Here is a 72089-nt window from a genome sequence, read left to right as displayed (position 1 = left end):
GCTGACCAAACATTATTGTCAAACACTTAGAGAACTCTGTGATTGATGGAACTTATAGGAGAGTTCTTTGCAATTATGTTATGCCAATCGATGACTGATTTTACTGATAATCTGAACAATCTACATGATATACATTGAAAATAAATAAGATAATTGAATGATAATGAAATCAGTTCACAAACAGAAACAAATGATGAAACTTCTGAACAGAAACAAACCTATAAAGAAACAACAGCAATATGCAGAACTCCAATGCAGAAGAATAAAGTGAAGAATGAAATGAAGACATTTTACCCCTAAACTGTGAAGAGAATAGAAACAAAGATTACTTAATATTTTTATTTAAAGTTTGGTTTTTACGAAACACACCTTTGGATGAAAATGAGGCTGATCAAAGCTCAAAGGGTTTCTTTTCTCCTTTTAATGTTTAAGCACTGCTGGAGTGCAGGGTATATTCTGGTGAGGCGGTTCTGAGAAAGTTCTTTGAAACTCATTATTCAGTTTGAAAACATAACAGAAACAGGTCCTAGAGATCTACGAGAACTGCATTGGGAAGAAATGGGGAAATGAGAGATTGATTCACTTCTTTCTTACTGTCGCTGATAATACGGAGGACATAATTGAGAAAAAGCAATCACTGGTGTTAGTGAGGCTCATCGATGAATCTCAGAACCGGCGAGAGGAATGTGGGACTTCTGTTTTCTGAAGTTGATGCAAGAAGTTTGGCTGTGAAATTTCACACTACAGTAACTGAGAAGTGGGGAAGGAACAAGGAATTCTGGTGTGATCTGGCTTAGATTATGTCTAGTGGATTTTCTTTCAAAGTGGAAATCATGGTAACTAGAACTTTTGAGAAATAACCCCAACATATCTACACACCTTGCTCTTCCTCTGCCTTAAATATGTAGGTGTCAAAATTAGTTGTCTTAGTGGGAGGATAATCTATTTTTTGGGGAGCAATTAAAGATGTTAGTTCTTTTTTTTGTTAATCACAAGTTCTTTAGAGCTCAGTAATATAATGTCTGTCCTCTTTCAGAACAACGAAGAAAAGGCAAATGAATGGAAGGAAATCAGCTATTCACAATGTACAGGCATACATGATGCTTTTGAAATGTTTTTGTTAGCAATTGTTTTGTGTTTAGATGACATAAAGGATGAAACAAATGTTAGATGGAATACCTTTATAGCTGGTTGAGCTTTTGTTCTCTGTAGTGCATTAACATTTTGATTTAATTATTATCATTGTTGTTCATAAGTGTCCTATTTTCAGAAAGAGCATTTGGAAAAAATCTCCAGGGCCACACCTCCAATGTCTTCTTTGCAATAGGCAGCTTGACTGCAGCATTGCATTACAGGAAGAGATTGAAGAGATTTATGGTTATTATAAATCTTGATTTGAGGAAGCCACAGGGTTGGCAACCATACTTGATGCTGGAATGAAACATGCTGGGAAATTCCTCAAGCCTCAGCAAGATAATCTAGAATCTCAATTAACCACTGGGAATTCCTATAAAGAAACAGTGCTCCAACAATGAGGCGCATTATCCAGGACCTTAAAGACATTTTCTTAGAACAGTGCCTCACAGTTCTTAAGTGTTCTTAAACAGTCAAAAGCAGTCTGCTGGTGGCCTCCATCATAGAACAGCTTACATTGAACACCATGCCAATGTGTGTGTACTGAACTAACTTATTCAATCCTGATACATTCTCTGCCAACCTTCATTGTTGGAGGCTAAGGCCAAAACACAGAAGGAAAGACAGAGCTTCCACCCACCATGTATAAATCTCCCTATTTATCTCACTTCAAGTTTTTTTTTCTTATTGTATACCTGTTACCGAAGGTCCTGTGTATTCTTCCTTTTGATGAAGTTTGAGAATGTAAGAGGTTGAGATGCAGTTTGAGAATTGAATGAAACTGTAACTAAGAAATACTTCATAACAGATGAGAAGTCAAGTAACTTTACACTGCTTAACATAAATGTTGATATAAAATAGTATCTTAATTTAATAGTAGACACATATATAAAAAACTATACATAAAGCCAGAGTGTCCTACAAGTACCTAAAAACCATTGAAAATGCCTAATAGTTTTTCTTTTTGTATTTCATATTTAGAAGAAAAGCTGTGAGTTGTATGTAGGCCACTTAATCACTGAATATTTACCCATGAACCTTTCACTGAATCTATTAAACACTGAAAATCTGCTGTTGAGTTGCCACTATCTGAACTTTCTTTCTTTGAAGACTTTTCTTTCAGAATATAGCATTAAAAGAACATTCCAGCCAGGCATGGTGGCTCATGCCTGTAATCCTGGCACTTTGGGAGGCTGAGGCGGGCGGATCATGAGGTTGAGATTGAGACCATCCTGGCCAACATGGTGAAACCCTGTCTCTACTAAAAATACAAAAATTAGCTGGGTGTGGTGGTGCATGCCTGTAATCCCAGGTACTCAGGAGGCTGAGGCAGGAGAAATCGCTTGAACCCAGGAGGTGGAGGTTGCAGTAAGCTGAGATTGTGCCACTGCACTCCAGCCTGGTGATGGAGCAAGACTCTGTCAAAANAAAAAAAAAAAAAAGAAAAAAAAAAAAAGCATTCCATTTCTGTTGTTGGCAAGCTAGGGATATTTTAGTAAAGTCGTTTTGAGTATAATGTCACAAATCTAATTATCAGGTATTATTATGTTACCAGTCAAAAAGCAAATGTTGGACAGTTGTGAGGAGAAGGAATGTATTTTATATATTACAATAAAGCACAGGGTTGACCATTGACTAATGGGTGTTTTAGTGTATTGTTAAAATTCTGTAATGGGTAGTTAAGGAAATTACCAACCAGCAGCAGAAACTATGAACTCACCAAACCGAGATTTCAATGTAGATTTCATCTTTTTTATGTGGCTGTAAAGACAGAATTTGAGTTTGAACAGAAAGTAATCCAAAGGTGTTTCACATCTGGTTGTTTGCATTCATTTGCTAAGTTTACATCTTAACATGTTCAGAGGAAGACATACAAGCGACCCAGAAACATACTGAAAAAGTACAACATCACTAATCATCAGAGAATTGCAAATTAAAACCACAGTGAGATATCATCTTACACCAGCCAGAATGGCCATGATTAAAAAGCCAAAAATCCAACAAGTGTTGATGAGGACACAGCAGAAAGGGAATGCTTAAATATTGTTGGTGGGAATGTAAATTAGGACAACGTTTATGGAAAACAATATGGATATTTCTTAAAGAACTACCATTTGATCCAGCAATCCTACTACTGGGTATCTACTCAAAGGAAAATAAATCATTATACTAAAAAGACAACTGCACTCATATGTTTATCACAGTACTATTCACAATAGTAAAGTTATGTAATCAACCTAAGTATGTATCAATGGATGATTTGATAAAGAAAATATGCCAGATATATACATATATCTTTTCTATGATGGAGAAGTTATAGATATATATATATGATTGAGAAGTTATATATGTAACTTAAAAGAATTTATATATATATATATATATATATATATATATTCTTTCCTATGGTTGAGAAGTTACATATATATTATTAAGTTATGTATATGTAACTTCTCAACCATAGAAAAGAACAAAATTATGTCTTTTGCTCAAGAAGAATAGAACTAGAGGCCACTGTCCTAAGTGAAATAACTCAGAAATAGAAAGTCAAATACTGCATGTTCTCATTTACAAGAGGGAACTAAACAGTGGGTACACATAAACATACAGAGTGGAATAATAGACACTAGAGACTCCAAAGGTGGGAGGGTGGGAGGAGGATAGGGTTGAAATATTACCTATTGGGTACAATTTCACTATTTGGATGACAGGTACACTAAAAGGCCAGACTTCCCCACTATGTGATACACTTATGTAACAAAACTGCATTTGTATCTTCTAAATCTAAATAAATACATACATAAAACCCTATAATGTTCTAAGTAAACTAAGATGGAAACTTCCTTGACCTGATAAAGGATATTTATGAAATTCTTACAGCTAACATAATTCTCAATGGTGAAAGACGAACTGTATTCCCTTCAAGATTGGACTCAGGGCAAAGACATACCTTCTTAATGTTGTAATAGAAGTTTATGAAATAGGGAAAGAAAATGTAATAAAGAATATAACGTTTGTTGATGTAGAAAATTCTAAGAAGCTTATAAGCAACCCCTAGAACTAATAAGCAAATTCAACAATATTACGGGATACACAGTCAATACTCCACAGTCAATTGTCCTTGTACTAGCAGCAAACAATTTTTTTTTAATTCCCTTACAATAGCAATTAAAAATATGCAAAATACAAATAAATCAAATAAAACCATACAAAATTTCTACACTAAAAATTACAAAACATTGTTGAGATAAATTAAGGAAAACCCAAATAAATGAAAATATATACCATGTTCATGAATTAGAAAACCCAAACAAACATGAAAAGAAGAAGAAAGTTGGAAGATTTACCCTGTCTGAATTCAAAATGTGCTAAAGTTAATCAAGATAGCATATGGTATTGGCATAAGATCTAACAAATATCAATGGAACAGAATAGAGAGCCTGGAAACAGACTCACATTTACACAGTCAATTAATTTTCAACAGACGCACAAAAGTAATTATACTGGGGCCAAAGGAAAATTATTCCAATAAAAGGTGCTGGAACAATTGGATATTTAAATGGAAAAGTTTACACAAAAGGAATCTGAATGTTCAGCAGTGCTTTTGTCTGGTACGGTAATCTGATATGTTATCCTTTCCTATTTACATATTGGTATTGTAGTATCAGCTAATTAAAGCACTATTTCCACTAATATAGTGATGTTTCTACTACAGGGGTATTTTCTTTTTATTAAAATAATCTTTTTAAAGTATAAAAGCAACAGATTTTCACTAATGACAGCTCCAAAAATAACATATAAAGTAAAAAATAAATAAAATACTCATCATCACCAAAATATTGTAGTCTTCTCAAAATATTTTCTTTTGCCTATAGTATATTACTTTGGTGGTCTTCCTAATATTCTAAATATGATGTCATAAAATTTGTATAATCTCACACAAGACCATAGGAGACAGAGAAATAAACATTTGGATAATGCATTTTTCAACTTAATATTAACTTGCATGTAATTTTTTTCAATACTCTTAAGATTCAATTACTTTTGTATTCATGTACTATGATAATATTAGCTTTCATTTAATAATTTCTGCATTTGCATTTACTGAAGACATAAATTCTAATTTTAAGTTATATCTGAATTGTACTTCCAATAGACATCTATTTCTGAAGTATCTGCCAAACTTTTAATGGCTGTTCTTTTATGGAAATAACTCTATTCCAATCCCCTATCCAAAATGTAACTTTAATGTTGAACAAGCATGACTCAAGGAATTAATTATAAAACAAATTTGTTTTTGTCATCTACTGCCCTGTTGTTTATTTTGTATGCTCATTTCTTCCCTTGCACCTGATGAAATTTAGAGCAAGTCACAAAACTGAACATTTCAACATTATGATTAAAACCCTGTTACAAAAAAAAACCACAGAAGCAGTCTCTGGGCAACCAAAGTTATAGCAGATAACCAGTTCCATGGCCACAGTTAATTGTTCAAGTTTTGGCAATTTGATTTAACTGGGGCAATTAGGCTCTCACCCAGGAATTTCTAAATTAAGTTCAAGAGTAAAGTTTATCTCTTTATGCATCCTGCAGCCATAGCCCACTTTGTAGACTGAAGACCAGAGAAAGGAAGACTTTAGAAAGAAGATAGGAGAAGTTGCAAAAAAAGAGAAGTAAAGATGTACAAAAGGTACTTCCTGGATTCTGTCAGCTGTCAGTTGCTGGTTTCACTTCCTTCCAGAACTCCAGTTTAATTCCTGCTTTTTAATTCTGTGAAGACCCTCAATCACTATAATGATTAATAACACCCAACTCCAGGCCAGGTGCAGTGGCTCACACCTGTAATCCTGGCATTTTGGGAGGCCTAGGTGGATGGATCACGAGGTCAGGAGTTTGAGACCAACCTGGCCAATATGGTGAAACCCCATCTCTACTAGAAATACAAAAAATAGCTGGGCGTGGTGGTGGGCACCTGTAGTCCCAGCTGCTCAGTCCCAGTTTCATTTGTCTGAGGCAGGAGAATCACTTGAACTCGGGAGGTGGAGGTTGCAGTGAGCCAAGATTAAAAAAAAAACACACACAAAAAAACCCCAACTCCCAACCCTTTTTTTGGTCAAGTTGAGTTTCTATTAAAGAGGCTCAAATAATACAAACATTAATGTGGCTTGTGGGAGGTTTTCTTCCATAAACAACCAACCAGCCCTAATCATGGTCCATATATTTTTGGCTTCACCCATGGTGACAGCCCCTCTTTTATCTATTTCCTGAGGGTCCATTTTATTTTATTTATTTTTAATAATCTCACTTTTATTTTAGATTCAGGGGGAATAAATGCAGCTTGTTACATGGGTATATTGCATGATACTGAGGTTTGGGGTATGGATCATTCCATCACCAAAGTTCAGTGTTAAACTTTTATGTGTATTTTCCTGACTAGAGAGAATAGATTGTCAGAAAATGATTATAATTTAACATTCAGTGACTTCTTCAGATTCATTTTTTTAAAAATTCTAATCCCTTCATATTATTCATGGAAAAGTAATCAAGTTTTGTTTACCTTACTATTATTAATAATATAGACAGTTTTAACATGGTGGGAATTAAGCATTTGAGTATTTTTTGTCTTTTGAAAGTCAGTGAGTTCTATTTTCAGAAATTTGGCATGGGTTCAGCATAAATTTATGTGGCATATATTTAGTGATTAAGACAAAAAGAATAATATTTAGTAACATTGTTAAATAAAAATTTTCCAGTACTACCAATATAATTTATATTATTTATTATAGCTTTACATTGCTAAATAAAAATTTTCCAGTACTACCAATATAATTTATACTATTTATTATAGCTTTAAGGATCTTTTTTTTTTTTTTTTTTTTTAAAAAACTGAAGATAGCAGAGAATTAACACAACTCTAAAATATCCTGAAAACTAATTTTTGCTTATACAATTGAGAAAATTATCTTCACATTTCACATTGCAGACTCTGTCTACCTTCGGTGAAATAATTTTGGCTTAGAAAACTAGTGTCTATAACACATTACGTTTCAGAAACAGTTTTTCTGCACTTCTGTAAGAAACTCCACTCAACCTATTGTGACATTTTATTAAGTAAATCAAGCAAAATTTTTTTAATAAGTATTCGACATTGTGTTAGGTGGTATAGGTATTAGAGAAAAAAAAGAGGAGTTGTGGCCTTTGCTTTCATTTGTCTGATAAAGTAGTTGGGAAGAGACATAAAACAACAACTAATAAAACAGGACAGCTCAGAGTAATGTGTATGCTGATTTTTAGAAATTCTGAGATGAGAGAGAGAAAGATGGAGCAAATATAACCATCGAAGCTTAGAACAGAGGACACAGAGAGAGCGGGTCCATCCTGCATTTCTGACCGCTTTTCTGTTATTTTCTCCTTGAGGCTCCACTGAAATGAATGAAACCTGAAATGGTCAGAGAGAACTGCCTAGCGGAAGTGAGATTTGATCTAGGGCCTGATGGAAGAGGTAAGATTGGAGATAATAAAGGGTTGAGTAAATAACATAAGTCTAGGCATAGAAATGAGAATATGTTCAGTTTTGCAGAGACGTAATGCCTAGCTAGAGCACAAGTGCATGCTGAAGCCATGGGAAATTATACTGGGTGAACATAGTGGATAACGAGATGTCAGAAGAGTGTAAACATGAAGCAGCAGATCATAGGGAATGGCTGAGCACAGGAATAACAGAATAAAAATTGGGTTTGGAGAGATGAGTTGGTCAAGGTTATGCAAGACACACTGGAAGGGTAGAGACCCAGTTAACTAGTGGATTGCTGTAGCATTCCTCCCATGAGGCAACAAGGACTTGGGCCATGAATGTGTGTCAGTGCACATGGTGAGAAAGGATGAAAGCTTTTCAAGGAAGAAAAATACCTGGCTTGAGCATGCTGGGTTAGAGATGATGGTAGGACTTCTTGTCTAACAGGAGTTTGAAGGTATAAGGCTGGAACTTAGGGGAGAGGGCAGCAGGGAGAAACAGACTGACATAGAGGGGCAGTCAGTGGCATAAATGTTACAACCGAAGCTGAGAATGGAGGAGATTTCAGAAAAAAAGAGTGTGAAGGGAAGGACAGAGAAATGTGAGTTGGGAAGCGCCCACATTTAGGACATAGGATGAGTAAGATGAGCAAGTGCAAGAGGGAACACCCAGTCTGGAATGTGAGACTCAGAGTCTGGCCAGAGAAGCCAGGGAGCAGAGTGGCTAAGGCAGGGGATGTCACCACTAGGGCAGGAAGAAATTGGATGATCCGAAGGTGAGGTCCTTTGGGAGAAGAGTTTCAGTGGCGATCTGGAGCTGGAAATGGGATCACATGGATGGAGGAGGAAAGGAGCAGCAAGGTGATGGGCTGGTGGTCATGTCAAACAGCGAAGCAGTTATGACAACAGGCTTATGGCCGTAGTACCTGAATCCTGGTTCCATTCAAACTGTCCAACTTTAACCAATAAAAGTTTATCTAAGTCCCAATGTACTGGGTTGAATACGGTCCCCAAATTCATGTCCTTCCCAGAGCTGAATGTGACCTTATTTCACAGTAGGGTCATTACAGACATAGCTAGTTTACAATGAGGTTATAATGGAGAAGGGTGGTCCCATAATCCGATATGACTGGTGTCCTTATAAGAAGAGGAGAAAGACAGAGAGGGGAATGTACAGGGAAGACACCCAACGTGATGACAGAGGTAGATAGTGAGGTCATGCAGTTGCAAGCCAAGGAACTCCAAAGACTGCTGGCAACACCACAACAGTCTCCCCTTGAGCTTCAGAGGGTGCCTGTCGACACCTTCATTTTGGACTTCTCTCCTCCAGGACTATGAGAAAATAAATATCTGTTAGTGTAAGCCATCTGTTTATAGTATTTTATTCTGGCAGCAATAGGAAACTAAGATGCTCATTCTTAAAGTGAGAAGAATAACACTTTCCTCATAGGGAGGATGAGGAATATAACATGAAAAATGCTTAGTGCCGTGTCTGCCCCATAGAAAGAACTCAGTTAAAGCCAGGTGCAGTGGCTCACAATTGTAATCCCAGCCACTAGGAAGGCCAAGGCAGGAGGACTGCTTAAGGTCAGGAGATTGAGACCAGCCTGGGCAAAAGAGTGTGACCCCATCACTAGGGAAAAAAAAAAAAAAACTCAGTTAAAGGTTGACAATATACTGTGTCATTCTTTGAAGAATTTTGATTGCAGAAGAAAGGCAAAAGTGATCTTAGATGAGCCAGGTAAATAATAAAGTAAGTGTTGTTTTTGGTTTTCTCTTTTAGTAGGAATTATTTGTGCATATTTAAACAAAGAAAATAAATAAGATCTCCAAGAAGAGGAAAATAGCTAAAGAATTTGGAGATGATACGATATCTTCATCAAAGACCAAATCTGGTGCAAATGAAGATTTCAAGAGATGTGACTGTAAAGTAAAATATTTTTAGCTATTTAGTATTTTACTTTATAGACACATTTATATCATTTATAATTCCCAGTTGATATTACCCTTCAGAGACGACATTCTGAAATGTATGACTCTTGTTCTAATGATGTTACCATTCACTCAAATACTTTCGAATTTTCTTCAAAACCAGGTTATAAATTACTCAAAAGTTTTACCTCTTAAGACACACCTCAGTTTTGACAAAATAAATATTTCCCAGGCTAATCACTTAACTGACATGACACCAAACAACTTCTGACTATATCCAAATACCACATCTATCCTCACATTAGCACCATTGAGGGTTTTTTTTTTTTAAATGGGCCAAATATTTATCAAAGCTATTTTAAAATACCTAAATATGAAAAACAAAATTCTGATTTTAAATGGAAAATAAACCTTGTTGGCTTAAATTCTGAATGACTTCAAACTAGGCAAGCTTTTCAATATGTTTTCCGAAGTTATGTATTATACATAAAGATTTTCGCAGTCACTAACACCCCTAACAGGCTACTGTGACTGGAGCAATAATAAAACTTTCAAGGAGTGTATTTCTATTTCAAGGGGTGTATGTCTACTCAGCAATTTCAAAGTAAGTGATCAATTTAAACCCATGGATTTATTTTCTTCCTTTTCATATCTTAGGCTTCAGTATATATGAAAAGGGAATGGCCTTGCTTTTCAAAGGTTTACAAAAAATAGAAAGGAATAAACAATAATTTGAAAATGCTTAATAATCTATTCATACCATGTTCAAACTTTCAGAAGGGAAGGAAGATGGGCAAAGGCCAAAAGGGCCTTTATGTCCTCTCTTTAAGTAACTTTTCCAGAGGTTACAGAGAAAGTTACAAGGTCATTAACAAAGTCACAATGAGATCTTTCATTAATTTTTTAAACTTGGTAAGAATCTGATATAAGATCTGTCCTCTTAATAATGAGATCCTTTAAAATGGGCCCCTCCTTACACATGAACCAGGAATTTGTCAAGGTATAACTTCACCTTGGAGTCAATGAAATTCTTTATTCATCCTTCTACTGTGCTTCATGCATTGTATTTTGCAGTAAAATAATAAGCCACACTTTGGAAGTTGAAAATCCAGGATGAATATAAGGAAGTTTAAATTAAAGGGCAAGCTCCCTTGGCAGCCAGACTCAGAAGCAAGCCACACTCCTTGGTTGCAGGGAGGAAGTCACATTTTGCTGTGCGACTTGTTGGCTTACATGCAACCCTTGGCCTAATTTTAAAAGATGACAACTATGCAACCATTGCCTAACTCAGTGTCTTGCTCAATAGATGTCTGTTAATTTGATTTTTAAAACTGTCTTAAATTCTTTTGGTTATCTGGAAAGATGAAGAAACTAAGATAGTTCAGTCTGCTCTAGCTGATACTAGCATTTTTCAAACTGGAAATTAGGTCACATGGCCGTGGCTATGAGGAAGGCCATTCATCTTATTCTATTTTTATAAGTCCCTAAGCATTTGCACAATAGGTATATCAGTGACTGGTTTTATATATATATATATTATGAGTACACACATATATGTTATATATATTATGTAATATATGTAATATATTTGCTGAGTAAACACACTATATATGCTATATATGCATGTATTATAATACAAATTATAATACATACATATTACATATAATACATAGTCACGCCTTGCATAACAACATTTTGGTCAACAATGGACTGTATATACAGCAGTGGTCCCATAAGATTATGATGGAGCTGAAAAATTCCTATCGCTTAATGACATTGTAGACATCCTAATGTCATAGAAAAATGCATTACTTATGTGTTTACAGCCATGCTGATGTAAACAAACCTCCGTCATATCAAAGTAGAACACATACAATATATAACACATAATTGTATATGACAAATGATAATAAAGAACTATAGGCCCAGTGTGGTGCCTCATGCCTGTAATCCCAGCACTTTGTGAGGCTGAGGCAGGTAGATCACCTGAGGTCAGGAGTTCGAAACCAGCTTGGTCAACATGGTGAAATCCTGTCTCTACAAAATACAAAAAATTAGCCAAGTGTGGTGGCAGGTGCCTGTAATCCTAGCTACTTGGGAGGCTGAGGCAGGAGAATTGCTTGAACCCGGGAGGTGGAGGTTGCTGTGAGCCAAGATTATACCATTGCACTCCAGCCTGGGCCACAGAGTGAGACTCTGTCTCAAAAAAAAAAAAAAAAAAAAAAGTTAACATAAAACAGCCTCAGCTAAGTCTTTCGGGAGGGATTCCAGAAGAAGGCATTGTTACCATAGACATGACAGCTCCATGTGTGTTACTGCCCCTGAAGCCCATCCATGGGACAAGATGTGGATGTAGAAGACAGTGATATTGATGAACGTGACCCTGTTTAGGCCTAGGCTAATGCATACGTTTGTGTTTTAGTTTTTAACAAAAAAAACAAAAGGTAAAAAAAAAATGAAAAGTTGTGCAGACAGAAAAATCTTACAGAATAAAAATATGAAGAATGAAAACATTTTTGTACAGCTGTAAAATATGTTTGTGTTTTAAATAAAGTATTATTACAAAGAGCCAAAATGTTTTTAAAGTTTAAAAGTTTACATAGTAAAATTGTTACTGTAAGCTAAGATTAATTTATCATTAAATATAGAAAAAATTTAAAAATAAACTGAACGTAACCTAAGTGCGCAGTGTTTATGGAGTTTATAGTAGTGTACAGTAAAGTCCTGGGCCTTCACGTTCACTCACCACTGACTTACTGACTCAGCTACAGCAACTTCCAATCCCACAAGCTCCATTCATGGTAAGTGCCCTATAGAGTTGTACCAAGTTTCATCTTTTATGTCATATCTTGACTGTTCCTTTTTTAATTTAGATGTCTTCAGATGCACAAATACTTCCCATTATGTTACAATTGCCTGTGGTATTCAGTATAGTAACCTGCTGCACAGGTTTGTAGCCTAGAAGCAATAGGCTATACCATCTACCCTATGTGTAAGTAAGCTATACTACCAGATTTGTGTAAGTACACTCCATTATGTTCACACAATGACAAACTTGACTAATGATGCATTTCTCAGAAAGCATCCTCATTGTTAAGCTATGAGTAACTATATACATTATACAAATAAAACATAATACATATGTATTATGTATATTATATATAATATAATCGTAATGTGATACGGATTATAGAATGCAAATATAATATATTTACTAGTATTATAAAACACATATATATGAACATATAATATGTGTTCCAGTAACAGGTTACCTATTTCTTTATTGTTTCTAATGTAGGTTTTATTCTCCCTTAAATAGATGCTAAGGTCTTTGAGGGTAGAAAAAAAGTCTTCTATTTTTTAACACATGTAATTAGCATAATGAGAGAAAGGTAATAAAATTATAAATTTGTGTTCAACCTCATACTTTTACAATATGCCAGATATTAGTTTCCCAATTAACCAGATATTTACAATATGAGATTGAAAAAGTTATCTAAGAAGGCATCAAAAATGACCATTAGATGTTCATCACAGAAATAGAAAAAAAATCCTAAAATTTATATGGAACCACAGAAAACCCTGAATAGACAAAGCTCTCCTAAGCAAAAAGAACACAACTGGAGAAATCATGTTACCTGATTTCAAATTATATTAATACTATAAAGCTATAGTAACCCAAACAACCTGGTTCTGGCATAAAAACTGACACACAGACCAATGGAACAGAACCCAGAACCCAGAAATTAATCCACACATTTAGAGTGAACTCATTTTTGACAAAGGTGCCAAAAACACACATTGGGGGAAAGAAAGTCTTTTCAATAAATGGTGCTAGGAAAACTGGATATCCATTTGCAGAAGAATGAAACTAGACCCTTATTTCTCGCCATATAAAAAATCAAATCAAATAGATTAAAGACTTAAATCTAAGACCTCAAACTAGGAAACTACTAAAAGAAAACATCAGGGAAATGTTCTAAGACATTGATCTGGGCAAGGATTTCTTGAGCGATATCTCAAAAACACTGACAACCAAAGCAAAAATGGACAACTGGGATCCCACCAAGCTAAAAGACTTCTGCACAGCAAAGGAAACAATCAGCAAAGTGAAGTGACCACTCACAAAGTGGGAGAAATATGTGCAAACTACTAATCTGGCAAGGAATTAATAAACACAATTTATACACAGCTCAAACAACTCAATAAGAAAAAAGTCTAATAATCTGATTTCAAAATGGGCAAAAGATCTGAACAGACAAAATGCCCAACATCACTAATCATCAGTTACATGCAAACCAAAACTACAATGAGATATCATCTCACACCAGTTAAAATGGCTTTAACCCAAAAGACAGGCAATAATGAATACTGGTAGAGGATGTGGAGAAAGTTGCATAACACATATAATCAGTATAATGAAAGAAAAGTGATAAAAATTATAAATTTGTGTTCAATCTCCCACTGTTGGTGGGAAAGTAAATTAGTGCAGCCACTGTGGAGAACAGCATTAAGTTTCCTCAAAAAACTAAAAATAAAATTACCGTATGATCTAGCAATCCCACTGCTTGGTATATTTCCAAAGGAAAGAAAATCAGTACATTGACAAGATATCTGCACTCCCGTGTTTGTTGCAGCACTATTCACAATGGCCAAGATACAGAATCAACTTAAGGGTCCATCAGTGGATGAATGGATAAAGAAAATGTCATGCATATACACAATGCAATATTATGCAGCCATAAAAAAGAATGAAATCTTGTCACTTGTAACAGCTAGGATGGAATTGGAGGACATTATGTGAAGTGAAATAAACCAGGCACAGAAGACGAGTGTCACATGTTCTCATATGTGGGAGCTAAAAATTAAATAATTAAATATATGGAGATTAAGATTAGAATGATGGTTACTAGATGTTGGGAAGGGTAGCGGGGAGAAGGGGATAAAAATGAATGGTTAATGGGTACAAAAATTACGGTTTGATCAAATGAGCAAGAGCTGGTATTCTGTAGCACAGTAGGGTGACCACAGTTAACAAAAATATATTGTATATTTTAAAATAACTGAAAGAGTGGTATTGGAATGTTCCTAACACAAAGAAATAATGAATGCTTGAGACAAAGGAGATCCCAATAACTCTGATTTGGTCGTTATAAATAGTATGCCTGTATCAAAACTCACAGGTACACCATAAATACAATTATTACATAGCCATAATAATTAAAAAGTTTAAAATTAATTTTAAAATAATTGTAATATGTACCCATAATAATTAAATCACTAAAAATTAATTTTTAAAAAGAAAGAAAAAAAGACCATTGGGAAAATTTACATTCAGTTTCCATTTTTTTAATGCAACTAATATTTCCAGTTGAATTCAATTTATGATGGATTGGGTTGGGTACCCAATTGGACAGAACTTTAAAAGTGATGGGATAACATTTATTCTGTATGATATATAAAAACTTAGAAAGTCAGAATAAGTGAAGAAAGGTGGTCTGGATGAATTCTCTAGGGAAAAGTCTTTGCCAGCTGCAAGATATTTGCTTGGTGGCAGGATTTTGTGAGTAGACAAGATACACTCAACTTGTTTGTGTCTGATAGAAACTCTGGGTCATCTAGCTTTGATTAGTAAGCTGAATTCACCAATTGACTTCTAGAAAATAGAATCACTGGAAACCTCAAAAGCAGAAGAATACTTTTTTTTTTTTTTTTTGAGACAGAGTCTCCCCTGTTGCCCAGGCTGGAGTGCAGTGGTGCCATCTTAGCTCACTGCAACCTCCACCTATGGGATTCAAGCAATTCTCCTGCCTCAGCCTCCCAACTAGCTGGGACTACAGGTGTGCAGCACCACGCCCAGCTAATTGTATTTTAGTAGAGACGGGGTTTCACCATGTTAGCCAGGATGGCCTCTATCTCCTGACCTCATGACCCGCCCACCTCTGCCTCCCAAATTGCTGGGATTACAGGTGTGAGCCACTGCCCCTGGCCAAAAGAATGCATTTTTAACAGTGCAGTATAGGAATACTAATTAGGGAATAATAGGATGCTAAACTACTGAAGAAAAAGTCCCAAAACAACAATAGCTTGCTACCCTAAAATAATCAAAATGTTCAGGACCTAGTTTAAGGAGAATGTGTTCAAGTGCCACGTGGAGGTGGCCCATCTGGGAAGTACAAATTCCAAAGAATGGAAATCAGTGTTCCAAAGTGTAGAAGTTATGCAAGTTTTAATGCATAGTTACAATGATCTGATTAGCTGAGGTGGTCTTTTTCCCTTGGGAAAGGTACATTTGACATTCCACATGGAAGATATAATTGTTATGGGGTCTTGGGCACCATCTGGTCTGTGTTAGATACAGGACCATAAAGGAGGCATCTGATCTATAACAAAGATCAGTGATTGGAAGGGAAGATCTGGGCTATGGTATCTCTTAGTCATTTACAGAACAAGATCAATGAGGAAGAGAGTTCAGCTATAGTCCAAGAAACAGAATTGCAAACATGTGACATGACTCAGTCTCCAGGGCTTACCTTCTCTGTTGGCATAATAAATTTAGAGGGTTTGAAATGTTATTTTCTTTTATAAGCTCTATACCATGGAAATTCAAAGGGAATTCCAGATCAGCTGGGGGGCTCTGTGTCTGTTCTATGCACTCTTTCAAGAACACAGGCTGATACTGGCTTTGACATCTTTGATATGTGACTTTCAAAAATACTAGAGTGTTACCATCCCAATGAGTCAGAAAAGTAATAAGAGTATGGAGCAACAATTATAAGAGGTTTTGATATGCCAAGCATGGAAGTGGCCCACATAATATTTAGACACATTCCAAGGCCATGCTTCACTGCAAGGGTGGCTGGGAAATGTATCAGGTTGCATGCCCAGGAAGAAGAGATTTTAGTGAACAGTGAATATCTCTGCTTTAAAAGTCATTCAACAAGCAGATCTAAAGTTCCTGTAAGTTTTGAGCCTCATAAGTCTTATTAAAGCAAGGGGCAGGCCGGGTGCGGTAGCTCACACCTGTAATCCCAGCACTTTGGAGGCTGAGGCAGGCGGATCACGAGGTCAGGAGATCGAGGCCATCCCGGCCAACATGGTGAAACCCCATCTCCACTACAAAGACAAAAAAATTAGCTGGGCATGGTGGTGCACACCTGTAGTCCCAGCTACTTGGGAGGATGAAGCAGGAAAATTGCTTGAACTCAGCAGGCGGAAATTGCAGTGAGTGGAGATCGAGCCACTGAACTACAGGCTGGGTGGCAGTGTGAGACTCCGTCTCAAAAAAAAAAGTCGGGTGGGAGGCAAACTGAAGAAGTAACGGTTAAATTTTGGGAATTTGGATTCAGACAGTGTTGGGCTAGGTGACCTTAAAAGGTTACTGGCTACTCAAAGCCACAATTTCCTTATTTGAAAAGTGAAGCTAATAACAGCACAACCTTAAAAGGGTGTTGTGAGGGTTAACGGTTTATAGACTGGTATATGAAAGATAGAAAGCATTAAATAAATGATAGTTTTGAAGCTGTTCCTGACAACTCTACTTCTCATTTCAAAGCTTCTTTCAATAATAGGGGGGTGGTGCCTTCTGTTGAACATACTGTATATAACCCAGGTATCTTTAAATCTCCTGAATTTCTCAGAAGGTTAATTTTGTGTGTTAAATAGAATTATTGGCCAGGCATGGTGGCTCCTGCTTGTAATCCCAGCACTTTGGGAGGCCAAGGCAGGAGGATCACCTGAGGCCAAAAGTTCGAGACCAACATGACCAACATGGAGAAACCCTGTCTCTACTAAAAAATACAAAATTAGCCGGGCATTTTGGTGGGTGCCTGTAATCCCAACGACTCAGGAGACTGAGGCAGGAGAATTGCTTGAATCCGGGAGGTGGAGGCTGAGGTGAGCCAAGATTGCATCATTGTACTGCAGCCTGAGCAACAAGAGTGAAACTCCATCTCAGAAAAAAAAAAAAGAACTATGATTAATTTTATGTGTCAACGTGACTGGGCCATGGAATGCTCAGTTATTTGGTCAAACATTATTTGGGGTGTTTCTGGGAGGGTGTTTTTAGGTGAGAGTAATATTTACATTGGTGGACAAAATAAAGCAGACTGCCCTCCCTAATGTGGGTGGGCCTCATCCAATCAGCTAAAGACCTAAATAGAATAAAAAAGCTCCCCCAAGTAAGGGGAGAATTCTTCTTGTCTAACTGCCTTTGAACTGAAACACTGGCTCTCCTGGTTCTCAGGCCTGCAGTCTCAGACTGGAACTACACCATTGACTCTTTTGGGTTGCCAGCTTGCCAGCTCACCCTGCAGATCCTAGGACTTGTCAGCCTCCATAATCATGTGAGCCAATTGCTCATAATAAATGTCCTATACATATGCAACCAATTGGTTCTGTTTCTCTGGGGGAACCCTAACTGATACTGTTTCCCTAACTAAAACGCTGCATACAGCTGGGAGCCCTGAAGCCCATTTTCTTACCAATATTTTGTGAATGGTCTAGGTTTCAGAGTAGAATAGGGCTATTTTTAATGGGCATTTGTCATTAAACTTGCATTTCTCCTGTATTCTCAATTTTATCACTTACTTTCTCTTGATACTACACTGTTTCCACCTTACATTAAATTCTTTCTTCATGGCCAAATATCCCTTTCCACACTTTTACTAAAGGAAACAGTGTTATGGCACAGGGAGGGCAGGTAACTCCCAGGCAGCATGGATTGAAGTGGCTGAGGGCCAGAACTGGGGGGAGACCTTTCACTGATCACATGTCATATCATGAGAGTTTTGAGTCATGTGACTTCATCACACTTAAAACAGTAGTGGGAAAGAGGTAGATTCTTGCTCATCAAGAGAATCCTTCATAAGTTCTTTTTGCTTGTTCTTTAAAATAAGTAATTATTTAGAAGATTGCCATTCCTGGCATGTGTATACATATGTAACAAACCTGCACATTCTGCACATGTACTCCAGAACTTAAAGTACAATAATAAATAAAAAATAATATTAATAAATTGCCATTCCCATACACTTCTAAAAAAAACTAAAAACTAATAATATTTAAATGTTACAGTAATAAAAACTAGTATTCATTGAATATTTACTGCTCCAGACTCCACTCGAAGCACTTAAATACTAAATACTTTGATCCTCAAAATAGCTCAAGGAAATATTATAATTAAATACATACTATCTATAATTAATAACATATACATAGAATATTAGTGTTCACATTTTACAGAGGAGAAAACAGAAAGTTACTAATATGGTAGAGCTTATTCATGTATACCAACACTATTACCTAAAAGCAGAAAGTACACATTTTGTGTGTAAAAAGGAACTAAGAAGATTTAAAAAACTTGATGGACCACCAATTGCTATGTAAACAAAAATGCTAAATAGCAAAAGTTGTTAAAGAGCTGCCTTACCCAAAGTATTGAAAACATTTTCACAGTTGAATTTGACCAAATATTTAAGAAAAATATAAATCCAAATAAGGAAAGCGTCCTAATTATTTTTTATGAAGCCAAACACAAGATAATTGGGAGAAAACTAAATTAAATAGAGAAAACTCCAGATCATTCTCACTTATAATACTGATGACAAAATTCCAACAAACAATGAAGATACAGAATTAAGTAGCATATAAAAAAGAATAACAGATCATGATCAAATGGCATTAATTACAGAAATTCAAAGAAAGTGTGTTAGGAAATATATTAATATAATTCACTGTGTTCAAAGAAAAAAGTACCACAGTCATATCCGTAGATGTAAAAAACGACCTATTCAATAATCTGTCAAAATCATAATTCTTAAGAGAACAAGAGTAGATTGTCTTTTCAATTTCTCCTAAATTTATTTATAAATTTAACATGATTACAATTAACGTATAACCAGTCCAGCCTGGGTAACATAATGTGACCCCATCTCTACAAAAAAAAAAAAAGCTGGCTCACACCTGTAGTCATAGCTACTTGGAGGCTGAGACAGGAGTCTGACGTACAGTGAGCCATGATCATGCCACTGCACTCCAGCCTGAGTGACAGAGAGAGACTCTGTCTCAAATAATAAAATAAAATAAAACCAGTAATATTTTTAGAATTAGAAAGCTAATTTTAAAGTTCATCTGGAAAAATACACATTTGAGATTAACCAAAAACATGAGAAAGTGAGTACAAAAGCAAATAAAAATAGTGTGGTGACATCACATAAACAGACAGATAGATGTAACAAAAAGTCCAGAAATACGCCTAAGTATATATGGGAATTTTGTTCGCGCTACATTGGATATTTTAGGTCAGTGGAAAAATGATCAATTATTCAATAAATGTTTTGAGATGATTAGATGACCATCTAGAAAAAAATCAAGATCTCTATCAAACTCCATTAAAAAAATTCCAGGTGGACTAAAGGTGCAAACAAGAAAAAACCTACAATATTTCTAGAAAAAAAATATAGGATACTTTAAAAAAAAATCAAATCTGAGAGAAGGGAAGACATCTTTAAAGCATAATGGAAGACTCAGATACTGTAACAGAATAGATTGGCAATGTAAATATCAGAAATTTCTGCATGACAAGAAAACTTCCGTTGAAGTTAAAAGGCAACTGACAAACTAGAAAAGAAATACATAATATGTATCACAATGGTTAATCTGTTAAATATATAAAAGCTCCTACACATAACATTTTTTGTAATATAAATTATCCAAAAGAAAAATGAGCAAATGGTATAAAAAAATCCCTAGAAAAGCTCACCCAAATGTTCTGTTCCTACACACAATAAAAAATACCTCACTTAAAATCAGTGAAATACCATTTTCACCATTTTGTTCTTGGCATACAATGTTTTCTTATGTTTAGCTTAATAATTAAATAATTTTTAAGAATTTATTGTGAGTTACATGTTGTAACTTCAGGTGGTGTTTAATCAACCCATTATTTTATGTTTTTTTATGTGTGGTTTTCTATCTGTAATATGACCAGGCTGGATGCAGGGTACTTCTTAGACAAGGTTTTTGCGGGGGAAACTGTATCTTACATGTTAACAATGCAGGATCATGTGTATGCACGTCCGTGTGTGTGTGTGTGTGTGTGTGTGTGTATGTGTGTGACTTTAGCAGAATCTTTTTCTTCTTACTCTCACATTTAGACTTTAGGTGGGGTTGGAGCCCCCGCATAGAGTCCGTACTGGGGCACCGCCTAGTGGAGCTGTGAGAAGAGTGCCACTGTCCTCCAGAGTCTACCAGGATGGTAGATCCACCGAGAGCATGCACCATGCACCTGGAAAAGCTGCAGACGCTCAACGCCAGCCTATGCAAGCAGCCAAGAGGGTGGGGGGGGGCGCTATACCCTGCAAAGGCAACAGGAGCAGAGCTGCCCAAGACTATGGGAACCCACTCTTGCATCAGTGTAACTTGGATGTGAGACATGGAATCAAAGAAGATCATTTGGGAACTTTGAGATTTGACTGCCCCGCTAGATTTTGGACTTGCATGGGGCCTGTGGCTCCTTTGCTTTGGCTAATGTCTCCCATTTGGAATGGCTGTATTTATCCAATGCCTGTACCCTCATTGCATCTAGGAAGTAACTAACTTGCTTTTGATTTTACAGGCTCATAGGCAGAAGGGATTTGCTATGTTTCAGATGAGACTTTGGACTGTGGACTTTTGAGATAATGCTGAAAAATGAGTTAAGATGTTGGGGGACTGTTGGGAAGGCATGATTATTTTTGAAATGTGAGGACATGAGATTTGGCAGGGGCCGGGGAGGAATAATATAGTTTGGCTCTGCATGGTTTTATCAGGGGTTTCTTCTTTTGCATCTTACCCATTCTCTCTTTGCCTGCTACCATCCGTGTAAAGCCGGACTTGTTCCTCCTCTCCTTAAGCCATGATTGTGAGGCTTCACCAGCCACATGGAACTGTTAGGTCCAATTAAACCTCTTTCCTTATAAATTGCCCAGCTCGGGTATGTCTTTATCTGCAGTGTGAAAATGGACTAATACAGTAAATTGGTACCAGTAAAGTGGGGCACTGCTGAAAAGATACCTGAAAATGTTTTTCTCAAAGGATCAATATCATTTTATATTTTAATTGATTTTAAAAGCTTTCCTCTAGGTTGTTTCTGGACAGTTTTTAAAATGATTAAGGCTAATGGGTGCTCCCTCACTTATGTGTGGAAAATAATTTTGGTTTATGAATTACATTTGTGAATTGTTTCACACTGAAGGGCACAGAATTGAAAAGAAACTTTTGGATTCACTTGGGGTGTTCCCTGATTTCCAACAGGAATGTGACTAAACCATTCCTGAATTGGTGTATTATTTTAATATCAAAAGTCTGTAAAAAGAAATTTCAAAACTTTCATTTGTATTAATTCAGTTCTGGGTTTCATAACTCTGGCTGTTGGGAAAATGTCCAATTCCCTTAAAGATATAGGCTTCCAACACAGCCAGTACCCTTACCTTTATCAAGGCAAACCTAAGTTAAATAGCCTAGAGAGTAGGGATCTCATGTTCAAATCTTACAGATAACACTTTTCACAGAACATTACAGACAGTAGATGCCAAATAAATGTAGACACCAATTAAACTGAAGAGCAGGGGAAATGTTGCTGGGTAGCAAAGAGCATCACTGGCTTGAGGCTTCATTTCTGTGTGTCTCTCATTTCCTGACATGAACACTTGGATTCTGTTAAAAACATTTATTCAGAACAAGAACAATGCTGACTTTTCTATGAAGATCATTCAGTGATTCATTCAACAAATATTTATGGTGCATGTGCCAGGCACTGTCCCAGGTTCTGAATATTTTCACTGCATGTTACTATGTTTTAAATAATAGTGTGCAATCCTAAGAAGGTAAACTAACTAAAGGTTTCTAATGTGAGAGTTTAGTGAGCTCCTGCTTACAGGGTTTACTGTGAACTCTTCACTGAATGTGGTCACATTCCCTAACATCACGAATTATGTAACGCCAAGTCTCTTAAGAATATCATTAGGTAACCTGCACTTCCCCATCCAGAATCTCCAAGTTAGGGAGTTAACAGTGGGTTAAGAAAGATAATGTGGTTGCTAGAAAGAATAATAGACCAGGAATTCAGAAACTGAGCTCTGAAGTGCTGTCATCTCTGTCCAAAGTCACTTAATTCACAGAATTCGTTTCCCTATCTGTAAAATAAATAAATTAGAAAAATTTAAAGCCTCTTTTATGTTTGATATTCTGTAATCTTAAATTAATAGATCTAATTAAATCTAAATTCTAGGAGGAAGATAAACTTTGCATTATGAGCTTTGGCTCAATTCTTATTAATGGTGCAAAAATTTCTTTTTCTTGTGTTGTGACATCAAAAGAAAAATACAAATAAACGAAGAAATAAATGTGTATATGTAAATATTATTTTAAAGTGGAAATAAATGTATATATGTAAATATTATTTTAAAGTGCTGTATATGTAAATATCATTTTAAGGCCAAGAGCACCATTTCACAGGTAATTCAACCCTTCAGTGCTTTGCCAAATATACTTTATGATCTAGCTACAGCAGGTATTTCTTCACTTCTCTTTGTAAATTTTTCTTTATCCAGATAGCAGAGGGGTTGGAAAAGGTGGGGGGAGGGGCTGGCGAGTGCATATTTATGTTATTGCTAAAACTTAAATTTTTATTTTGTAAAGTAAAAAGGTTTCAAATTTCGAGGAGTTTAACTTGTAGTTGGATTTTAGATGCTCCTCTGTCTAGTGCTGGACATGAAGAGAAACAGCAAAGCATTGGGAGAGAGATCCAGTTTAAGTCCGATAGAAAAAAATAACAGACAAAATTCAGATAAAAGAATACTATCATACAAAAAAAGGTGGGGCTAGAGCTGTCAATGGCCTTGAAGATTAGGACACCTGCCGAGCCTAAAGCAAACAAGTGATGGCAGAACCTGGAACCCTGGGAGGCCCAAGTTCTTGCAGCGGGAAGAGGCACTGGCAGAATGATAACGCGGGTGTATTTGTGTTTTAGGTGTTTTTATATGCATTCTGCAAGTAAGTCACCTAACTAGGTCATTTGATTCACTCTCAGAAAAAAAAAAAAACCGCAAATACATATATCTAAATGTTGAGATATTTACACCTTTAAAAAAAGTTATATGTAAACATCTTTACCAAAAGCATTATATTTTAAGGCAAAAATCTGAACTGTCACAGCATCCACCTCACCGAGTTCAGCAGCCCTTCTGTGGGTCAGGGCTGCTCCTCCAGCGCCGGCTCCCGCGCCGCCCACACCGCCCGCACCGCGCGCACCCAGCAGCGCCGGGGCGAGGGCTCCCAGTCTTCGGGTCTCCCAGGGCGCGCGCCTAGGGTCCGGGGGTGGGGGGCGTGGAGGCGGTTCCCTTGGAGTACCCAATCAGCATCAAGGCCCGGCGGTGGCGCCAGTGACGTAGGCCTCGCTTCCCTCCGCCCCACTGCGGGCCGACGCTCGGCGCCGTCAGCCACGCGCGCTGGAGCGCGAGGGGAGAGTGAGAGGAGGGCTTTGGGGCCGACCGGCTGCCGGAGGGCGGCGGGTCGCAGGGAGCGGGGGAGTGGGCATGCGCAGCGGCTCCGGGGACGGCAGGGGAGGAGGGGCCGGGTTGAGAGGCGCGCGCGCGCGCGCACGAGCGGCCCGCCGGCGGCTGCGGGTGGAGGGGGCGGTTCCTCGAGTGTCGGCGACCCGAGGGCGGGCAGGCGGGCGGCAGGTGCCGCCGCAGCCTCCGGCCGGTCCCGCACCTCTTCGTCTTCCAGCGGCGATGAGCTGGGCCCCGTCGGGGGCTGCATCTGCCGGCTGCCCGTCAGCACCGGCCTCCCGGCGTGACCTCGGCCTCCTCGCGTGTCCGGCCCCCGCAGCGCGGCGCTGCCCCTGAGAGGGAGCGGCGGCGGCCTCCGCCCCGAGTCCTCGCTCGGGGGCCGCGCGGGGACGGCGCCCGGCCCCCTCCCCACCCTCGTCCGTTTGCCGTCCTCAATGTCTCCCCGGCGGGGAGGGGGCTGCCTGGGAGACACGCTGAGCGGCCCCCCAACGGAGGCCCTCCGGCTGCAGCAGCAGCAGCGCCCGGCCCGGCGCTCCGCAGCCTCCACCGGCGGCGGCGGCCTGGAGAAGCCGCGCACCCGCCGCCGCCCCCCGAGCCTCGCAGCCGCCGCCGCCGCCTGGCCCCCGAGGAGAGGGAGGCGGGCGCCCCTCGGGGAAGATGAAGGCGGAGGGGGGCGACCACTCCATGATCAACCTGTCGGTGCAGCAGGTCCTGAGCCTCTGGGCCCACGGGACGGTGCTGAGGAACCTCACGGGTAATGGACGCGCCTGGGCTGGGGACGGGGATGCGGTCCGCCCCTCTCCTGTCTTCTCCCTCCCGGGGAGGAGACGCGCTCCTAGCCGCCCCACCCCCGTGCGCGCCCCGCTCGGAGCTCCAGGTCCCGACTAGGAAGGTGTTAATCGGGGCCACTCTGCGCGTGTCCCGGGGACGCCGGCGCCCGCCACCCCCTTCCCTGAGTCGCCGGGGGAGCATCTGCGACCCCAGCTCCTGCCCTGCACGGGGAGAGCTCCCGGCGACGGCACGGCCTCTGTAGTACGCGCAGAGTAGCTTTAGTGCTGAGACTTGAGCGCAGTTCGCTTTTATTCCATTACCCTTCTCCCCTCCCCCTTCCACACAGCGCTTCTTGCTATTTACATCTTTTTCTAATTTAGCTCTTTTCCTTTCTGGCAAATCTCAAGCTAAATGTAGGACCTAAAATCACTGCCCACAATGGTCGATTTGCTTTTCAACCGTTAATTTTTTGGGTGATACAGATAACTGAGTAGATTATAGTGAGTCAGGGGCTGAGCTAATAAGGTCTAGTGCAGTCTAAGCATGTTGGCTTCACGTATCTTCTTCCCCTCCCATTTCCTTTTGTCTGTCTGTCTCTTTCCCTCAGGCCTCCAGCTGCTGCTTCTGAGACATTTTGATAATTTTGTGTATTTCCCTTCGTTTATTAAGGCTGTCAGGAACTGCCCTTATAACATCAATTTCTATTTGTGAAAGAGACCGATAATACATATAATATTTTAATTCAATATATAGATTTGCTTTGTGAAGAAACTTCTGGTTTTGTTATTGGAAATGCTTACATTATACTTTGAGTTCTGAATTTACAAATTATTCTCTAAAGTAGAATTTACGGGAAAGAGATTCAGTTGCGATTTGGTGACTCCTCAGTGCCTGCTTTTCAGAGGAAAATATTTTAAAAATACACTCAGGATTTAATTCTTGAAAATATGTAAGGCAGTTAATTTCAATAGAACATTAGTATTTCAAAATGTATTTTGTCAAACTGGTTAAGAGTGTTACGAGTATTTTACAAATATAACTTGTGTGTGTATATATATGTATATATATATGACATATATATAAAGTCTGGCATGGTGTAGAATACAGACATTCATAGAAGAAAATTTTATGGAATTATATACCACAAAAGACAACTTTAAGGACACTGGTTTCCTTGAATGGAAACTATACATTTAAAGAAGATTCTGGATTGCTTCATCTCCTCACTTTTAAGGTTGTGGTTATTTAACTTGAAACAGACTGACTTTTACATGATGATTGCCGGTAAGGAACATATTGTTAGAGGTTCTGGAAAACTAGATGGACATAAAGACCATCTCATGATTCAATTGAATTTAGAGGTAGGCTGCTTTATCTTACGATTTTACTTGCATTTATCCACTGTTTGGTATTTGAACTATACCAATTTTTGTTGAAGTGAAATGAAAAGTAGAGACTTAACATATATTTGTGCCTTAGAATACTGCAGGTTTGGTTTCAGACCACCTCAATAAAGCAAATACTGCAATAAAGTGAGTCACATGAATTTTTTTGGTATCCTAGTGCATATCAAAGTTAGATTTTACATGTCTTTAAATGTGCAATAGAATTTACATGAAATACTGAAAAAAAAAGTACAAGCTTCTTAAATTTAAGAATAAGAAACTTTATTTTATTTCAACAATAAAGTATTTTTAAATTAACGTCTGTACTTTTTCAGACCAAAAGTACTGAGATTTCAGACAAAAATACAGACCTTAATTTAAAAATATTTTATTGCTGAAAAATGCTAAAGATTATCTCAGCCTTCAGCAAGGTCATTATCTTTCTTCTGACAGAGGGTCTTGTCTCTGTTTTGATGGCTGCTGACTGATCAAGGTGGTGATTGCTGGAGATTGGGATGCAGTTTCTTGAAACAACAATTAAGTTTGCCACTAAGGAAGAGCAGTAGACTCTTCCTTTCATGAAAGAGTTCTCTGTATCATGTGATGCTATTTGATAGCATTTTACCCACAGTAGAACTTTCAAAATTGGAGTCAGTCGTTTCAAACCCTGCTGCTGCTTTATCAACCGAGTTTATGCAGTATTCTAAATCCTTTGTTGTCATTTCAATGGTTCACATAATCTTTACCCAGGGTAGATTCCATCTCAAAAAACCACTTTCTTTGCTCATCCCTAAGACGCAACTCATCATGCATTCAAACTTTATCATGAGATTGCAGCAATTCAATCACATCTTCATGCTTCACTTCTAATTCTAGTCCTCTTGCTATTTTCACCACACCTGTGGTTACTTCCTCCACTGAAGTGTTGATCCCCTCAAAGTCATCCATGAAGGGTGGAATCAACTGCTTTCCAACTCCTATGAAAGTTGATATTTTTACCTCATGAGTCACGAATGTTCTTAATGGCATCTAGAATGGTGACTCCTCTCCAGAAGGTTTTTCAGTTTCCTTTGCCCAGATCCATCAAAAGAATCACTATCTCTGGCAGTTTTAGCCCTCTTACACAGTGTATTTCTTAAATAATAAGACTAGAAAGGCAAAATTACTCTTTGATCCATGGTCTGTAGAATGGATGTTGTGTTAGCAGGCATGAAAACAACATTGATTTACTTGGACATCTCCATCAAAGCTCTTGGTTGACCAGGTACATTGTCAATGAAGAATAATATTCATTAAAATGAAAGGAGTCTTTTTTCTTTTTCTGAGCAGTTCTTAACAGTGGGCTTCACATATTCAATAGTCCATGCTATAAACTAATGTACTGTCATCCAGGGTTTTTTGTTTCATTTATAGAGCACATGTAGAATAGATTTAGCATAATTCTCCAGGGCACCAGAATGGTAAATGAGCATTGGCTTTAACATAAAGTCACCAGCTGCATTAGCTCCTAAGAAGAGTCAGCCTGTCCTTTGAAGCTTTGAAGTGAGGCATTGACTTCTCTCTAGCTGTGCAAGTCCTAAATGGCTTTTTCTTCTTCTGATACAAGGCTGTTTCATCTACATGGAATATCTGTTTGAGGTAGCCATCTTCATCAGTTGGCTAGATCTTCTGGATAATTTGTGCTTCTACATCAGCATTCGCTGCTTCCCCTTGCATTTTTATGTTATGGAGGTGTCTTTTTGTTAAACCTCATGAACCAACGTCTGCTAGTATCAAGTTTTCTTTTGTAGCTTCCTCCTGTCTCAGCCTTCATGGAATTGAAGAGTTTTGGGGACTTTCTCTGGATTAGGCTTTGGCATAAGGGAATGTTGTAGCTGGTTTCATCTTCTATTTAGACCACTCAAACTTTCTCCATATCAGAAATTGGTCTGTTTTGCTTTCTTATCATTTGTGTGTTCACTAGTGTAACACTTTTAATTTCCTTTAAGAACTTTTCTTTGCATTCACAACTTGGCGTTTGGTGCAAGAGGCCTAGCATTTAGTCCAGCTCATCTTTGGACATGCCTTCCTCACTAAGCTTTATCATCTCTAGCACTTAAAGTGAAATATCTGACTCTTCCTTTCACTTGAACTTAGAGGCCAATGTATGGTTATTAATTGGCCTGATTTCCATATTGTTGTATCTCAGGGAATAAGGAAGCCCAAGGAGAGGAAGAGAGACTGGGGAATGGCTGGTTGGTGGAGCAGTGAGAACACACACAAGATTTACAGATTAAGTTCCCTACCTTTTATGGATGCGGTTTTGTTGCAACCCCAAACAGTTATAATGGTAACATCAAAGATCACTTATCACAGATCACCATAACAGATACAATAATAAAATTTGAAATATTGGGAGAATTACCAGAACTTGACACAAAGTGAGCACATACTGTTGGAAAAATGGTACTGATAGACTTGCTTGACACAGAATTGCCTCAGACTTACCGTTTGTAAAAATCAAAATAAAGTGAAGTACAGTAAAGCAAGGTATGCCTGTAGATGTTAATGACTGGCTTAGCTCATCGTAGTGTTTTTAAAGAAAGTTAGCTTTGGGAGTCATAAAGTAAATGTAAATGTAACTTAATTCCTGGCCAGCTTCTACAATATTTTTAAATAAGTGAGATTCCAATTATTATAATTGCCTCCAGTTCCACAAATCAACCATTAAGATGATAATAGTAGTTATCCAGGATTAGCTCCAATTGTCTTTCAATATGATCTTCATACTTGCCAGTTGCTCATTGGACCTTGCCATTTCATAAAGGATATGCTAAACTAGGACTGAAGTGGGACTGAGGAACATGGGAACCTCTACTAGGAAATAACTACTGTCTGAATATGTAAAATTCTAGGTGTCAGGGTAAAAATGCAGAAAGAAACAGATTAGACATAATGTTTCACTAATGGTTGAGTGTACCACGTTAGGAACCACATCTCTTCTCAACAGTGACAGTCTATAAGTAACAATATTCTGAATGGGATTAATTGTGGCCCTCTCCATGCCAGTGACCTTAGTGATCTGTATGTATCTTAATCATTAGTCAACAGATGCTACCTACAGTGCTATTTATAACCTAGTCTACTAAAAGGAGGCAAGTAAACACAACTTGTAAAACATCTCTCATTTGTTGAATGGCTGGTATGTGTTCGATACTTTACATATATTATTTCTAATCTTCAGAGTAACTGCTCAAAGTACATTTAAAGGGAAACTCAGAGAGGTAAATTAAAATGTCCCAAATCTTATGGCCAATAATGACTGAGCTGGGCTTTAGACTCAAGTGTGCCACTAGACTCCTCTCTTCTTTACCATGCTACTTCAACTACTTCCTCCTTACTTTCTTCAAGCAAAATTAATTTTTTGCTTTATCTTGTTACTTCTGCTGTTTGTATATACTTTTATTATGTTTTTTAGTGACATAATTTGTATTTGTCTCTTCTAGACTCAGCTTTTTGAGGGTCAGTCCATTGTCTCACCTTTGAATTCTTGTACCCAGGATATTATGGTACCTGGCACATAATAAATGACAAATACATGTTTATTGAGGTGAATTTTTAAAATTTTAATAGTTGCATGATTTAAACATTCTATATTGCATTGTTTCTCAGCTACGTCTCTTGGAGTGAATATGCTGTTAAAGAGGAATGAAGTGTTTAAGCAACTCGTAAACATAATTGTTATACATACCTTTGGAAAAATCCAAATGCTTTATTGAGTGTCGTTTTCTGTGCCGGGTACAGTGCTTTCATGTATTTTGTTTAATCTTTTCAACAATCCTGAGAGAGATTATTGTTCTTATTTTACAGATTCAGATATTGAAGCAAAGAATAACTTGCTTAGATCTGATAGCGAATAAGTGAAAAAGTCATTATATTTTTTCATAATATGATAACACATACTGTTAAGTCAGAAGGCATTTTTGTCATCAGGATAAAATTAGAAATGAAACTAATAGAAAGGAGCATAGTGTAGAACCAGACCTACTTAGATTTAAGAAATAACTGTGTGAAGGATTTGCACAAATTTGCTTGGTAGGCATTCTGATTAATTAAATACCAAATGAAAGGGAAATAGGCTCTCACTAGTGTTTTTTTCCCGTGTGCAAAGACAAAGATGTGATGTGATTCTTCACTTTGTGTATTATCCCCATAGGTGAAGTGGGAACATACACTGACCTTTTTATCTTAGAGACTGACCTCTAGAAAATAGTCTTGTTTATGTATTACTTTGATAAAAATAAATTCTTAAAAAGTGATGAGAACTACAAACATCTTAACATTTTAGAGCCAGAACTACTTCATTTTAGAAATATTGAAATATCACTCCATCAGTGAAGTGACATGGCTGAGATCAGTTCTTTAATGACAGAGACAGGACTAAACCAGAGTATCCTGGCCCTTAGTTCCCTGCCTTTCCTTTTTATCCTACATAGCTTGTTAACTCAGGCGAGTTGACAGAGAGTAAATCTACGGTACAGGCCGAACATTCCTAATCTGAAATTTTGAAATTCAAAATACTCCAAAATCCTAAAGTTTTTAAGCACCAACATGACACTCAAAGGAAATACTAGAACATTTCAGATTTCAGATTTTCAGATTAGGGATGCTGAACCAGTAAATGGCATGAAAATATTCCAAAATCTGAAGTCTGAAATCCTTCTGGTCTCAAGCTTCAGATAGGGGATATTCAGCCTACACTTAAGATTACCCTGGTAAGTATTTGCATCAGCGAGCCTGAAGATGTATGTATGGAACTAATATGTCCAGGAGATAAAATATACTGGAAAATGTAATATATTGGGGTTTCTAAAATTTTAAGTTGCCATCGCCTTTGTAAAAGCTAGTGATCCATATTTATCATCTATCCAGTTTTAGAACTCCCACCAAGTTTATTTATTGCTGCTATTTATTTCCCCCACCTTGGAAGACATTTGTATGGGGATCCCACATAGAGCAGATTAATCCCTAGAAACCCCATACCTGTCACTTAATAACCACTGCCAATGTTTCATTCTGTATATATCACTTCTTAAAGTGTGTTTTTCACAGGATTCCTACATTGTTTAACTGTATCAGCTATATGCTTCTGAAGTTGAGAGATAAATGGCTTCCTTACTTTCTCAAATAGATTTTCTTTCTTCGAATATGTTCTAAATTCCCAACCCCCAGTCTAAAATGACAGTCAATATTGTTTATATTCTTTCAATTTTTTAGGTAACTTGACTGTTAAAAAACCTGCAATTAAATGTATCATTTTGCTTTACTTTTATTTTCTTTAACTATTTTGACTTCCATCTTAGTGTTCTGACCCAAATTTGGTTGCTAAGAGTTTAGGGAAGAATTTTTATTTAGAAAAGGGCAGGGTCTGTAAACCCCAGTGTAAATGCAAAAGTTGGCTGGTGTTAGGAAGGGGATAACTGGTCCCTGGGAAAAAGATGAGGGGTGCTTCAGGCTGGTCTGTCTCAGTGTCAGCAGCAAATGTGGGGGCAGGTATTCCCCTCTTTCTATTGGTTATAAGCATTGGGAGGCTGAAAATTCAACCCAGAATGAAGGTTCAAAGGCTTTTCTCTCTCTCTCTCTCTCTCTCTGTGTGTGTGTGTGTGTGTGTGTGTGTGTGTGTGTGTGTGTGTATAGCAGTAGTAGTAGTAAGTGGTAGTAGTAATACCCTTTAGTTAAGGAAATTAGGTTCCAAACCCCCAGTGGATGCCTGAAACCATGGATATTTCTGAACTCCGTTTATATAGTCATGTGCTACGTAACTTTCCAATTAAAGAAGGATCTCATATGATGATGCTCCCATAAGACTACAATGGAGCTAAAAATTTCCTATCACCTACTGAGATCGTGGCTATCCCAATGTCATAGTGCAACACGTTACTCACATGTTTATAGTGATACTGATGTCAGCAGACCCACTGTACTGCCTGTTCTATAAAAGAAGAGCATGTATAGTTATGTACAGTATATAATACTTGATAACAAATGACTATGTTACTGGTTTATATATTTACTATACAAGACTTGATTATTATTTTAGAATGTACCCCTACTTATGGAAAAAAAAAAGAAAAACTGTAAAACAGCCGCAGGAAGATCCTTCAGGAGGAATTCCAGAAGAAGACATTGTTACTTTAGGAGGTGACAGCTCCCTGCCTGTCATTGCCCCTGAAGACTTTCCATGTGACAAGGTGTGGAGGTAGAAGACAGGGATACTGATGACCCTTTCCCTGTATAGGCCTAGGCTAATATGTATGTTTGGGTCTTAGTTTTTAACAATTATTTTTTTAATTTTAGAAATAGAAAAAAAAGCTTATAAAATAAGAATATATTTTTCATACAGCTGTTTTAAAATAAATTTTGTTTTAAGCTAAGTGTTATTAGAAAAGCGTTAAAAAGTTAGAAAACTTAAAAGTTTATAAAGTAGAAAAGTTATAGTAAGCTAAGGTTAATTATTGAAGAACAAAAAGTATTTTAAAAATAAATTTTGTGTCGCCTGTATATAGCGTTTATAAAGCCTATGGTAGTATACAGTAATCTCCTAGGCTTTCAGATTCACTCAGTTTCACCTGGAGCAACTCCCAGGCCTGCAAGCTCTGTTCATGATAATTTCGTACAGATGTCCTAGTTTTTCATCTTTTCTGCCATATTTTTACTGTACCTTTTTAATATTTAGAGACAAAAATACTTCCCATTGTGTTACAGTTGCCTACAGTATTGAGTCAAGTCACATGGTTATACAGGTTTGTTGCCTAGGAGCAGTAGGCTATGCCATATAGCCTAAATATAATATATGTTAGGCTATACCATCTAGGTGCGGGTAAGTACACACTGTAATGTTTCCACATAATGAAATGGCCTAATGACACGTTTCTCAGAATGTATCCCCATCATTAAGTAACACATGCCTGTACTGTGTTCTTTCCTACACATGCATACCTGTGATAAAGTTTAACTTAGAAGTTAGGCACAGTCAGAGATGAACAACAACAATAATAAAATAGAACAATTATAAAAATAGACCATCATAAAAGTTATATGAATATGGTCTCTTGTTCTCAAAATATTGTATCATACTATATTCATCTATTTTCAGACAACAGTCGATAGTGGGTAACTGAAATTGCGGAAGGTGAAACTGCAGATCAGCAGGGAGATAATCATAGATATATGTGCATGTATATATGGATATATTTTCTTATTTTTAGGATATGTATACACACATATACATATATACTGCATTATAGTTCTCTTTTAGGCATTACAGTTGCTAAGTTATTTTAGTTTTAATATTTAGTGTCAGTCAAAAGAAAAAAAGAAAAGAAAGTAAATATTTAGTATATATATTTGAAATTGTTGACATTCATACTGGTATAGTCAGCACCTTGCTTCAATAGTGCTCCCAAGCAGGCATGCCTCTCTTGGGGTTATTCTGTGTTCTAGCTTACCATTAGGTTAAGTTCCTCTTCTTAAGTGCTCCATTATGGGAGGTGAGTTCAGGTAGATAAAATTACTTCTAATGTCTTATTTAGAGTTATTTATGTTTTCTAAATATAGCCCTAAAGATATATGCAACTTTTCAGTCTTTATGCCAGACCTCCATTTTACTTAAAAAAAAAAAAGTGTGAAAAGTCCTTACCCTTGATGGTACAGAGTCCACAAGTGCCAGTATGATATGTCCTTCATAGGATTTAACTTCTTTGGAGGCTTACCTGTTTATCTTATTGAGAATGAAGATATTATAATTTTTAAGAAATCAAAATTCTCATTAGGTTTTTTTTTTTTTTTTTAACCTTTTTTTTTTTTTATTATTTTTTTTTTTTTTTTTTTTTTTTTTTTTTTTTTTTTTTTTTTTTTTTTTTTACCACTTGTCATTAATTAAACTTTTTATTTTCTTAATTCCTGTCGCTTTACTTTTGAATTATAAATTCATATCCTCTAGAAATACTAAGTCCAAGGTCCAGATGACATTTCTTAGTCCTGAAGCATTTTCTGGATAAGTCTTGGGACTGCTTAAGTTATAGTTTTGATTCTTTAATATTAACTATGATAATAAAATGTATTTATCTTTGTTTAGTGATTGAAAGGAAGGTCTAAGGAAGTAAGATAGTTCATGAAGAGGAGTCACAGTTTCTAGGGATATATTTTCTGTAGAAAAGAAACCTAAACAGAAGAGGGAGGAGGTAGGGATGGGAACAAGGAATTGAAACTGAGGAAGGAAATTGGAATTAAGAGTGGTCAGAGGTGGCCGGGCACGGTGTCTCACGCCTGTAATTCTAGCACTTTGGAAAGCCGAGGAGGGTGGATTGTCTGAGTTCAGGAGTTTGAGACCAGCCTGGGCAACACTGTGAAACCTGGTCTTTACTAAAATACAAAAGAAATTAGCCAGGTGTGGTGGCGCGTGCCTGTAATCCCAGCTACTTGGGAGGCTGAGGCAGAAGAATTGCTTGAACCTGGGAGATGGAGGTTGCAGTGAGCCAAGATCGTGCCACTGCAGACCAGCCTGTGTGACACAAGGAGACAACATCTCTTTAAAAAAAAAAAAGAGTAGTCAGAGGTAAGAGGAGAGCCCAGAGAGTGAAGCATGTCGAACTTATTGTAGTATCAGATGAATAAGTCTACTGATGGCTATATTTATTGAAACCTCACTATGTATCAGGCACTATATAAAGCATTTTGCATGCATTTCATTTTTTATAATTAAAATGAGCATACAATTTATTTTAATATATGTGATTATATCAGGTGTGATAGGTTAATTATATATTTTTAATGACTGTATTAATAAAATAATCATTGAATAAAAACTGGCAGTAGCAACACATTTAAAAGAGACCTCATTAGATTGTCATATTCCATCTTGTGACTTTAAGCAGATTAAAGCCTTGAAAGAAAAACATTTTTTTCACCAAGCTGTGCAAATAGGAAGAACACAATTATTTACTGGAATCTAGCTGCTTGTGTCATGATAATCCTGGAATATAATCTAAAAGCATATATCTACTTGTAGTAGAACTTGAAAAAAATGAAAATAGTTTTGAGAAATGTAGGTTACTGGACCAATTAACGTTAGCTTATTAACATACTTCATTACTCCCCTTCATTTGATATGCCATCCCACTCCTGGGCTCAAGCAGTCTGCCCACTTTAGCCTCCCAAAGTGCTAGGATTACAGGCGTGAGCCACTGTGCCCAGCCTCTAATGCTTTTTCATAATCCTGTCATGGGTTGTATAATTCCTTTTTTTTTTTTTTTTTGAGACTGAGTCTTGCTCTGTCATGCCCAGGCTGGAGTGTGGTGATGGGATCTTGGCTCACTGCAACCTCCACCTTCCAGGTTCAAGATATTCTTCTGCCTCACCCTCCTTAGTAGCTGGGATTACAGGCACCCGCCATCCTTTGTATTTTTAGTAGAGGCGAGGTTTTACCATGTTGGTCAGGCTGGTCTCAAACTCCTGATCTCAGGTGATCCACCTGCCTTGGCCTCCAAAGTACTGGGATTAGAGGTGTGAGCCACCGCACCCGGCTAATTCTTTTTTTCTTTTTTTTAAACCAACACGTTACCCTGGCAGATTGTATAATTCTTACATAAAAAATGCATACCCAGGGTTTCAGTACTAAGGAAGGAGAGTGATGTATTTCCTTTTTAGAAATTTTACTTTTAGTAGCTAACATTTCTTTAACACTTTTAATGTGTTTTGGCATTGTTCTAAGAATGTTATGTTTATTATTTCATTTGAGCCTCACAATAATCCAATAAGGTAGACACCATTATTAATTCAGTGAGGAAATAGGCAAAGAATATTTTGCCCTTGCTTATAAGAGTGTCCAATCCATGACATGAAAAATTACCACTGTCAGTCCAGTTGAGCAAACATTTGAGTAACTTTACAGTGGACTTGGTACTGTCAGAGATACAAAGATAAATAACACACAATGACTATTTTCAAGAAGTTTATGTTCTTGAGTGTTAACTTATACATCTTTGTATTATCTATTGCTGAATGACGTTACCTCCAAATTTAGCAGCTTAACACAAGATACATTTATTTTCTCATACAGTCTCTGATGGTCAGGAATGCTGGTTCTGGCTCAGGGTCAAGCTCAATCTGTCAGCCAGGACTACTGCGTCCTCTGCAGACTTGCCTGGGCTGTGGGGGTCAGATTTCAGGAGCATTCATATGGCTCTTTGAAGGTGGTGGGAGGCCTCTCCATAGGGCTACTCACAACATGATTTTTTCAGAGTGACAGATCACATACTCATAGACACATACAGAAAGAGAAACCAAAACAGAAGCCACAGTCTTTGAGAGCCTAATCTTGGAAGTGATATACCATTATGTCTGCCATATACTGTTGGTCATACAGAGACCAGCCCTGGAACACTGTATGAGCAGATTGCTCAAGGGTGTGGTATGGACCCCTGGGGGCTTCCTCTACACTGGCTAAGACAGTCTTAAAGGTGGGTATGGGGAGAAAGGAATGAGGCTAAGGGAAGACTAGGGGCGTCATAGCAGATGAAGGGATGAAGTTTCTATAAACACAAGGTGATTAGAAGAAGCAAAAAGCTGTCCTGATGTGTAAAATCATGTTAAATAGCACAGTCTAGCATTTTCAAGGATTAATCTTGATATTTCTTGATTATGAGTTATGTGCCAGTCTCTGTGGTAAACACTGATGGACAAAAGTGAAAATATAGTCATTACCCAAAAGGAGCTCAGTGATCTAGAAAAAAGCTAACTGATTAAGTAGTTTTTTTGTGGTTTGCTGAGTTCAGGAAGAACCAGGCAATGGGATTTTGAAGACAACAAAAGAAGAGGTAGAGAATGGAGGAGGAACCTGTTCATGGGAGGGTAGAGAGGCAGGAGAGGTGAACTGCCTTTGGGATGGTACTGCCAGGACAAGATTACATTGCTGCTCTTGGGTGCCTTGTAAAGCGAAGAAGGTTTTATCAGGAATGTGAAACTGGATTTTCATTATACAGTTTTTTCCTTCTGTCACCCCCTACCATGAATTACTTGAATCTGTCATGGTTTCCAGGCCTACGTATCAGAATCACCTGGAACAGTTCATACAGATCCATGGCTCCAGTCAGTATCTATGGAATTAGGACCTGAGAACAGGGCCTAGGATGCTGCATTGTAATCCAGCTCTTCAGGAGATTTTGTTATTGACAGCTTAGGGGTTGGGAACACCTGATTTTATAAAAATTAGTTTTTTTGTGTGATCAAATTATAGCTATCTTATGGTGTATAATAGTTAATATGGGAGATTTAGACTTATTAAAATTTCTGTATAAATGACTCATTTCCAAGAGCATATGATAAACCAGTTTTTTAAAAAGTGACTGTCTTCGAACAAATTATATTAAGTTTATCTTTTGAGAATGTTTTCTTCATTTGTATGAGTTTTTAGCCATAGAAAATTATCCTTATTAAAATGTAATGGTCATCCCTCAGTGTCGTCATCCAAAAGACCACTGGGATGGCTAAATAGTAGAAAGGATAGCTGTATCAGCAATATCAATTTGCAAACCAGGAAATTGCATGTACAGTTTATCTGCCATGTGCATGTGCAGAAGGTGCTGTCTCTTCGAAGAAGGGAAGGGGAGGTTGGGTTTTATTGCCTCTCAGAGTCTGTGTTATACAATAGAGTCATACATATTTAGCAGGCTTGGGGGGAAAGCTATACATATTTATGAGAGGAGCTGAGTGCATGCTTAGTGGGTAAACGTGTAACATACATTCTGTGTTTACTTTGGGGCGAAGTCTTAGCATTAAAATGAGGTAGAATTTCTGTCAAAAGGTGAACTGTAGGATTCAAAGGCAGTTTGTGCGTAATCTCTGTGACCTGGTAGAGACTGGCTTAAGGTCTACAATTGCTTATCAGAAAATAATTTTTATAAGGCTGATCCTGTGTCTAATCAGAGTTGTGGTCTGGGTTGTAAATCAGCTAGGGGGGGTCTAATAGCTCCTATTGTCAGGGAGTTTAGAGCCATAGGACTTTAGAAATTTGCCATGCCACCTGGGCCGTGAACCCTTGACCTGTAGGTAAGTTTGCTTGCTTAATCTTGGGGTCAGTCTTAGTTGATAAAGTGTCATCTATTTTGGTCTCAAAATATATCTGGGGGATTGATTCTAGGACCACTGCATATACCAAAATACTGCAGTGCCCTGCAGAACCTATATATATGAAAAACTGACCCTCCTTGTAGGTGGGTTTTATATCCTGAGAATATTTTTGCCCCATGTTTAATTGAAAAAAAAATCCACATGTATGTGGATTCATGCATTTCAAACCTGCATTGTTCAAGGGTCTGCTGTATCTTAAAAATTCTGAACATTTTAGTTACATTAAATCTAAATATATTGGAGAACTGAACATTAAAAATGTTTATGTAAATATGTTAAGTGAGCAGCTATTGGAATTTCCATCCCCCTTCCTTTGGATAATTGGGGTTCCGCTAAATTTTTTTTCTAAAAATAAAGATTTTAAAGAAGTAATAGGATCCTTGAATGTATGAGACAAGCTTTTTAGCCTCAACTTCTACTAGCTAGTTTTTTTGAACTTTAGACAAGTCACATGTTTTCCAGGCCTGTCTCTTCACTAATACTATCTAATGTAAATAGTTGTCATATTGATTAAGGGAGAGCTGATCTAGAAATTTTATGAGTTAAGAAAAAGTTTAGAGATTTTACTAGGAGTTAAGAAAAAGCCGTATGCATTTGCACATAAATTTGTTTCTTTAATCTTTCAAGTTAAGCAACTTTCTTTTTTAAGTGGGACTTCTTCAGACCTTTTATATACTCATTTGTAGAGTAAGATTTAGAACCAAGAAAATCTTTGCTCTCTGAACACCTCTGACCTCTTAGACTTAGGCCTTCTTGAAACTTGGTTTAGGAAACTCTATTCAATAATTAAAGATTCGTTCCAGTTATGAAATTATCTCTTTCTTTTAATCCCAGTACAGCATAATTACTTCCTTACAGTTAGTCAGAATAATATTTAAGGTGTAATTACTGTGATCTTAATTTGCATTATTTGCAGTTTTCCTGGTTGTGTTTTATTTCCTTATCTGTCATTCATTTGGTCAGCTGTTTATATTTAGTTTTAGGAATGTGTTATATTGAGAGTTTCATTACAAGTTATGCTCACTGATGTAAAAAGTTTCTTTTTCAGTATTTAGTATAAATATGCAATGGAAATATTATATCATGAGATTGTAAAACATTTTACTCTTCTTCATTGAGGTTTTTTTAGGCCAATGATTCAAAACAATATGAATAAAAATTTTTTTTGTATGATACATATAATTTAAGATGCTCAAGTGCACATGATAATAATTAAAACCATTGTATAATTACTGTTGTAATTTCATACTAGATTCAGATTTTGACGTTTAATCCTTACATGTTTTGTCTGAGTAAAAATCAATGGAATTAAAATTGATTAATTACTAGGTTAATCAGTTATGGGGAAGAACAAATTGAATGGCATCTTTTAGGAAGATAGTACAGTGGCTTAAATATAGAGCAATTTTCGAACTATTTTAAATGGCCTTAACCTGATTTCTTTAAAGCAAATGATAGTTTGATTGGTTTTAATTAAAAACCTGTTTTTCTAAGAATTTTCTTTTACTGTTTAATTATTGGTATTGTTGTTTACAGTTTGAAATCATATAATTAGCAAGCAAAAGGGTAATTTAGTTTAAGTGGGTAATAAACAGTATTGCCATGAATTTTAGGACAGGCACCATGTTAACGCCGCTCTTGAAGGTGTCACAATTAGTTGAAAAGCTAGTGTTTCTGCTCTCTTTTAAGAGGCAAAAGTAAAAAGCTACTAAATATCTACAATAGCTTTAACTTATATATTAAATGTGGTTGCCAGTTGATAAATACAATTTATTTTTAAATCTGGTTGAAATGTTAGAGTAATTAAAAATAAGAAAAAAGGCTGGGTGCAGTATCTCACACCTGTAATCCTAGCCCTTTGGGAGGTCAAGGTGGGTGGATCATCTGAGGTCAGGAGTTTGAGACCAGCCTGACCAACATGGAAGAAACCCTGTCTCTACTAAAAATACAAAAAATTAGCCTGGTGTGGTGGCCACCTGCCTGTAATCCCAGCTACTTGGGAGGCTGAGGTAGGAGAATCACTTGAATCCAGAAGGTGGAGGGTGCAGTGAGCCAAGATCATGCCATGGCAACAAAAGCAAGAGTCCATCTCATAAAAGTGAATAAATAAATAACAATTTTTAGAAATAAGAAAAAAAGTATTTTATGTTTACCTTCACTTTAGTCTTCTTTGTTAATTATTTCTTGGTGTAAAGTTTGCATCTGGTACCATAATCCTGTCTAAAGCGCTTCCTTCAATATATTTTGTAGCATAGATCTGCTGGCAGTTGATTCTCCGAGCTTTTTTCTTTCTTACAAATAAGTCATAATTTCACCTTTAGTTTTGAAAGACACTTCTGTTGGATATAGATTTCTGGCTTTATAGTTTTTTCCCACCTTTCAGTATTTTAAAGATGTCACTCTTTTGTCTTCTGATTTGGAAGTTTCTGATGAGAAGTTTCCTTTTCTTTTTATATTTGTTCCAGTATTTGTAATACATCTTTTAACCTCTGACTACCCTCAGTATTTTCCCTTCATTTTTGGTTTTCACTCATTTCACTGTGATGTGTCTAAGTATGTGTTTGTGGTTTATTTTTGTTTTGTTGTTTTTTGGTTCTTGGGTGTGGGAGGTATTTATCTTGCTTAGGATTCTGTGAGAGTCTTGGATTTGTGGTTTGATTGCTTTTATTATTTTTGGAAATTTTCAGGCACTTTCTCTTTAAGTATCTTTTCTTTTCCATTGTCTCTTCTAGATTCCAATTACATATATATTACATCATTTGGAATGGTTCCATAGCTCTTGAATTGTTCTCTGCTGACCCCTCTGCTGCTGCTTTTTTCTGTTTTTTTCTCTTAACTCTTTCAATTTGAATAATTTCTCTTGATTTATTGTTCGGTTCACTGATTATTTGTTCAACTGTGTCAAGTGTATTGGTGAGCTCATTAGAGGAATTCTTCATTTCAATATTTTTTTTTCTAAACTTCTAGCATTTTCATTTGACTCTTAGAATTTCCATCTCTACTGAAATTCCCCATCTGTTCATGTGTGTTATCCATTTCTTCCACTAGAGCCTTGAACATATTAATGATAATTATTGTAAAGTTCCTGTCTGGTTATTCTACAATCTAGGTTATCTCTGACTCTGGTTCGTAGATTGCTTTATCTTTCAGCAGAGGAGTTTTCCTGTTTTTGTGTGCTTCTTAAAATTTTTTAATTGAAAAAGTCTCAATAGGGACTGAAGTACATAGTGTTTATGTCTGGAAATGGGCTGCTGCTTCTGTTAGACCATTAGTGTGAGAGTTGATTTAATCTACTCAGGAGTTGAGGTGAATTTGAATTTTGTTGTTGTGGTTACCTTCAGTACACCACATGCTTCACATTCTCTAGACGTTGCTGTTGTTGCCTTGTGCTTAGGTTGGGAGCTAGGTGCTACGGGGTTATTCTCAGTGGCATCCTCTAATTGTACTTTTTAGCCATTTCTGCATGACTGTGCCTCAGAAGTGGTCTCTCCACGCATCTGCCTCCCCCAAGTGGTGGAATGCTGATGCTTGTTACTTGCTGCTAGGTTCCTGATGGAAGCTGTCCTGTTTTCGTGTTAGGCACACTGTGTGTATGGGGATCTCAGGAGGTGGGGCTTTGTCAGCATTCCTGCCTTTCTGAACTGTAGTGGTCAAACTCTCCTTATATGTGTGATTGTTCTTAGGCAGAAGTCTCCCATCCTTTCGTCAACAGTAACAGACTTCTGCTTGGAATAGGGTCCTGGGTACTGGACGGTTTTCTGCTTCTCCCCCAGGAATAGAGATCCTATTCTTCTACCCTTCCCTTAACTGGAGTTCTATTAGCGCTTTGCCTGTCCCTTGAGGGTGACAGGATTTGCTGCCCTCCCCTAATGGCTTTTGCCTTGAATAAGAGAAGGGTCGCAAGAAGCAAGATTTCCGTGTTTCCTCAGCAGCCAGTGTCACCGCCCGCAGGCCTACACCACCAGTGGTGGCTCTCTCCAGTCTCTGGCCTATTACCCAGTCTTCCAAGGGAGCACCCAGTAGAGACCTGTGGAAAAGCACTTGTAAGCGAGTGTGCATTTGTGTCTGTCGCTTGTGTCACTTACTTAAAGCTGACATGTTAACCCATGCTTGGTCTTTAACAATCTGTAAACATTTTAGCTGATTTCTTCTTACCCACTTGTATGTTGCCCACTGCCTGCTCCTGTGCTTTACCAGGTAACACATGTCCTCCACTTCTTGCTTTGCATCCTCACCTAACTAATGGGCTAAGGAAAAGTTACAATTTTATAATTTAACTGTTTCTCATTGGGTGGGAGTGACATTTTTTGCAACTTTTTATATTGAAATTTAAATAGAACTACTGAACTGTTTTAGTAATCATAGATTTTAAATTCAGCGAAATCATGCATTTAGGAAAAAATTGGAGACATTAACAAACCTGAAATTAATGCATGCTGGGCTTAATACCTAGGTGATGGGTTGTTCGATGTAACAAACCACCTTGGCACATGTTTACCTATGTAACAAACATGCACATCCTGCACATGTACCCCAGAACTTAAAAAAAACAACAATAAAATAATCAAATTTAGAGATTTTTAGAACATGGTCCATAATGTAATTGTGCAGGTAATCTTTACATTTTTATACTTGATATTTTCCTACTTTTAGTTTCTTTACTGCTTGCTTCTCACAAATGTTTGAAGAGTATGGTAGATGGACTAAATGTACTTTTTTATACTCCCAAGCCTAATGGCATTATCATTTATCCAGATGTTCACACCAGAAATCTGGAAAGCCAGACACCACATCTCCCTCACCTCTATCATCCAGGCCATCAGCAAGTTTTCCTAAATATTTCTCAGATTATTTTCAGTCTCATAAATTGAAAGTACATAAATCCAGGCCTTAATTTATCTTTTTAAGATTTTTATTATTTGTTCATTTATTATCATTATTTATTTATTTCAGTAGTGACATGGCCTCACTCCATTGCCCAGCTGAAGTGCAGTGGCGCAATCATGGCTCACTGCAGTCTCAAACTGCAAGGCTCAAGCAACCCTCCTGCCTCAGCCTCCTGAGAAGCTTGGACTATGTATGGGCTTATGCCACCACACCTGGCTAATCTCTTTGTACTCTTGAAATATTCTTATAGTCTCTTATCTCTGTCCAGTCCCACTTTCTCATATCTACCAGAGTAATCTTGTAATAGGAGATATGATTCTGTAACATCTTTATTTAAAGTTTTTATTGGATCCCCATAATCTTCAATTTTCACAAAAATTCTTCATGCTGTAGGGTCTATAAGCCTCCCCTCTCTTCACCAAAAATTACTCTGGTTCTAGCACACCACTGTAACTTACAACCTTATCTTTCCATATATTTTTGGTTTTAGTCAAACTCAGAGTTCTTGTAATTTCACATTCTCTATTATATACAATTTCGTGATTTGAACATTGTGTTTTAGAGTAGTGGTTTCTTATTCTTGGGTGTACAGGAGCATAAGAAACGTTTAAACTTGGGAAACTTTAAAAAATTCCAGTGCCCAAGCTATATCCTAAAACAATTAAATCAGAATGTCCGGGGGTGGTATCAAGGCATCATCATTTATTTTAGGCTCTTCCAGGTGACTCTAGCATACAACCAAGTCCCACCTCCCACTCCCCACTCTTATCGCACCTCCAACATGATTCTCTAATTTGTTTAAATCTTGTTAATTTTTTAAAAATTCATGTGTGGTGATGACTCTTCTTGGGACCTTTCTTGACAATCCACCCCCTTGCGCAGGACTGTGTACCCCATAGCATCAGCTGCATATTGTACTCTGCAGTAGCTGAGGAATTAGAACATAATGTTATTGAAATATCATTAATTGAACACTCAGAGTGCCAACTCTTGATAATATATGAAAGTACCTTGACTGTAATTTTCAATGGGGGTTGGGACAGCCAGGCTTAGCTCAGGAGTCAGCAAACTTTTTTTGTAAATGCAGTAAATATTCTACTTTTAGCAATAGTATTTTATTTTACTTAAATAGAAAATGTAGTAAATGTTAATATTTTTGGCTTCATGGGCCATGTAGTCTCTGTCACAACTACTCAGCAATGCAGTGTAGCTTGAAAGTTGTCATAGACTATTATGAATGAGAGTGTCTGTTCTAATAAAACTATGAACACCGAAATTTGTGATTCCTATGATTTTTATATGCCATGAATTATTGTTCTTTGCATATTTTTCTTTCTTTTTTTTTTTTTCTTTTTTGAGACAGAGTTTCATTCTATCACCCAGGCTGGGTAGTATGATCATGGCTCACTGCTGCAGCCGTGACCTCCCAGGCTCAAATGATTCTCCCATCTCAGCCTCCTGAGTAGTGAGGGATCACAGGAATGCACCACTATGCCTGGCTAATGTTTTAATATTTTGTATTTTTTTATTTTAAAAAATCATTTCAAAATCAAAACCATTCTCACAGACTCTACAGAGACAGGCTAGATGTGGCTCATGGGCTATATTTTGCCAGCCCCAATCTACATTGCACTTTTTCAAATTGTAAGTGTATCATCTCTCTGAGAATCTAATAAGTCCCCTATGTGGGACATGTCCCCACATTCAGAAGTCACTGCTGTTAGAAAATGGGAGCAAGTTCTACACCTTAGATTTGCTGGTCTAACAAAAAGCTTGAACTAAACTAATTTGGACACAGATTATTTAAATATATAATATGGACCATTTCTATAAAATAGAAAATGGTATTTTCAGCTTGATTTCTAGAATGTTGAGTATATAGTAAGTTTTCAGTGTTGACTTGCTAATGACTTTAGTAGAGAGATTGGATTCTCTAAGTTTTTGAGGATTGAAAAAATGATTTGTCTAATGAGATAGGTTTTGTTGGATTTTTAAATAAATAGCTCTTATATAACTTTATCCTAATGATTTCTGTTTCTACTGCATACCCAGTATACAGTAACTTTCATGAGCAGCTCAAGTTGAGAACCATTGGTCTAGGAAAGCATCTTCTCCTTTGACAAAGAATAGAATGAGAGCCAGGCATAGTTGTACATGCCTGTAGTACTAGCTACTCAGGAGACCGAAGCAGGAGAATCATTTGAGCCCAGGAGTTTGAGTCCAGCCTGGGCAACATAGCAAGACTGCTATCTCTTTAAAAAAAAAAAAAAATAAATAAAAAAAAAAAAAAAAAAAAAGAAAAGAAAAGAAAAATGAATTTCTAAAAATAGTATATTTGCAGTAAAAATTTCCATGAGATATTTCAGACTGGTTGTTTAAGACAGTAAAGAATGTATAAAATAGGATCATTCATCTTTTATCTCTAAAAGATAGCCATTGTTAAGTCATTTTCCATTTGTTTATATGTTTTCTGTACAGATATGAACAGGTACTTTTTTTTAAACAAATAGGATTATACAATATGTACCATTTTTTTACTTGTTTTTACTCAGTTAATATTTTTTAGACATCTAGAGAAATTCATTTCTCATAAATAATTTTGTTATTTAAAAACAAAAGCACAGAAGATAATTTTTTAGTGACTTGGTAACCAGAGCTGATGAGAGTTACAGATTGGAAGCAGAGCTATTTCTAGTATTGTTTGGGGGCTGGAACAGATCATAACTCTCCTGCCTTTTACCCTACCAAAAAGTAACACACTGCAACAATCCAGTCAAAATTAGTTTAAAGTGAGGATTATTGTCAGTCTTGAGGGGGAAAGTTACAAAAGGAATTTCTGAAATATGTTCTGGAAGAAGGAATATTCCCTTCCAGAGAATTATGGTGATTATAGGCATGAGATGCTTCCAAGTTTCTGTTGTTTTGTGTATTACATTTTTAAAATGTTTGTTTTGTATATTTTTCCGCACTAGCAAAGTCTCTCTCATGCTTCCTGCCTTCATTGTTGCCCAATTGCTAGAAGCTTAGATGAGGTGGGGTATGAGTGGAGAAAGAAAACTGTGAGCCTCTGCGTGTTCACTTTAGCATAGACAGTTTAAGAAAAGGCTGTGGTAGTCCACTCCTGTCTTTTTACTAGGTGTTCTTCCCAGGGACTTGGGCATCTGCTTTTGCTCTAGTCCTTAGGATCCTGCAATTCTTTTCACCTGAACTAATCCAGTAGGTTTCATGTATTTGCCAATAGTGTTGGGACCTTAGACAGCTTTGCTTATCTAGAGTTGATCCAAATCTCTAGAGGTCCTGTTCACTCATGAGGTTATACTGATCTATCAGGTAATTCACAATAATAGTAATAACACAAAACCTAACATAACTGTAAATATTCTCGAGAGAGTTCATTTTTTCCATCATAAAGAGTATAATTTTTTGAAAGAGAGAAACATAAAAGTAAATCTGACATTAGGATACTCTGTTCATGTTCAGTCTGATGAAGGAATAATCCTGGACTAGTCACTGGAGGACCATTTGAGATTCTATTTGAACTTTATGATTATTTTGATATGTTGGGGTTTTACAAAACAAACTGAAATTTTACTTTGCCTTATTTTAGGTAGATTTATTGGTGCGGTCATAGCTACATACTCAGTAGTCAAACAATACTTTTTTATATACTGTCAGATAATCTCCTGTTCATAGTGTTAAATATTGTCAAGAAATTATTTCCTTTAATTGTATATAGGAGCTTTTTAAAGTGGGCTTGTGATAAAAGGTGGATTGTTGACTTCTTCTGTTGAAGAGTCTGGTTGTTGCAGAGCCTTTCCCTGTCTCAGAGTAAATTGAGAAAAGAGCTCCCTTGATGAAACATACACCCCCATATTACACTCCCGTATATTCTCACTTTCTTAGGTTCACTTTGGAAAACTATATCTTTTAATATGCAGATATCTTCTGAAGAAGTTGAGGTTTTTAAATTTTCATGTATTTATTATAAATGAAAGCCATTTTTTGAGAGTTACAGTCTGAAATACTGTTCCCTGAATGCTGGAAGAGTAAAGCCTCTAAAAGGCAAGATTTGCCTATTTTTCTGTAATCACTAGCATCTATCTCTTATGCCATTGAGAAGCATGCATGGTAGTTTAATATGCACTGTAAAATATATCAGATGTCTCTTCTTTAAAATAATTTCAAATTGCCTGAGTCCATTCTGTGTGCCAATTATTAAGAATTGGGCAGGCTAGGCTGATTTTAAAAAAAATCTTTCTATTCCCTCTTTCATTTTTTAAAATTAAACTTTTGAGACTATAAGAATCACAGTTGTAAGAAGCAATACATAGAGAGTGCATGTACCCTTTATCAAGTTTACCCAGTGGCAACATCTCGGATATCCACAGTATAATATCACAACCAGGATATTGACATTGATGCAATCCACCAACCTCATTCGGATTTTGCAAGTATTTCTTGAACACTTGTACTCTTCTCTATATGTCTTTAGTTCTTTACAGTTTTATTGCTTACATGTGTATCTACTACTGTAGTCAAAGAACAAATCCATCACCACAAATATTCCTCATGTTGCTTTTTAATAATCATACCTGCCCTCCGTTTTAAGGACTCTTTGTTTTATTTTAAAATTCTTAGTCATTTATGGTCTTGATCTAATTATTCTTTAAACTTATATCTATGCTTTTACATTTTAAAAAAATTTGGTAAAAACATATCTGATGAAACATATTCACTGTTGTCTGGTCATGATAGCTCACACCTGTAATCCCAACATTTTGGGAGGCCGAGGCAAGCAGATCACCTGAGGTCAGGAGTTCAAGACCAGTCTGGCCAACATGGGGAAACCCCATCTCTACTAAAAATGCAAAAATTAGCTGGGCATAGTGCCAGGCACCTGTAATCCTAGCTACTTGGGAGGCTGAGGCAGGAGAATTGCTTGAACCCAGGAGGTGGAGGCTGCAGTGAGTTCAGATCACTGCACTCCAGCACCACCACCCACCCCCCAAAAAAGGTACTCACTGTTTTATCCACCCTCACATAGATCACTTCTATGACAACTGATGTGTGGGTTTTTTTCCCCACACCAAGCAATTCTCTAGGATACCAACTGGGTGTCCTACAGTTTAATTCAGTTCTGTTGTCTATCTGTTGTTAGCATCCAGTCCCGCAAGTTAAAGGCACAGTCCTAGAAACGAGTCCCATTTAGACACCAGTAGAAAGTCTGAGCTTACTGTATTTCTGACTGGCTGTAAGTCAGGGGCTCCCATTGACCCCTCCTTGAGGTTTCATCATTTGCTAAAACAGTTCATAGAACTAAAGGAGGCCAGGCATGGTGGCTCATGCCTTTAATCCCAGCACTTTGGGAGGCCAAGGCAGGCAGATCATGAGGTCAGGAGTTCCAGACCAGCCTGGCCAACATGGCAAAACTACGTATATGCTAAAAATACAAAAATTAGCCTGTTGTGGTGGCGGGCACCTGTAATCCCAGCTACTCGGGAGGCTGAGGCAGGAGAATCACTTGAACCTGGGAGGTGGAGGTTGCAGTGAGCTGAGATCATGCCATTGCACTTCAACCTGGGTGACAAGAGCAAGACTTTATCTCATGGGGTAGAACCTCAAGAAAACACTTCACTGGTTATGGTTACTGTTTGATTATAAAGGTTACAACTTGAGGCTGTGTGTGGTGGTTCTCACCTGTAATCCCAGCATTTTGGGAGGCTGAGGCAGGAGAATCACTTAAGGCCAGGAGTTCTAGACCACCCTGGGCAACACATGCAGATCCTGTCTCTACAAAAAATATTTTTAAAAAACTAGCCAGGCATGGTGGCTCACATGTGTAGTCCTAGCTACTGGGAAGACCGAGGCAGGAAGATCACTTGATCCCAGGACATGGAGCCTGCGGTGAGTTGTGGTCATGCCACTGTACGTCAGCCTGGGCAGTGTTGCAAGACTCTGCCTCAAAAAAGAAAAGAATCATAAGAATCATGTGGTGTTCATTCGTGATGGTTTATTTCACTTACCATAATGTCCTCAATGTCCTTTCATGTTGTAGCATGGGACAAGGTTTCCTTCCTTCCCTTTTAAAACTGAATAATTTTCCATTGTATGGGTACCATGTTTTGTTTATCCATTTAGGGACCTGTGAGTTGCTACCACCTCTTGGCTATTGTGAATAATACTGATAAACATGGGTGTGCCAATATCTCTTTGAGATTCTGCTTTTAGTTTTTTTGGGCATATACCCAGAAAGTGGAATTGTTGGATCATATGGTAGTTCTGATTTGAATTTTTTTCAGGAACCTCCATACTATTTTCCACAGCAGCTGCATCATTTTACATTCCTACCAACAGTGTATATCCATATTTAATGATATTTGGATACATAGGTTTTGATTCATCCATTTTAGTTCTATTTATTTAATGACTTATTGACTTTTCTTTTACAATTGATGGTGAATACCTAGCCCAAATCACAGATGAAATACTTTGTATTAGAGAATGTTTGTATATCAAGGATGATCCTCAAGGCGACATCTAAATATTTTCAAGTCAGCTCTTTCTGGTGTAAGTGAGAGAATCCTTACCTGAACTAGTTTAAGTAAAAAGAGGAATTTTATTACAAGGGAACTCGGATGTTACATTGAATCTAAGGATGGTAATGTGTCAGGGCCTTAGAAATCACTGGTTAAGAGACTTGATTCTCTCTTTTCTTTGATGGATCTTTTTCCTTCTTGTACTCTGGCTTTCATCATGCGATGATGAAGTAGCTTCACGAATCTTGAGGCTTTCAGCTTCAGCCACCTAAAGAGCAAGTACATGTAGTTAGTCCCAATCCAGAAGTCCCAGGGCGAGGGAACGATTGGCCCAGCTTGGATCCATTGCCTTTCTTTCATACCTCACTACAGTATGCTCAGGGAGAAGGAGTCAGTGCAGAGACATCTGTGGGAACTATATGGAGTGACTAGGAGGCAGTCGGGTGGTCAGAAGGAAAGGGAATGAATGTGAAAGAGAATGAAAAGTGTGCTTGTCCACTGTCTCTCAGCTGAGATGTCAATGAACAGTCTATTGAGGTCACACTGGGGAGATAATACTAGAGCTTAAAAAGTTCTGGGTAAGTAACACTAAGATGACTAGAGGCAAATTTTTTAAAAATCTAACTGATTTTTTAGTATACCAAGTTCAGGGCCACAAGGAGAAATTTTAAAAAGTCCTAAAAGGTAAAAATCATTCACTGGTTTCTGGAATGATCTGAATTAGGAGGTAGGTTTAAAAAAATCTTAACACTGCTATTTAGGGCAGAAAATAAAAGATTCTATCTCAGTAATTAACTTTTATAATTTATTCTAAGAAGTTTACAAATATATCAGGGGTTTAATATAAAATTGATGGATGATAGCTACATAATAGGGACATTTAGAATAAATTATAGTGTTAACCTTTTGAAGCCATGGAAGGAATTATTTCCCTATCAGCCATCAGCGATGATGATAAACCTTAGAATGTATTCAGTGCTCATTGTGTCAGGCACTGTGTGAGACATTTTTCTGTGTATTATGTCATTTAACCTTCCAAACCATAAATGCTCACTATTTGCTAAACTTAATTTTCTAAGTTGTATTTCAACAGGTGGTTAACACTTTGCTTTTCCTTTCAGAGATGTGGTACTGGATCTTCCTCTGGGCTCTCTTCTCTTCTCTGTTTGTCCATGGTGCTGCAGGAGTGTTGATGTTTGTGATGCTGCAGAGGCATAGGCAGGGAAGAGTCATCTCCGTCATTGCAGTCAGCATTGGATTTCTGGCTTCCGTAACTGGAGCGATGATTACCAGTAAGTTGATTTTGTTTTGTTTAAGGATGTAAGTTTGTATGCACTTGCCATTTTGGTAGCTGTATTCTTATTATATATGTAACATTAGTGAGATCTTTTATGTAAATATTTTTCAACACTTCACACACTCCTTATAGAAGGTAAAAATGAGCTGATTTATTCATTGAACAGATAGTTGTTGTAATTCTGCTGTGTGAAGAGTCCTTTTACAAAGTTTTGTGGGAAATAGAAAAATTTGTAAAAATTGGCAAGAGGCCAATTCAATGGGAAAATTCACAGTGATTGTAGTTTCTGCTTTAAAGTTGCTCACTCTCTAGGAAAAAGGAAAGGCATAAAATATGACAGTGATAATTATCATTAAAAAAGCAAGAGCATAGCCCTGAGGTCCTTAATGTCATCTGCCTGTGACTACAAAATCAAATTGCACTTTCTTCTTATACGCACATTATTATGGCCTACTAGAAATGAGCTGTGCTAGTGTGTCCTCTAGTGCTTTGCAGGTTTCCTGCTGTGCTGCCTCATGAGCATTTTCAGACAAGTTTTCAGGTTCATTCCCTCTAGCCTTCTCTGCCTAACACTGTACTTAGGCCCCAGCTCCAGCCTTGACTTCAAAGAATTAGTTATGGTTATATTATCAGCAGAAGGTATCCAGGTTACCAGCAGCAAATCCATACAGGTCTGCAGCAGCCTCAATTCTTGCCTCCTCAGAAGAAAGAATTCGACTGAGGGGTGTAAGACAGAAAAAGAGACCAAGGCAAGTTGCAGAGCAGGAGTGGAATTAAAAAGCTTTAAGGAAAGAAAGTACACTTGGAAGAGACCCAAGTGGGCACTTTCGAGGTCAATTGCCCCATTTAACCTTGGTCCTAGGACTTGCCGGCCCACTTCCAGTGTCTTCTACCCCGCTTTCCTCATTCTTCCTTTAGGGTGAGCCGCCAGCATGCGTGGTGCCTTCCTTACACTTGGGAGGCGAGTATGCACAGTGTGTTTAAGAAGTTGTATGCATACTCACCTGAGGCCTTCTTCTCTTTTCCAGTGGAATGCCCCCGAAGATCATACTCCATCATTTTGTCTCATAATGAGCATGCTCGAGCCCGCTTGGCAATTTCCTGAGATTTTATTGGAAGCTACTGGTTACCAATTTCAAGTGTTTTTATTTATTGGGAGATTGCCTCTTCCTGGTGCCTGTGATCATTTCAGTGTGACAACTGCCAGACCATCACCTGATGGTCACCTGACATTCCTGCTGGATAGAGAGAGCCCTCTCCTGCCCCACTCTTGACTACCTACCTACTCTAATAATTTCTGCAGCTGCTGATTGAGCAGAGCTTAGGTGTGCACTCTGTTGAGACTGCAGTGTGCCACATTTGCTTGCTTGCTTAGTGTGGTTGTGCCAGAAACTGGCTGCTTCTCTATGCTGCTATTGATTCTTCGACTGCCAATGCAGAGAAGCGTCTATTGCCCTTTGCATCTGGCCTATTCCCGTATGTCAGGGGCAACTCACTGCTACCACTGAGTCTGTTTTGGGACTCATTGGACAGTTTCTTCTTCCTTTCTAGTTGATTCTTGCCTCAGAGATAGGAAGGAAGCCTTATATTTATAATACAAATGATTCTCCTCTTCACCCTTTCCAGAGTGATTGGCATCCTTTGTCTTGAGAGGAAACCCCTGCTCCCATGTCCCTGGGTATGTCCTATGGCACTAATAAAACAATCACAAAATACTTGTGGGAAATGGGGAGGAGTCTGGTTTCTTTATCCTTCAATTGCTTTTTTTTTTCCTGTGTTATCCTATGTTGTTTTTATAGTTGCTTTTGTTGTTTCTGCATTCAACCTCTAACTTTATCATATGGTACCTCATATGCTTTGTCATAGACAGGGTTTTAAATAGGTACTCAGGTTTAATTAAAGCACATGGTCTGCATAATAGGAGTAGTAGCAGATTCAGCAGGAAAAGTAGAATGGAGCCAGATTCCAGAGGGTCTTGAAAAGCTATCTGGGAAGTTTGGGCTTTTTATTCTTCAGGCCATGGAAAACAAATGGATATTTTTGAATGCAGTTGGCAAGGGACAAAGCAGTTCAGTGGAAAATTTTGTTTTCTAGTTAAATATAGAATTAATGTAAAGAAACAAGAGAAACCCCTGAAAGAGCAGGGACCTGGTCTGTCTTCATCACTGCGTGATCCCCCAAAATAAAACAGTACCTAGAACATAATTGATACTCAAAACATACAGGTGTGATGGATGGAAGGAGAGAGAGAGAGGAAGAGAGGGAGGAAAGTAAAGCAAGAAGAGGGGGTAGGGAGAGAGAATAAAGGAGAAGGAAGAGGAATTAAGAGGCATTAACTGTAATCTAAACTTGAGGCCAGGTTCTGAACTACAGTAATGGCTGTAGGTTGGGAAGGAAGGAGTTAATGTAAGAACTATACAAAGGACAAAAATCTAAATTAGTTATTTAGTGTGTTGGCATACAAAGAGATATGAAAGGGGCTGCCAGTAGTTTTTGAAATGGTCACTGATGTAATTGTGGAACCATGAACAGAGGAGGAAGGAAGAAGAAACAGCTCGTTTGGAAGTTTTAAGTGGTGTGTGTGTGTGTGTGTGTGTGTGTGTGTGTGTGTGTGTGTATGGAACCATGAACAGAGGAGGAAGGAAGAAGAAACAGCTTGTTTGGAAGTTTAAGTGGTGTGTGTGTGTGTGTGTATTATGTATAATAAATACATACATATAAGTATTTATTATCATGCATTATTGCAGAACTTTAAAGAGAGCATGAGAAATGGAATTCTTCCATTTATCTCTGATGATATGTGTGTATATATAACCCATTTTCAGTTCAGTCAAGAATAAAATAAGCCAGTGATTTTAGAAACTGCCGTGTTATATTTTTCAATCCTTAAAAATATAAGTCTGACACAATTTCAAGTAAACATTTGTGTCCATATTAGCAATAAAACATTTAATTTTTTCTGGCTAATTATCTGACCTGCAAACATGTGAATTAGGAAAACTAGCCAATGTGAGTAGTTAGTTATAATTATTTTCTTAATATGAATTGTGAATGCTAGTGCACTCATAGCTGTATATTCAGTTCAGTTATCGATTGCCAGATATCTATATTCAATAAGATGCTGCCTGAATATAGTTACATATTCATTATATCTTGCTATTTCATGTATTTTATTTTGAAACTAGAGTGATTTTTCATTTAATATTGTTAGTTAATACCAGAAATGGGAGAAACCAGTTTCTATGTAATGTCTAATTTTAGCTGTTTAATTTTAGCCAGTCTAAGGGTGTAAAGTAAGTTCTTGTTGTTGGTTTAATTTGCATTTCTGTGATTATTAATGAGTTTGAGCATCTCTTCCTATGTTTATTATGTATATTGGAGAGAGAAGATGAACAGACTGCTGGCAAACTAAGAAAAAAGGGTTAAGGCGGAAGAGTAAAATACAGAGCATAATAGAAGAAATAACTGAATCTCAATAATACAGAGAATTATAAAAATAAAATAGTTTTATGAACAGCTATATCTAAATATAAAATGTCAAAATTGGCATAAGGGGAATTAGAAATATGAGTAGGAAAATAATTTTTATTTCCAATTGCAATATTAAAGATCCTTCTTCCAACAAACTCCAGGCCCAAAAACGTTTGCAGGAGAGTTCTACCAAATTTTCAAGAACACCTAGTTTATATTTGATTCAAGTGACTGCAGAAAAAGAAAGAGTAAAAGCTGTGCACAGTTTATTTGCAGAGGTCATTGTGATCTTGTTGCTAAACAAGATGAGAACTACACTAGAACCTTAGGAATGCTATTCTTGGAATGCAAAGATAATTAAGTATCAGAAATGAGTGCAGCTGCATTTCAATAAAGCATTATTGATGGACACTAAAATTTGAATTTCATATAATTTTCATGGATCATGAAATGTTATTCTCTAGATTTTAAAAAACACTTAAAAATGTGAAATCTATTCTTAGCCTGCATACTGTACAAAATAGGTGGGTGGGCCACATTTGTGAATTGTTGTTTGCCAACCCTGATCTAACTGTGCAAACTGATAACAACACATTATTAAAACTAATTCTTCCCTTAACCTTGTTCTATTTTTTTTTGTTTTTCTACCCATAGCTTTTTGTGTCTCTTCAACCCTTAACCTTTATCATATGTTTGCCTTCTTTTTTTTTTTTCTCTTTCCATTTTAGAGATAGGGTCTGGCTCTGCTGCCCAGGCTGGAGTGCAGTGGCACCCTCATACCTCATTGCACCTTTGAACTTCTGAGCTCTAGTGATCCTCCCAACTCAGCCCCCTGAGTAGCTAGGAGTACAGGCTATTATTTGCTTTCTGTGAGAAAATATGCAGGGCTTTTTATTGGTATGCCCATCTGCAGGCACTTAATGTTGTGTGTCAATGTTTTCTGTCTGCTGATGGCTCCTATTCTACCCTTTGTCCTTGTAGTTTTGTATCTTTTACTCACCTTCAGATCATCTCAGCAGTATTGTTTTCTTCACTTCATTTGGGATCTTTCCTTATTTCTACTTGATTATGTTTGCTACTGTTCATGGTGGCAGATCCACATGTGTTCTTTATTTCAAGCACCCTATCCCACTTCTCTGCATGCCTGCATATATTAGCCTCAAAATCACCATGAAAATAAAGATCTTAATGCACTTTTTCAACTAGCTGTTGTTCAGCAAGATACCCTAAGGAGAGTGAAAACTAAAGAACAAACTGGGTAAGATATTTGTTAAAATAATATATCACTTTATATAATTGTAAAAAGATTAATATCTAGACTGTATATTTTTTAAAGACCCTATGACTCAAGTAATAAAAAGACAACCCAGTAGAAAAACGGATAAAATACTTAAGCATTTCATAGAAGTAGAAACCCTAATGGCCAATAATATGTGAAGAGAAACTCAATCACATCAATTGCCAAGGATTTGCAAATTAATCAGATAGATAATATCTCTTACCCACTAGACTGGCAAAAAAATTAAAAAAAAAAAAACACAAAAATGGGTATTACCTGCCTCTGAGGATATGGAGTAACTGAAATATACACTGGTACAACTAATTTGGAAAAATAATTTGACACTATCTAGTCAAGTTGAAAAGGCCTATACCATAGGGCCGAGCAATTCTGCTTTTACCCAGGGATCATGGAGAAACTCTTGACTGTATGTGTGTGCTGGGGGTTGTGGGCAAGAACGTTCACAGGAGCAGTGTTTGTGATTGTAAAGCACTGAAAACGAAGAAATGTCTTTGGCCGTAGAATTATCCGGATAAATAAGTTGTGGTATATTCATACTTGCAATTCCTTATGGCAGTGAAAATGAATAAGTTATAGCTGCATACAAAAAATATAGTTATTTCATACTATATTCCATAATATATTTATGATCTGCTATTTTAAATTAAGAATTTATTGAACTTGTTCATTGTATACCAATATTGTTGTTTGAAACATAGGATTGAAAGATAACCTGGCATTTAAAATGAAACATCTTTTATATCCTGACGTTTAGGATGAAAGTTTCTTGGAATTTTAGGGACGTTTTAGGCAAGTTAGGTATAAAAATTAAGTTACATTTTAAAATTTGTATTATGTCAGTACTGTATGATTATATTCATTATGTAAAACTGAAAACATTATAAATAAAGCAAAGTCCCTTTTGACCAACACTCTCAAACTAGTGCTCTTCTCAAAAGTAATCCCTATTTTCAGTTTGGCATGTATTCACCAGATTTTTGTTGATGCATTACATTCACTCATACATGCATCGATACATGCATGCATACATACACATACACATGTATGTATGTACTAGTAAAGAATATGTGTTTTATGTTTTATTTTCTTTGTTACATGAATCATATGTCTAAGTTATTTTAGTTCATGTAGATCTATATTTTCCTTTTGAAACTGTATGGGTTCATGATACAGACCTCATATAGTTTGTCTCCATCTGATGGTGGACGTATGTTTTGTTTTTGTTTGATTACAGAATTGCTGTATTGATTACTATATGCATGCTTATGCATGCATATGTGTGTGTTTATATTCTAAATACCAATCATCAATTTGTTTTACACATAGCAAATGTTTTTCTAGTCTTTCCTTGATGTGAAACCTTTATGGGTTTTACTCTTTTTTTTGTGGTCTTAAGAAGATCTCTTTTCCTAGGATCGCAAACATAATTCTCTTACATTTTAAAGTTTAGATTTGTACTTTTGTTTTTAACATTTAGTTATTTAATCCATCTGGAATTTATTTTGGGGGATGGTGTGAAGTAGGGACCTAAATTTATTTTTTTGAAATGGCTACCAGTTGTTCTACTACTATTTATTGGATGGTGAATCACTGATTGGAATTATCTTTATCATTTACTACTACGATGATTACTAGCCAAAATTTGTTGAGTACATACTAGGATCATCCACTATGTTAAACACTTGACAAGTATCATCTTTTAATCTTCATGCCCACCCATTTTATGGTTGAGTAAGCAAGGCATGGGAGGCTAAGTGATTGCCCAGTGTAACACAGTTGCTAAGTAGTAGAGCTTGGATTTTAATCCAGGAGTCTAGCTCCAGAACCCCTGGAAAGTTTGAATTGACACATTTGTTTGCCATTTTGCAGGCAGCCTTAGCTAGTAATTGCTTCGATTTTCCCCTTCTTGGATCATGATGGAAATCTTAGTATCAGAGGGATGGCGGCCAAATTGTGGTTTTTAAAATTGAAGATAGTCATCTAAATCTAGGGTGAATCCAGAGAAAAATAGAGTATTACTCAGGCTTATTTTAACATAATTTCTGATAACAAAGGTAAAGGATACTTAATATTTTTAAAGAATGTCATCCAATTCTAAAATCTGGATATGTGACCAATTATACAAGTTATTTTATTATTTGATTAAGTAAATGTTAATGCTACTAGGAGTTTAGAGATGCTTATCAGCTACTTTATCATTTTCAGAATTCTTTGTTCTCATTTTCACTTAGTATAAATATGAAGCAATAGAATGATTTTTGGAATTATAGCCAGACTAACCTGGATTGAAATCCCAGCTCTTGTACTTGCTGTATTTCCTGGGGCTAGTTACTGAACCTCTCTGAACCTGTTTTTTTCACCGTTAAATTAGGTGATAATACTGAGGGGGTGGTATGATATTTAAATATGATAATATTTGTAAAGTTCCTAGCAAAATACATAGTACATGGTAAGTACACTAATTTCCTTTTATTTAAAAACATATATGAAAGTTCTTGGGTTAGGTTAATAATTTGCTTTTCCTGTTTTCTTGTTTACATCTCTTATAGAGCAATACAATTACTTTTATTTGGAAGATTTTGAGTGAAGTACAAAGAATTAATCTTTAGCTAATTTTTTTCTAAGTTGACAAGTAAAAATTATATCCTAATTTTCATGACTAGGTTCCAATCTTAATTGTAATTGTAAATTCAGTGTCTTCAGATAACTTATCTTCCTATGTTCTTTTATTTAACCATTTTAGGATATGTAGACAGTTTTTCTAAGAAAGTAGTTTTCAGACCGGCCAGGCACAGTGGCTCATGCCTGTACTCCCAGCACTTTGAGAGGCTGAGGCAGGCGGCTCATGAGGTCAAGAGTTTGAGACCAGCCTGACCAACATGGCGAAACCCCATCTCTACTAACAATACAAACTTTAGCCGGGGATGGTGGTGCACACCTGTAAACCCAACCACTCAGGAGGCTGAGGCAGGAGAATCATTTGAACCTGGGAGGCAGAGGTTGCAGTGAGCCGAGATCATGCCACTACACTCTCAACCTGGGCAACAGAGCGAGACTCCGTTTCAAAAAAAAAAAAAAAAAAATAGTTTTCAGGCCATCTCAGTCTGTGAGACATCATATTATAATATAAATGTTACCTCCTTTATGTTTCATAAATGTACTTTTAAAGTTAGCCACTTAGATACCACATCATTAGGGATGTTCTGTGAAGATCAGATGTTGAATCAGATGGGTACTGAGGTTCCTCATATGCTGAGATTCTCCTATTCTTGGAAGTGTACATTACCTAAAGAACCTCCCTAGAATAGATGTCAAGTTCATTTTCCATTCCTATTAGATGTCAAGATACTAGTCTCCAAATAACTTAGAGTTGGATGCTTTATTTAAAAAGCAATGAACTATTTTATGTGCTAGATTGTGAGATGGATTAGTCAGGTGTTATAGTTTACATGACATTTAAGAATTAATTTTATTCAAAAAAGATACCTTTAATATTAAAATATTTATTAATAATTTAGAAATTACATTTTTCTGCATTATGATTTATAATTATTAGTGTGTTATGTTTGCAAAAATGCTACAGAGGTCTAGCTAATTGAATGGCCAGATGAGAGGTTGCAATAATGAATTATTCATTTTTTATGAACACATTTACTATCAAGTATGCAGCATATACCATAAATACGTATCTTTTGATTGAATAGAAAAGTCTGTTTTTCAAATAAGTGGCTAAATATATTATGGTAAGTTGTGACTTTCACCAATCACAGGGAAACTTTTTCATAGAAAGTGGATAAAATGAGAAAGATGATGACTTAATGTTGTTTTGAGGAAATGAAAAGAGCTCTTAAGGTGCAGCCATGCAGTGTGTTATAAAGTGAGTGAATGTGTCCCTTCATTTCTCCTTAGGTGCAGCAGTAGCGGGCATTTACAGAGTAGCTGGGAAGAACATGGCCCCTTTGGAAGCGCTGGTGTGGGGCGTTGGACAGACTGTATTGACATTAATCATCTCCTTTTCAAGGATCCTCGCTACACTTTGAGGTTTCTGTGAGAATGTCTTACTTCATATAAGGAAACAGATGTACAGATTCCCTGAAAACGGCATTGTTAAAAGTGGAAATGAAGTTGTGCAAGAATGTGGACTGAGCAGGTCAAAGCATAAGGAAGACCTTGAGCTGTGTGGAAAGATTGCCCTCTGGTGTTCAAGTGATTGCACTACCGCACTGCACCTTATGTGCCTCTGTCCCAGGCAAGGTGCATTAAGACACTATGTAAAGTTACAAGAAAAAGCACCTTGTTTAGCTGCCTATCAGGTTAACATTGGTGTTGAAATCATCGTTTTTAACAGTGTTGTGTTAAGTTACAGGGATGTTTCGAGGTATTGATATATGTGCCAAACTCTTTTCTTTTTGTTAACATTGATCATGTGACAATTTGCAAGTGTAGATGTAGCTGAGTGCTGTGAACATATTTGACATGAATTCAGGTAATGTACTAAGATTTTTGTCCTGTAACACTAAATCCCGTATGAATGCTAAATACCGAATTGTTTAATATGAGAGAAATTAATTGGTTTTTAATGTTGCACATTTCTGGGATTTAGGGCTTCAATATGTTTAGGTATTATTTAATTGATGTGGAAGATAAGTCTTCTTAATGGAAGACTAGCTCAAATGTTTTAAGAACTCAGAGTGGCTCTATAGGGTGCATACTTTTCACTAACTTAAAACAGTTTCCCTCGTGCATAAATATTCTATAAAAATTCAGAAACTTTAAGGGTCATACACATTGATTGTAGTTTGTGTGTCATAAAAATGTAATTTGAAAATTTTCTTAAAAATTTTGTAAGAAAAAATGTCTGAAATGCATGTTGCATTCTTTGACCCTTCTAAAGAAAGTTTTTGCCTCGTATCTCATGGACAAAACATCTTTATAACTAGTAAGTATCTCAGTGGGATAATATTACATGTTGCATATATCTTGATTTTTGACAAAACATAAACAGTCTTTCATTCTGGAGTATTAACTGTTTTTAGAGAGTGGCCTAAATTAGGCTCTGGAAATAAAGACCTCATTTGTAGATAAGTAACAAGTAAGTTATATAGGAAGAGTAATAACTGTTCTTTGGATATATGGTAACATTATAATTTTGTTAAGTAAAAATTGGGGAATATAGTAGGTAATTTTAAAGTTTGGCAGTCTCAGCATATCAATGCAGTATTGAACGTGTATTTGAGTAATTTATTTCAGTTGTTCAGTTCTTGACTTATGATATTACGATTTAAGTTTAAGTTTACTGGAAGAATCAGTGAGGGCATGTGTTAAAGTGGAAATGTCCTTTATATAAAACATTTTAAGAGGTTTTGGCAATACGTAATTGCAAGAGTATAGGAAGTAGGGTTGAACTGGTCTTCCAATGAGATTTTTTTTGGCACCAGATACAGTTAAAATGTGCTAACTCAAAGTAGGAGCCATTGCAGAGAATATGAAGTTAAGGATAATAAAAAAAAATCTGGTAGCCTTGCTGTTTAATCCAATTTGCTATAAAAGTAGGCTTCTCTAATATCCCATTCAAATTTAAGAACTTTGTTCCAAAACCTAAAAAAAAAAAAAATAAATAAATGGAAAAAAAAAAAAAAAAAAAAAAATATAAAAAAAAAAAAAAAAAAAAAAAAAAAAGAACTTTGTTACCTGCATCACTTTTTCTTTACCCAGAAGCAGAATATATCCACAACTTATCAACGAGAAGTTGGGGAAGCAGTACTTTTACCAGTTTACCATTATGAATGGCAAAGCAGTATGTATTTGACAGTAGATCATCAATTGATAGTCTCTAGAATTTTTTTTAATTACCTTTTGCAGTTGCATTGCAATTGCAAATTTGGAGGATTTACTATCACTGTGGCTTGGAAATTTGTTTTTTAAAAAAACAATAAGCAACTATGCATGGATCTTTGAAGTAAATCTTAAAATTGATTCTTTTTATTATGTACAAGCCTGAAATTGTTTTCATGTGTTCTTTATATTGCTGATGTTTTTACAAATTAAATTTAGGCATAACTTTTCCAAGTCAATCTGATTTTTTCTTTTCTGCTAGACCTGAATTGTGTTCCTCTTTACTTTGGCTATTCTGTCAATAATTTAATGCATTCATGTTCTTCCAGAGGAATTACCAATAGCATGTGGAAATTGTTTCAGATCTACAGAATGAATACTTATTTTAACATATGGTTATTTTATGATTTAAGAAAGTTATGGTAAAGTAATATGGAGCATGATTCATAATCCAAAATTAACCAGAAAATAACTTGGATACATTAAATGTACTAATGTGTGGACCAAAGAGTTAACTCTTGTTTTTACTCTAGAATGAAAGTATAATTGAATGGTTAATAATTAGTTTGTATGTAGAGTGTCCTGCCGTTATCTCATTATCAAGTTGCTTTACGTAATGAATTGTGTGTGTATACTTTTAATTTTAGTGGGTTTTTTTGGTTTCTTTGCTGTTTTCAGTTACTTCCATTGGGATTTTGTGCAGCGTCATTCTTTTGATGTTTTGAGATGCAGTTGAATAGTGTGAATTTATGTATTGTCTTAATAGCTGTTTATATGCTGAGATTTTTTAAAAGTTAGTAGCTTTCCTATAGACACAAGAAATGTTTAATGATATATATATATACACACACATATGTATATCATTATATACGTATATAGAGTGCTGCTATATATGAATACAGTTTACTTGGAAAGCTTTTTTTCAATGAACACTTTCATGTTCTATTGGAAAATTTGTTCAGTGTAATGATCTTTTAAATAGGTTTGAGGATGTTTGAGAATTTTGAATTTTGGGAAAATTGTCTTCACTTAATAGAGCTGGAAACCCTTGTTTGGGATATGACAAAAGCCCCTATTGATATATTTGGGTTATACTTTGTTAAAATTTATATGTGATTTAGCAGTAAATTTTCTTTGTGACAAATACAGGAAGGGAGGGAGGACCATTTATAGTGGACACTCCTTTATTTTAAAATGTTTACTAAAATATTGCTAATAGTGAAATCAGTTCCCCAAAGAAAGAACTCATATATGCCCAAACTAATTATTATTTATCACACTGATTAAAAATACCCATAGATCACAGCTAGTCAGGGGGCTTCAAATAAACTACAAATAATGCTTAAAACTTTAAAAGAAGAACAGGTAGTCTTTTCCATGGGACAGTTCCAAGGTAATACCCTATCTTGCCTAGGATAAGCAAAGTCCTAAATGATGGCTATATTCAGGGCTTGTAGTTGAATTATTATTCTTTTAGATCTTAATGTTTACCAAACAGTGTTACAATTTGTTACCCAATATACTTTTTTTAGTATTTGTAGCATACATTTCCACTGCTCAGAAAAGTATAAGGGTTTTGTTTATACCTTAAATGAGAGAAATAAAGAAATGAGTTGGCTTGTATATCTTGTATTTGTGATATAAGGAAGGGGGATAATTTAAAATCACAGAATGTTGTGGAAAAGGTTTTCAAAGAACCTGTAATGAAGAAAGTGGGGCTGCCATATCATGTACCCAGCTGCCACTCACACACCAAATAATTCCATTTTGTAAACACTTTTTGTGAATCCGCTGTGTAAAGTGCTGTACCAAGTATTTTCTCTAGTAAGAACAAGAATTACCAAGATGGGATTTTTGATCTTGAGTCCACCAAGAGCTAGCAAGAGGATTTTAAATCCTAAAAAGTTTGGGACAACATTTTGCTTCCTGATCTTAGTTGAGAGTTAGCCTGTTTTATCCCTCCAGATTCTCAGTTTCCTGGTTCATCCACTAAATAGAGTTTCCATAACTGAGATACCATGGCTGTGACATAGTGAAGAGAATACTAGACTCCAAGTCAGCAACACAGGTTGAATTAAGACTCTGTCACTTGTCAACTTTTTGACCTTGAGCAAATCATTTAACTTCTCTGAGCCTCACTTTATACTCTATAAAATGTGACTAATACCTCATGTAGTTATTGTGAGGATTATGTGAGATTGTTTATGAATGGCAAAGCAGTATGTATTTGACAGTAAATGATCAAAGGATAATCTCTAGAATTTTTTTAAATTATATTTTGTAATTGCATTAGCAATTGAATATGTTTTGTAAAATTCAATTTTCTTTTATTTCTATATTTTCCTTATATATATTTTAGGAAAGAAACTAAAAACATTCTCTTATAATTTTGCTTCATCTCCTCTTCACCTTTTCTTTTTAAAATCAGCAGATCTTTAAGATCCTTTTGTGAATTTGTGCTGGTAGAAATGGCCAGTGCAAGTGGGACTAAATTAGGTCTGTTGACCACTGGTTAAAATAGAAAAAGGGTAGAGAGGTAGTCAGCCTTTACTCCTTTACCTAATCCCACTTAGCTCCCTTGGATTCATTCTGCCATTTTGATTCATTGACTTTCTGCTATTTGCAAATTATTCTTCTTGAAAAGTAAGAGCTATATATAGCCCCTCTGCCTTCTATATGTCTGTTTCTTCTACCGGCTCTGGGCATTTGGCTCTACAGTATAGTACCAGTTCTTTAGAAAAATCGAAGGATATTCAGTGTCTACCAAGTCCTTTCTTCCACGGGCCAAGGGTGCTTAAGCCCTAGATGTTATTTTGTTTATTTTTTTTTAACTTTACCATTATTTTAAATTTATATCCATCATATAGTTCAAGGAGTAACAAGATGCCTGGAGCAATTTCTGAAATCTCAAACCACTTCACTCTTGACACTACAGATTTTTCTCTCAGTCTCAATCAGAATCTCTGCAGTCATTATTTGTTTTTAAGATGTGAGGAATGAGGAAAATTACTGAAGAAATTCTAGCAGATTGAGATTGCAGATAAATTTGGTAACACTTGTTGGGTAACTGGGTAAATTACTATTTCTTTTAATAATTGAGGTGAAACTCTCAATGGTTAAAATGGACCAATAATCAAATGGTTTTATAATCTTTCTTAGCTTTCCTGTCCTTGTTATAACATCTTGGAAGAAGACTCTTCAGGATAAAAAGGACATTATTTGATTAAAAATTATAATACTTGGAGAGGTAACACAAAAACAACATATTTGATAAAGTGCCCTACATCCTGTGAACACAGTTTCAACCTTTTTGTTAGGACTATAAACTACACTGGATGAGTATGTATACTGCATGTTTACACATGCTGTGTTTCTTTACATGTGAGGCTTCACTGACCACTGTGTGTTCTCAAATTGTATTACGATTTTCATGTGTGTGGTAACAGCTTTGCTCTTCTCACTAAGGAGTGCTGTTCTGTGTAGGCAGTACAGTGTTGTTAAGAAGGTTGCTGAATTAGTTATCTACAAAGGTATCTGTGAATTGGGGGGAAATAATGCTTAATATCTGAAGTATTTTTAGTAGATGTAGAGATGTATCAGATAATACTTTACTAAATTAGTGGAAACACATTTCTGAGTGAACTGAACTATGAACTATAATCATCTCTTACCCTGAGTTTAGGGAAGTTGTTTTCACATTCTTTACATTTATTCCACATGTGTTGAACTGACATAATAACTCTTCCCTGATTTTGAGAATGGATTTAGCAGTTTTCTAAAAATCCTCCTCTTGCCATATAGGTGTCGTATGTTATAGTTTAAACATATGTATAGTTTGTTGGGAGAATCCAAGGAGCTGGTATAGGAAAGAATATTCTTAACACCTACAGTTATGTAGTTCTAATCTTTGAAAAGTAAATAGTTTAGGCAAGTCAGAAGAGCATGAACCTCATACATACGTTTTTAAGATTAGGTGGTGCACCCACATGTATCTACTCTTGGTAGTAATGTGACTTTCCCCTTTTTGGGAATGTATTTAGGTGGATAACTGAAACTGAAAAGCAGTTTGACACAAATACACAGGAAGAGGAATTATGGTGCATAATCAATCATCTGAGTCACGTAACTGTAACACTTTTCTCTTAGATATAAATTGGTAATTACCAAAAATCACCACTTTAAAAATGTTATTCTGTCATGCTGAAGTAAGCACTTTTCTTGGAGCCCTGTTTAAATGAATATTAGCGTAAGAGGACCACTGATGATGAAGTCTCTCTTGTTTTTAAATTATTTACACATCATTGTTAAGATAGTCTTAACAGTTGACACTCTTAGTGTTTGTGATGTAGGATGTATTTGCAATGGTGGCATTTTTAAAAAGATTTGGCCCTCTCACCAATACACACATTCAGATGTGAGCTCCACACATTGAGATGGACAAATAGGAAATTCAACAGTATTTTTTGTTTTAGCCATCTAACTTGGTAAAATTCATAGGATTCTACCATAAGTATTAGCCCCTGATTCTAGTTATTCTGAGATGAGGAATCAACTTTATCTTAAAGTCAACTAGCTAAAATGTCTTTATTTAAATAGCAAAAATATAGTTTACCTGACAGGTATTAAAAGTCTCACTTTCAAATTGTAACTCTCAGACCACTGATGAATCATTTCGTATGTCACAGGCAGATTTTAAAAGCTAAGTGATGCTTTAGTGCCTTGTACGTTAAGATACTTGTGGATTTAGCAAGATTCAGGATTGGCACCAGTGAGTTGGCTGGGTACACGCCACCCGTGACTGGGAATTCCGAGTTCAGGAAGCCTAACAGGTAGTGGCTACTAACTTTATATGGTTCAATGTAAATCAGTTACTTAACATTGACTGTGACAGATGACAGCTACTTTCATTATATTTTCACGATGTGGTATTTTTCTCTAGTTTTTCTTTTTCCAAGTAAGTATGAAATGGAAAAAATGTAGTTAAGAAAATTAAATGTGGGATTTTAAAATTTAGTTTTGTTGTAAACTAGAGATTCTAGTGAACAGTGTTAGTTTTATACTGTAGTACAGGGCACACACTTTAACCTTTCGATATGTTTACCATCAGGGATTTATTTTTACTATAGAAATACTAAATGTACTGTGAAGCTTAAAGACAGGAGAAAAAACGTTGGAGGGGTAATACACAAAAACAAAGGCATATTTGATGAAGTACCCTATGTTATGTGAACACAATTTCCCCCTTCTGTTAAGACTATATGCTGTATGAGTATGTGTACTGCATGTTTACATAAAGCAGTTTAATTTCGAAGGATTATTTTAAAAACTATGTTTATATATAATACCTAACAAGCTGTAAATATTGTATATTATTGATTTTTAATTTTATATAAGCAATTTTTTATTTCCCAATTCATGTACAAATCTCGTTGTGTATATAGCATAATTTCCTGGAGAACACAAATTTTGCAGTGAATTTTAAGTATTTTAATTGCAGTAAGCATCAGTTTAGCCTTAGAGATGTTGATCTTTATTTTAAATTATTTTCCACCATTCTCATTTTCTTCAAAGGGCAGCAATAAACATATGCAAGTTATTTTTAATTATAGAAAGTAGGTCTACAACGATAAGATCTAGGTTTCAATTCATTGCTTTAAGGAAAAGATGCACAATTACTGTCATTCAGTGTCTGATCACAGGACCATTTCTGTGGTCCACATGTGGCTCTCCTCTTTGTAATATACAGGGTGAACTCTTTACTGATACACACAAAACAACTGTCAAAAGTGAATCCAGCACTTAACTGTCATTACACAGAATTTATTGGATTAAAAATTTGTAATATACAGTATTTTAATAAAGTTTCTGTATTCAATTTCATGCACTTATATATAAATAAACCTGTCTTTGAAAGCTTTATGGGGTGTTTGACTCTTGGTGGACTCAAATGTCTTCTCTTGCCTTTTTGTCAATTTTTCTGGCCCAGTTTTACCTACAGATTTAGGAGGTAGTGCTTAAAAGGCGAGAGGCATAAAGTCTAGTTAATAGATTTGCCTAGGACCGGTCCTGGGCTACATAGCATCTACTGAGTTACTGTTTAAAGAAGCATGCTATCAGTTTTCGTAAAGAGCTACCATTTATTGAGTGCTATTATCTGTTAGGCACTTCATATGGTTTTTTTTTTAACACTTAACCCTTCAAGTGATATGTTTAATCCTCATTTTACAGATGAAGCATTTGAAGTTAAGGTAGGAATCTTCTCAAGGTCACAGAGCTAATGATTGCTGGGCTGGGGTTTTCTTGCTGTATTACCTGTGCTTCTCCCCAACTCTGTTGTGTTGGTTTCCACAGAGTATTTTAGCAGTTTTTACCTGTAATGATGTAGTATCTCATTACTGTCAAAAATCCAGATGAAATTATGTGATTTTGAAAAATTGTCAACTCAGGATTTGAATTGTGAAATTCATGCATATTTTGAATTTTTGTTAGGGATTTATCAGAGAAGTGCTACATACCCTCCTAGGTTCAGCTACTATCTTGCCTGCAAAGAGATTGGAGCTGATGGAGCCAGTCACTGTAAATGTTTAAATGAATCTTGCTGTAATGAAAACTAGCTTCACTTTAAACACTGCGCAAGCGTAGTGGAAGTAAAACTTTTTCACACACACTGATATAGTCACTCCACGTAATTACTCAGTAGAAATGTATTTTCTTCTTCCTTGGTAATTTTTTTTGTTCATTCGTAATAATCATAAAGTTATTCAATATATTGTCTCCCTGGCCATGAATCAACATCTTGGACAAAATGTAAATCTTGAGATCTCAAAAAAGTTTTCCATTTCTTGGCTCTTGAAGTAATATTTTTGCAATTTAAAAAAAAGTGTCTCTGGGCATTTTATTTGCTGAGCATTTAAAGAAGACACATCATCACTGGTCATTAGAGAAATGCAAATCAAAACTACATTGAGATACCATCTCACACCAGTTCAAATGGCGATCATTAAAAAATCTGGAGACAACAGATGCTGGAGAGGATGTGGAGAAACAGGAACACTTTTACACTGTTGGTGGGAGTGTAAATTAGTTCAACCATTGTGGAAGACAGTGTGGTGATTCCTCAAGGACCTAGAAATAGAAATTCCATTTGACCCAGCAATCCCATTACCGGGTATATATCCAAAGGATTGTAAATTGTTCTACTATAAGGACACATGCACACGAATGTTCATTGTAGCACTGTTTACAATAGCAAAGACCTGGAACCAACCCAAATGCCCATCGATGATAGACTGGACAGGGAAAATGTGGCACATATACACCATGGAATATTATGCAGCCATCAAAAATGATGAGTTCGTGTCCTTTGTAGGGACATGGATGAACCTGGAAACCATCATTCTCAGCAAACTGACACAAGAGTAGAAAATCAAACACTGCACGTTCTCACTCACAGGCGGACGTTGAACAATGAGAACACATGGACACAGGGAGGGGAGCGCTACACACTGGAATCTGTTGGGGGGAAATAGGGGAGAGATAGCGTGGGGAGAAATGCCAGATATAGGTGAAGGGGAGGAAGGCAGCAAATCACACTGCCATGTGTGTGCCTATGCAACAATCTTGATGTTCTTCACATGTACCCCAAAACCTAAAATGCAATTTTAAAAAAAGGAAAAAAATAAGACAATATATTTCAGATTTACTTATTTTAGATTGAATGAGTGATTGATGAGGTCTGATTCTTGCCCAGTCTGAAGTGCAGTGGCATAATTAGCTCACTGCAGCCTTGACCTCCTGGGCTCAAGTGATCCTTCCTCCTCAGCCTCCCCAGTAGCTAGGACTACAGGTGTGCACCACCATGCCTGACTAGTACATTTCAGATTTATCACCACCTACATTGACAAGACCACAGGGAAATGTAATTAGAAGGAAGATGCTTCCTTGTAATGATGCTTTCTTTGTGATAATGCTATTCTCAAAGGAAGATGCTTGAGTCTTACATTAAGCCTTGTGTTTACCATCTTGAATTATGGTAGTAATTCAAGATGGTAAACACATCTAGTCAGACTCATGGAGAAACATTTCAGATTTACTGAATAGGTCTTTACACCATCTGTGTTTTGCGGTTGAACCCTTATTATTTTGTTTTTGAGAGTGGATCATTCACTATGTTGCCCAGGTTTGTCTTGAACTCCTGGGCTAAAGCAGTCCTTCCCTTTGGCCTCCTGAGTAGCTGGGATTACAGGTGTGTGCTACTATGCCCGGCTTCGAACCCTTATTAGCTCATAAAATAGTACGTAAAGCTTCTGGGTGCAGAGGGGAAAGTAAACAGGACCCATGGCACCTACGCTTTTGAGGAGTAAAAATTGGGTTTGCCTTTAGCTTCCAAATGGAAACTTGGGAGAAGAATCTATCTTGTCTGCTCTTAATTTTTGATTATGCATTGTCAGTAGACATTCTTCTTTTGGACAATTTTATGAATACTCTTCAGGCTCAGAAGTTTCTAGGGACTGATTTGCAAAATGTAATTGCATCAGGTGGTTTTCTTGTAAAGCGAGAGTTCTGTCACTAGATGGTGCTGTGGTTCTATTTTATTTTTCTTGCTTTTTTGCCTTGGGCATTACCTATGAACTCAAATTAACCGATTGTTACTTTTGGACTCATTTCCACATGATACATTTAATGTTAATCTTTTTCCAAAATAAATGCACACAAGAAAATTAAATATGAGAAAAATGAAGGTTTCTTCATGTCATCACTAGCCAATTTAACTTTCCAAAGAATTCTTAAGATAGGTTTCAGGGTTGTTTACATATTAGAAAATCAATTTAGTTTATGATTTTTTTAAGTAATTAATCTGGACTTTGATTTATATATATATTTTAAATTCCAACTCTTAATGCAAAATGGTTTTATCTAATTTATTTATTTTTGTCTAATGTATTTTATTTATTAATTAGAGAGAATCACACTGTGGGTTGCCCAGGCTAGCCTCCAGCTCCTGGCCTCACCCTCTCGAATAGCTGAAATTACAGGTGCAAGCCTTGGGATCTTAGTACCTAATATAATAGTCTACGCTTTCTTAGTGACATTTAGTTTATAGTTGGTCAACTTGCTGAGATAGAAGCGTTACACTCACATAATGCAATCAGCCTTGTGACACAAGACTTGGTTTTAAATTCCTGCACTACCATTTAGTGATTGAACTTGTCCAAGTCATTCACCTTCTGCAGCAGTCAGCTCCCACATTAGTCAAATGGAATGACGTCTCATGTTGCACGTAGTGAGTGGTTAGCAAATAACCTTTGTCCCACTGGCCTCTTTCATGTATTGTCTGCACGTAGAGGGATAATGTCCTTCCAGTCTTTGCTAGAAATTTTGGTATAAGCTCAGTCACCTCCGTTTCAAAGACAGAGCCAGATTCTGTGTCCTGACAGAGAACAGTGCATTTTTAGGGAGGATGTGTTTTAGATTTAAACTGTCCCGTTGAACCCTGTGCTGCTTTTGGAACAAAGCCTGCTGAGGGAAATTTTAGAAACATACCTCAGTGAGAAAGAGCCTAGTTAGAAAGCAGGATGGATAAACTTGCTCAGCTAGCAAATTCCTCACATTCTCTAAACCAAATATGTACAAGATGAGGAAGCCAAAGCAGCCAGCATAAATTAATCCTGAACGATGCCCGGGACTTGCCCATCAGCTGTGTTCATAGTCATCAACCACCGCAGATCCTGTTGCTAATGGGCTTCTCTGCTTTGTTTACTATGCTACAGAGCCAAACTATTTCGTTCATACTCAGAGAGGGAGGATTGGGCTTTTCAGCGCCAGAGTTCTGGTTTCAAAAGCACAAATTTCATTTTACATAGTGTGGCCTGCAGCAGCCATGGACACAGACAGACATGCCCAGGCGCTCAGGGTCTTCAATCGGGACTGAACTGCAGACACCAGATGGCTCACGCCTGTAATCCCAGCACTTTGGGAGGCCAAGGCGGGTGGATCACTTGAGGTCAGGAGTTCGAGACCAGCCTGGCCAACATGGTGAACCACCACCCCCCTACCACCACCTCTACTAAAAGTATAAAAAATTAGCTGAGTGTGGTGGCATGCATCTGTAATCCCAGCTACTTGGGAGGGTGAGGTGGGAGAACTGCTTGAACCTGGGAGGTGGAGGTTGCAGTGAGCAGAGATGGCACCACTGCACTCCAGCCTGGGTGACAGAGTGAGACTCTGTCACAAAAATAAATAAATAAATAGGACCAAACAGATTTTCATAAAAGTAAACTCAGCTTACTTTTCGTGGGAATTGGCGTT

At 36.8% G+C, this 72089-nt stretch overlaps 1 protein-coding gene across 1 annotated transcript; it reads left to right on the top strand.

Moving 5' to 3' along the window:
- The first annotated feature begins 24680 nt into the window (after positions 1-24680).
- Positions 24681-61525, top strand: TMEM170B (transmembrane protein 170B). The gene is made up of 3 exons (XM_017526663.2): positions 24681-24885; positions 51000-51170; positions 59856-61525. The coding sequence occupies exons 1-3, from the start codon at positions 24789-24791 to the stop codon at positions 59984-59986; spliced, it is 399 nt and encodes a 132-aa protein (XP_017382152.1). The 5' UTR covers positions 24681-24788; the 3' UTR covers positions 59987-61525.
- The last annotated feature ends 10564 nt before the right edge of the window (positions 61526-72089 follow it).

Source organism: Cebus imitator, unplaced genomic scaffold, assembly GCF_001604975.1.
Source record: "Cebus imitator isolate Cc_AM_T3 unplaced genomic scaffold, Cebus_imitator-1.0 Scaffold43, whole genome shotgun sequence".
Taxonomy (NCBI): Eukaryota; Metazoa; Chordata; class Mammalia; order Primates; family Cebidae; genus Cebus; species Cebus imitator.
This window is presented reverse-complemented; position numbering and strand designations above follow the sequence as displayed.

Bases quoted from the DNA above. Each gene is read 5' to 3' on its own strand.
- TMEM170B (XM_017526663.2), top strand. From the start codon at position 24,789: ATGAAGGCGGAGGGGGGCGACCACTCCATGATCAACCTGTCGGTGCAG. The intron at 24,886-50,999 runs GTAATGGACGCG...TTTTCCTTTCAG, and splicing joins GGTGCTGAGGAACCTCACGG to AGATGTGGTACTGGATCTTC. The intron at 51,171-59,855 runs GTAAGTTGATTT...ATTTCTCCTTAG, and splicing joins AACTGGAGCGATGATTACCA to GTGCAGCAGTAGCGGGCATT.